Here is a 72,089-nt window from a genome sequence, read left to right as displayed (position 1 = left end):
AGATCCGAACAAGTATTTTATTTTCATACATAGTATGAGGGATTTGGCTTAACCTTGGAAGGGATAGCATTGAATTGGTTCCAACCGTTGGACAAAAATGCCTTCTCAAACGTTGAACAATTGTTGCAAGAATTCGTTGTGGAGTTCTCTAAAAGGGGAATCAAGCATAAAACAGTGTCCCAAATCTATGCATTCAAGCAAAAAGAAGATGAGAGAGTGAAGGAAGCATCGCTACGTTTCAAACAATATATAGAGAGATGTCCGGAACGCGAGTTACCACAGGATGAAAGATTATCAATTCGCTTCATAGAGGGTTTGATAAATGAAACTCTCAAGAAAGATTTGTACTTAAAAGGATGTACTTCCTTTGAACAAGTCACGAGAGAAGTGTTATACCTAGTTGACAATTGTAAAGCCTATGGCGAGGAAATTGGTGATGCAAAGATCACTATGGATAATTCTCCTTTAGCATCTAGTGAAACCAACACAAGGCAAGTGGTTATGTCTCAATTAATGACCAACCTAGATGAGCTAGCAGCGCAAGTAGCACAATGAATAAAATGGTGTGCCATTGAGCAAAAATGAACCAATCATGAGATGAGTGAGTGCTACTATAATCAAACCTACACGAGGGGGACACTATTTGGACATCAAATAGAAAAAAAAATGCCATTACCAAATCATCCATTATTTCAAAATAGGGTTGTATCAAGGGATTTACAAAGAGCTGAGGTATCACAACCTAGGCTAGGGAAAGAACCTATGAGAAAACTCTATTCATTGAATGAGGACACTCTGATGTTCATAGACAATCAAGAGCGTAGACCAGAGACCATTCTGGCTAAGCAAGAACAACCATCAATTGTGCCACCAGTGACTCAACAAGATGGACCATGCTACAAGTGTGGAGGTAGTCATTGGGCCAAGAATTGTTCTCCTGTAGAGATAATTGGATATTGTTTGGAGTGTGCCATTACACACATTGTTCCAAATTGTCCAAAACACCCAAACAAACAGGGGAAAACAACAATGAATGTTGTGGGAGTGGTACCTTCTCCAAGTGGATCAGAGGTAGAACCCAAAATTCCTGTGAAGGTAGTGACTAGAGCCCAAGCAAAAGAAAATGCTGAGGACCAAGCTAATGAGGAGAAAGATCAACAACCCAAACAAGGGGAAACAGCTAGTGTGTCAGTGAGGACTGGGAGAAAATCTTGGAAAGCCAAAAGAGACAGAATTAAATAAAAAACAATTACAAATCAAACTGAACTACAAACAGAATTACAAGAGACAAAGGAGCAGTTAAAACAAGAACAGGAAAACAAAACGGTGGTGAACGATAAGAAACCAAGGAAGGCGTCTTCCGGAGGATCTGTGTTGGTAGACAAAGTCCTAGAGCCATTAGATGCTGCACTGGAAGCATATGAGGCTAGATTGAAACCCAAACAAACCATAGAGCAACGAGGGATGAAATATCCTCATGCTGAGGTAGAGACTGCGAGGTTAAAAATGTGTAAGGAATTGGTAAAAACTGCACAGGCAATGATGGAGCCTGAAGCACCAATTCCACCTCCAGAAAAAAAACCAAAAAGTGTTGGATTTGAAATGCCTAATGCAAAGGTTTTTCAAACATTGACTCAAAAAAAACATTGCGATAGAATCACAAAAGGATGTGCAAGCAAAGACTGCAACACAAGAAACCAACAACCTAGAAATTCAACTAGATGATCAAGTAGTGGCCAACACCACTAATGATGCAAGGTCAAGATCACAACTTATGGCACCTATCCCAGAGATGGATGAGCCATGGCCAAATGAATTGTGGGAAGCAATTAGAAGTGCAAAAGATGGAAGTGCAACTTTCCAATCTGCACCCATAACTGAGTTCAATACAGGGCATGAAGTCTATCAGGGAGACATTCAATCTCTAAATGGATATGCAGGGACGGAAGTTTCAATTGAAAGTAAACCAGAGTCCTTGATACCTTACCCTCATACATAGGATAACATGAGGTAGACTCAGAGACTAGAGTGGTGCCATCTCAGAGGAGAGCCATATCCAAGATGATGGATACAAAGAGTATGCAAGAGTTGATGTCAGCTCCAATACAGTGCACCATTACTCTATCTGAACTGCTTAAGATTAGACCACATGGGATGAAGTAGGCAAAAATTTGGGGAAGATGGGATTAAAGATACCTCTTCAAGATCTACCCTCAAATGAACAATCAAACAAAACTTAACAAGAAAGTGCAAACGCTAAACCTGTGCCAATAAACAAGGTGGGGGAATATTGCGAAGGAGAAGAAGGAAACACCACCTTACCTGTGGAATACAAAGGAGTTAAAACATTGGCTATACTTGATAGTGGGGCTAGAGTAGCCATAGCCACAAAAGACATTTGGGAAAAATGGGGTAGACCAGCGCTTAGGAAAACTAGAATGAAGCTACAACTTGCAGATGGATACACGGAAAAAACTATGGGTATCTTAGAGCAAATTATTGTGACTTCTTGTGGAATTGAATATGAACATAAATTTGCAATAGTAGATTTTGGAAAAGGGAAAAATTTTGATATCATTTTAGGAAGACCTTTCATGTGTCAACTTAAGATGGTTCAAGATTGGGGCTATGACTATATCTACTTGAGACATAAAAAGATCACCACTAAAATAAGCATAAAAGACCATAGCTATAGAGATGTGAATAGAACTCACTTAGAAGAAATTGACTCTACTATAGTCAATGGGAAAGAGATACCTGCGTGGCTACAAACCAAACAAGAACTTTGGATGTGTGGTGCTTCGAAGTGTGGAAGCTCAGTGAAGGAGGATTGCATCCTAAAAAGATCAATGGACGATGAAGCTTACATACCGGAACCCTTTCCAGAGGAGTTATTTGAGACATTTGGATGGACTCAAATATTGGCAACCTTGGATGAGTGTGTGAATGAGGCGACCCCGACTAAATTTTGTGATGAGGAAGGGTATGATATAACTCCCGTATTTACGATAAAGGTGTTGAAGGAAGCTAACGAGATTTGTGAATGTGAAGGCAGAAAAGGTGAAACAGATAGCTACGTCATGGAGCATGATGCCAAAGTGCACATGAAGAAAGCAGAGAAACCACAAGAATATGTCATTATTGACATACCTGAAGAAACAAAGAAGCCGACTCCAAAAAAAGTGCAAATGAAAGTAGATGAAGGAGAAAATCTTCCAAGTTCAACGGCAAATCTTCAACAAACGCAAGATCAAAAGAAGAACAGGGACAAGGAAGAAGATAGACTATCTCCTACGATGATCAAATTCAATTTATGCGGACAAACAGGGCTCAAGGTTACATATTCGGCCGCAATTGATCCTTATGCTACTAAGAATCTTATGACTTATGGAACGTGGATCATGATGGGAAAGCCACCAATCAATGAGCTAGAAGAAACAATTTACACAAGTTCAAAAATGTCGATTTCTAGCTTTGGAGTGGCAGAAGCTGTACTCAAATTGTGTACCGAGGAGTATAAAGATACTTTCCACATAATCAACTCCCATCATATCAAAGAGAGTCTGGTCCTGACAGAAAGCTGGAGGAACATCTTTTTTCAACAACAATCAAAAGCTTCAACAACAACAACGGTGAGACTCCATGAAGCTTCTCAAATCCATGCAGAGAAGAAATCGCCAACCATCACGGAAAAAGTTAAAGCAAAGGTAAACATTGAAGTATATCAACCTCGCCAGACGACTTTACCTTCAACGAGCTTCCATCAAATTTCCCACGAAGCCTCTACGTCAAGAGCCACACCATCAACAATGCAATGGAAACCAAAGAAAAGAGTCTATCAACCAAAGTTTCCATCACAAAAAAGCATCCAGAAGAAGCCGAAGAATTTCAATCAAGTGTTGGTATCCAAAGTGCACATCCAAGTCAAAGACCCAATTTGCATACATGAAACACGGGTTCAACCACAACAACAAAAGGTGACAGGGTGGATAGCATCAAATGAGTCAATCACTACTCAAGGCTACTTCCAAGGAAACACTAATGTTTGGGCTAAAAAGCCTAAAGTAACAGCCTAGACCTACTGGACGCGATTTCTGGGCGAGCAGTTTCAGACGAGAGCTTTTTAAGAATCGGGCGAGCGGATTCTCAAAAGAAGGGACAATCTACCCATCTCTCTCTCTCTCTCTCTCTCTCTCTCTCTCTCTCTCTCTCTCTCTCTCTCTCTCTCTCTCTCTCTCTCTCCATCTCTCCAACTAAAATTTGATTGTCATTTCACGACCAACTTACATTCAAACAAAAAACACCGGTGAATCATTCAATACAATATTAATAAGAGAAATAGAAGTTCCTTACACACAATTACGATCTATTTCAAATAGCAAACCCCAAATCTATGAGTTCCATTGCATCCAAAGTAAATACATATGGGAGGTGATACATCATGGGTGATGTGGAGAAAAGAAGGGCGGTGGGGGGCCATATCCTCTGGGAGGAAACAAAGGTCGTGCCAACGGGGGCAGTGCACCAAATGGTGGGGGAACTACTCCAAATGGCAAAGGGTATGAACTATATGTGGGGGGGGCTGCAGGTAGTGAAAGAGGCAATGGATCAACCCCGGGCGGGGCCTCAAATGTGGAGGCAATGAATGCACTGAGAGACGGTCCAGTTGCACGCCATGCCAAAAATGGGGCTGTGAAAGTGTTATATGGTGCTGCTACTGCCCCGACCTGACTACTGAGTGGTGTCGAGAACGGTGGGTCAAGTGGATAAACCTGCTCGGACAACTGCTGCGGTTGCTCAGTTACCTAAGCTCTGACACTCCTATGAAGCATCAATGTTGAGCCTAAATCGGAAGGTAGGCGCTGAGCTAGCTCCAAACAAGCACTGAAAACTGCCCAATCCTTCTCACAACTGATGCAATGTCTACATAGTAGTAAACATTGTGCTGCCAATGTCCCAACTCCTACAAAACAATCCATCACAGCATCTCCCATGTCTGTGAAGGTACCTAGTAGCCATCTACAAAAAAAAAGTTACCTTTAGATTTATTATACCTATAATTTTATAGGAACAATAAAAATAGCTAACAAAAAAATTCTACCACCTGGCAAACGCTGGACTCCTCTCAACACCTCTACGATAAGGCCGGCCCATACGATACTGTGTGGAATCTGACCCTGGTAGCTTCTCCCACAACATGTCGTCATCTGCAGAGAAGCCACGTACATTTGCTGCAATCTCTCCATCCGCTCGATCGTACCTCGGAAGCCGACACCCACCAGTTCTAGGGGGTGCAAAAATGGCTAGCAACAAAGTACCAACCTGTGGCGGGGAGCAAGTAAAACATTATTTTTTGACCCACGAACATCGAAGTTACTATTCATTATCAAAACAAAAAAACAACATACCCCCTCTAAATAGTCCTGAACAGTTGTACAACTAGCCTCCGGTAGCCGTAAGTAAAATATCCTCAACAGCTGGAAACCAGCTCCCTCTGCCTTCGAAGTGTCGATGGAAAGATGTTCTGCACGACATGTCGCCACAATCATGCCATCCACCAAAAGAAACTCAGATGTCAGAAGGAATGCAGCATCCACAATGTCACTATCCCATTGGTTCCATAAAGGAACCCCACCCGTGCTAGCAGCATGTGGCCTAGTGTGTAAGGAAAAGGCCATGTACACCAAACGTACGCCACCCAATCTCAAGCTGGGGTTCATCTTCCCTGTTCCTGATAGAGAGCCCAAGAATCTACGTAGTGACTGCATAGAACTGCATGCAGTTTTTGTTAGCACTATAAGTGTGCACATAACTATGATTGTAAATAAGCGTGGCTTACCTGTCATTGCACAACATATCTGGAATAGCTTTTGCCAACTCTTTGGCACTAGCATGCACTGCAAGGTGGCGTGGCTCTACATGCATATCTGTATGTAGCAACATAAGATCAAATATATCTTTCAAGCAATGCTAAAGAGAAGAACACAACATTAAGCATTTTTACATACCTGGATGGTTATCTCCCACAACTCTCGCCATGTCTGATAGGTCCTCTGCAGCCCTACCATGTGATGGTGAACATGGAGGGGACTCCTAGATGCCCCCCACTGGTCTGGGAGTGAAGGATAGTGTCGGTACACTGTGACTCATAGCACCAAGGCTATGAGCACTATCGCTGACTTCTACAAAATACTCCGTAACCACATGCTCACTCTCACTGTCGCTCGAAACTACAACACTCTTCTTTCTCTTCCCACGTTGCTTGTCAGCTTGTTGTGCTTGCGAGTATTTCCTTGAGGTCTGTTTCTTCCTCTCTGGTTTCTTTGATGTGTTTGGATATAGAGCATCCTCTATCACAACCGCTTTCTTCCGTGACTCACTATGCTCCCCTATTAATTAAAAGAAAAGAGTTATTGACCCCATATTCTATTGCTTCATGGCAAAGGTAAAAACTACATAGAGGCCTACCTATGTATAGCTCTTCCTCTTCGGGTGGGTACTCCTTGTACGGGTAGTCCAGCCACCAAGGACACTTGAGCCACACTCCCTTTGGCCGCAAGTCATCCGACCTGCACCATGCATCACTGGGGTGCTTGGGAATGGGAAAGACAAGAGCATCTCTCCACCATCTACAAGACAGACCACAATGTTTTCATTTTCATAGAACAAGATTAGTGTATCCTACTACATTCTTAATTTGTCAATTAAAGATGTCGAACCTGTACAACAAGCGTCGTGTCGTACAAGCAAAATGGGGTTTCTCTTCGGGTTCATGTGTGGATTTGATCCGAGCACTCCACTTCTTGAAGGCCTTCTCAAAGTGCTTGCGTCTGTATGTCAATAATGTGTGGGAAAGCGTGCAACCATGCCTACCTTCAGCCTTCTCATGTTGGATAGCAACATCATGATTCTCGGCCTCCATTTTCTCGGCCATCTCAAGCACTCTCCTACAGCAGCAAATAATAAGTCACAAGTTACATAACAAATTGCTAGTTGGGCAAATGTTCACTAAATCTAACCTTTCCAACTGCCACCAGTACACATGATATCGAAGCCACTCGATCCAGGCCTTCTCTGTCAAACCGATGCCCTTCTCCTTCAAGGATGCATCACCGCCTTGGAGCAAATCAAGCAATCGGCACTTCCTATCAAAGGAAAAGCGAGACTTATTTTTTATTGCTACATAATAAAAAGAGAAATATATCCAATGATTTAAACGACTATTACTTACTCTGTTGGGCTAATGCGTGCACGCGCTACCTCTGCCACTCTCGAGGGTGTCATTTTCGTGGTCTTCTCGCCCCAACCTGTAAATGAAATACATTTTTGGAAAAAATCGCTGCTATTCTCTGGATTTGCAATGGTGGCTATCTCAAGCCCTTTGTGCGTAAAGTATTGCTCCGTTTGAGATAGCGCTAGATTGATGCTTTCCTCGTATGCATCAGGTGCCAACTCGTAGTCAAAACTCCCTTTTGATGGCAGCCCTTCCGGTTTACTACTAAACATATGATCGAACTCTTCCTATTGTTTTCAAAAGAGTCGATCAAAATACACATAATAAGATTTCGTAATCAAAACATATTCTCATATACAATTGGTTTGAAGCATACCTTCCAAAGTAGTTGCGCAAGGACAGCCATTGGCAATTTTAGCCACTTAGACTTATTTGGACCTCTAAAATTCAAAGCCCTTTCTGCTGCCAAACGCGCTCTTTCAGGGAATTTTTGCAGAAGTGATGTAGGGTCTGCCAACCCTAGCTTTCTCATCATGAAAATATCATGAGCAGTCGTGTGAGGCACTGAAACCCTCGTGGCCCTGTTTAACAATCAATTGTAATTTACATAGTTTACAAATAAGATGCATTTACATTAGCAAAAAAACAAAGGGCTCACCTATTGATCATACGCAAAACCAATAGAAACTCCGCTGCCTCATGTGGCTGAAAGTCAACTAGAACGCACTCCACCTTTGGTGCTTTCTCAATTGGAATGTCATTCTCGTTCATCCACCGCATCCATGCCTCCAATCGGTGATTACCATCCCAAACCACAAAGTACCTCTCGACCATGTGACTAAGCTCGGGGATTTGGCGAAGCTCTTCATCCAAATCATATGACATTGCAAGATCCCTCGCAGCGTCCACAACGAGTAAATTGTTTGTGATCCTCCCCAGGAATTCGTTCACTAACAATAAATCTTGCCATCGTTGGTTGGTAGCTTTTGTTTGCAATAGAGAGTTGCAAATCGGCCACATGGTCATCATGCGTGTGGATGGCGGGGTTTGAGAGAAGTCGACAAAGAGGCAATCGTGAAAGTTTCCCATCGTATGGTACTCTTTGAGAATCCACCCAACCCAAAGAAATGTGTTTGTCGACAACATTTCCAAACGCTTCGTCTTTGACATTCTCAATAGCGGTACATGTTTCCACACGATGACTGGGTCCGGCGCTTGATTGTGATGTTCCAGCTACTCCAGTTATAATGGATACAATACGATCCAAAGAACTCAATGCCTGAGATTGTCTGGTATCCTGTGTGCCTAACGGAGGTACTTCTTGTGAGGTAGTAACATCCACCTCATCAATTGCACCAGTATTTTTTGTTTGGTTTCTTGTTCTCATGCTTGCGAGAAAGAAGGATAATTTATAAGAAATAGATATAGGATGATTTATGAGAATTTGTAGGTTGGAGTTTGAGATGTGAACTTGAGAGAGAGAGAGAGATAGAGAGAGAGATCTGTGTAGCAAAAGAGAATAGAGAAGAAGAAAATGAAGAAGAGAAGGTCACTTTATAACGCGTGGCGAGAGACAGAGGGGCCCACGGGCCCACGCGCCCATGGCCAGCGCGTTGGCCATGTGCGAGTATGCAGGCCATCTCGCTCCGCTCCTCCCCCCCCCCCCCCCCCCCCCCCCCCAACCCAACCTGCGGCCTCCGCCCGCCCCCGCCTCATCCCGCCCCCACTGGCCCCCTCATCCCGTCCCCACCTCCGCTCCTGCGCCCACTTGCCCCCCCCCCCCCCCCCCCCCCCCCCCCCCACCCAAATCTGCGGCCTTTGCCCGCTCCCGCCTCTGCTGTCCCCTTGCCCCCCCGCCCTCCCCCCCACCCACCCAAGCTGCGGCCTCCGCCCGCCGCCTCTGCCCCCCTGGCACCTTGCCCCGTTCGCCTGAGACCGCCTCCATTGTCCCCTTGCACCTTGCCTCGCCCGCTCCTGCGCCCCCCCCCCCCCCCCCCCCCCCCCCCCCCCCCCCCCCCCCTCTCCCCCCAAAACCTCCGCCCCCACCCAACCTCCGCCTTTGTCCGTACTAGCGGCCCAGCACGCAAAACCCGGCCGTCCATTGCCTTGGTCTCTCTCCCTCCGCCCCCCTTGCGTTAGTGCCTTGCTTCGTCCACGTAAAAAGTTCCAGCCCGTGATCACACACATAGTCACAAACAAATATTTTGTAATTTTTTAAAAAAATATTTCATATTTTTTAGCATTAATTTTTTAAATTAATAAAATAATATTAAATTTAAATTTATAACGGCTACTTATTAGACGTGAGTATATAATCAATTTGTTTTAGCTTATACAATGTGATCTTGTGCTTAATTATTTGTTTAGCATATTATTATGGCTTGCTCTTTATTTTTCTTGGGTAAAGAGTTTTCTTATCCTTTTTACAATGGTAAATTCATAATATTTGAATCATTTCTTTTAGAATTAATTTCTCCAATGCAATTTACAACTTTAGATGTTGTTATCGAAGTAGGTGATATTGAAATCAATTTTCCTCTTGAGAGGACTCTCAACAATTTGGGTGAATTCATCTATGTATTGGATGAACAGCTTTCACGTAAATACAAAGTCAACGTATCTCATCAAACACAGTATGCCGGCTCACCTAGCATGATTCCCATTTCCATTGTGCATAGTCCATCAAAGATGCAATTTGTTCCAAAGGAGTTAATAGATCTATGTACCCCCCCTCCAGTTTTTCCCTTAAACAACTTCAAAAGGAGTACAAGACAAAAGCTCTTACAGGCTGAGAAGAAGGGCACATTAACAAAGCTGTTAATGCAAATCAAAGTAGTGGAACAAGTTACAGAGATTCCAGGGTCTTACAATAGAGATCTCATTCTAGAATTTCCACCTACCATGGGAAAGTTGCACCATAGGGATGCGATGGAGCATAAGTATGATCCTCATTTGTGGTCGAAGCCTACTACATCCAATATTGTATTTGCAGGTGTAGTGCGTCTTAGTCATTGCATAGGATCTCTCAAGTGCATGAATGAACAATGTGTCCACTTGGTTAATTACCATATTCCCAATACAAGTCATTTCAACGGGTACATACAAAAGGCAACTGGACCTGAGGAATATTGTAAGATTGGAGATAAGAGCCTTACATGCCATTTTTGTAAGGCAATTGCTTTTTGTATTGCAACATGTGATTGTGTAGTATACTATGTCATGCCATCCGATGAGACTGCCACTAGAGTCATGATTCATCGTGGCACACATCGACACGATGTGCACAGCGGCACATCCAAAACACTAACGGACAACACCAAGCTGATGGTGCAAAGGATTTTGACTGTTGACCCACACGCAGGAGCCAGAAAGGTTCAAATGTGTTTGGCAAAAGAAATTATAAGTACAACACTTCTTTGCACCAACACCAACGAATGTATTTTAGGCGAGCAACAGCTATTTGCAATCGCTGAGGAGTTGGGCCCATTGGTACAAGATAACTGGTATGATCATTTCGTAGATTCTTATTCGATGCAAAACTCTATGCTAAATTATTTTTTAATCTAAACACTTTTAACATTGACAGGTTTCGGAGGTCAATATCTATTTTACGTAGAGGGGTTGACAAAGAATCTTTTGGCATTGATGCACTCCTAAAACTGAAGCGAGACTGCACATATGAGTTTTTCAATGGAAGCCAGTTTCCTGGTCAAGGTATGGAGGGGGAGAAATGTTATGTCTTCAAAATGTCCACAATTGGTCCGGCATCCGGCTGGTGTGGACCTAGTCAACCGAATGAGACAAGATCGGTATGGTGATCTTTGACGTGCGTGGATCCAGTTTGATCACACCAGACGTGTTAAAGATTGGGTGACTATGGTCTGTCATGTCTATGAGCCAAGGCACATGGCCTATTTTAAGAGCTTTGTGGCTTTCCATTTACTCTCTCTAAAACAATTTGTTTGCATCATGCAAGACCTTTTGACTATTGCAACTTGTGAAATGAAACAGGAAGACATGGAAACGCAATGTTTGTTTTGGGAGTGCCTTAATGATGTAATGATATCATGTGGGTGTGACAAAGAAAATTTCTTTGGCTACATGGCTGATGAAGCTCAAGCAAATTGGAATGCAGTTCGAATTGTTTTCAATGGTGGTGACAAGACCAATACAATGAGCGACCGAGAGCGTTCTTGTCTTTTCCATTGGAAGCAAAGCTTGAATCAACACACAATGAAGTATGTGGTGCAAGCTTCTCAAAACACACACAAAGAAATGTGTGAGAAGTGGAGGCAAGCACCAACAAAAGAGGTTGCAGCAGCAGAGGCTCGTCTGATATGCCAATGGTGGCGTAACGGTCATTGCATAGACCGTAACATTCCATACATGGATTCATGGCTTAGTTGGTGGGAAATTCGTATTGCACATTGGGGTGGCATTATGACATGCGTAGAAAGTAGCTCTGATGGACCAAACACTCCACGCACTAACCTTGCGGAGAGCAAGCATGGAAGCTGGCTAGCAGGGGAGGGTTTTCGTAAACGCATATCATTATATGATTCATGTACAACCGACCTTGAAAATTCCATATTACAGAGCACAAAGGCCATTTCATACAACCATGGAAAACACATTGGGAAGGGTCCATCAATACAAAAGCTTACGGAACGCCATGAAAAACGTCCTAGACAAGTGATTAGAGCAGTGAATGCGGCTATTGAGGGTACTCCAATGTATAAACAACCAACTCCATTAACAGGAGATAAGGAGACATCAAGGCAAAAACGGAAGCCAAATGAGGTTATCAACATGGAAGATGATGCATCATATAGGCCTGAGTACAACTCAGTCACCAAAGATCGCAAGAAGTGTGGAAGACCACGTAAGATCAACTTTGCAGAAGAAGGGATATCACAAACCCCAAAACGAAGTATAAGTTCTGGTGGGCACTATGTAGTTGAGTGCAAGGTCAATGAGGCAATGTGGGCCATACGTCGAACTCCACAAGGTAGTAGGGTCACATGCAACGGCACACCAAGAGGCGGACGCAGGTGTGGATGCAGTATAGCACATTCTAGCCTTGGTATACCAGCCCCATCGTTTCAAGGATATCGAAAACATCCAAATGGTGTGGTGCGTCAATGGTTTTGGTTTTGTCCAGATCATGTCTTGCATTGTCATATAGTAGACCAGAACATTGAGCCGCAGCCTCTTTATCCACCACACACTTGGCCCTTGCATGTGGACACCAACCTATCGGAGGATGAGGTGCAAATATTGCATGAAGGGGGGTATCAAGTAGAGCCAAACAAAGAAGGAGTATCTAATGTAACGCCAGTTGCTCAAGAACAAAATATGACAAACTCTCCTTTCAAGTCAAAAGATGCATCCACTCCTGAAGGCAGTGCAAGAGCCACAGTGAGAGATGGTCTACGTGTACGGTATCAGACTTCCATTTCCAAGGATGCTGCTCGCAAGATCAGTCTAGCACTAGCCCTGAGAGCGAAGGTCGTAGAAGAGATATGTGTAGCAGATGGTGTTAGTGAGGTCTTCAAACTAGAGACGAATAGTGAAGATGGTCATGTCGGGATGTACAAAGTTTGTATTAGCAACCAGCCATTGTGCACATGCCAAGACTTCATGGAACGGATGTCAAAGCAAAAACCATATGTTGTATGTAAAGCAACGTGGTGAATCTGAAAATGCCAATCAAAGGGAGCACATCAACTACTAAAACCAGGCCTTGCAGAAGATGAACACTTCTTGTTTATGTAATGCAAGTTTAATAAAATGTAACTTTTTTATTATTAATGGGAGTTCTTGTTTTAAGTACCCTTGTCTATATTGTTTTTGAAACAATTTGTCTAGCTTCCATACCTTTGACTCTCTCTCTCTCTCTCTCTCTCTCTCTCTCTCTCTCTCTCTCTCTCTCTCTCTCTCTCTTAAAGAGAGAGATAGAGATAGTCCACAAAGAGGAAGAGAGAATATTTTTAGGAATCTGCTCACCTGATTCCTAAAAAGCGCTCGCCGGAGATTGCTCGCCTAGAAATATCCCCCGGACCTACCCACCTCAATGAACGAGTTCTACAAGGAACAAGACGTGCCATCAACAGAATACAAAATACTCAGGCAGGAGAAAGAACAACAAAAAAGGACAGAAGAAAAGAACTTCCAAGAAAGCAACACAACAAGTATGGGTACCAAAGTCAAACTTCAACGAAGCCACCCAACAAGGCCAAATGAAGACAAAGAATAGAATGGTTCCCGTCAAGCTACTTGAAGCACAAGGATTCTATGAAGGTAACACCCAAATATGGTTACCCAAAGTAGTTGCTCAACCTAGAGCCACTAAGACCAACCAAGTAGCAAAGGACCCCACACAAAGACAATCAACAACAACAAAGAGCCAATGGAGACTAAGCGCAACCAAGGGAGAAACAACCTCAAAATGGATCCCTCGTCTTCTACTACAAAAGCAAGGCTTTTACAATGGTAATAGCCAAGTATGGATACAAAAGCCTAGTGTCCATCAAGTCAAGGGAGCAACTCATGAAGCAAGAACAAAGTGGGTCGCAAAACCACTATTGAAAACTCAGGCTCCTCACAAAGAAGAAAACGTAAAGGTACAACAATGCGGCCTCCTTACGGAACATCCCATGCAACAAAAGAAGCTCAAGGAGTCAAAGTATGCCAATCTACTCGACAAAATGGTGGCATCCAAATACCAAAGCAATGATAGAGGCCTTAATCTCAAGAACTTATGGCATTGGGTTTCAGGCCATGAACAGGTAAGTCCAAGTCGCCATTAAAAATACATGGCATAAAAGTCAAGAGTCGGGCAGCTGAGCCACTAAATGAGCAAGGCATTAGTCCCAAAGCTTCAAGTAATATTCTCTGTGGTCTAAGAGTCTTGGCTATTCTAAGTACTGCTCAAGGTGGAGGAGTTGAGCATATTTCTATTGTGTCGCTCATGCTGTTATAGGTGAGCATAAGAGTCCAAGTCTATGTATTTTAAGTTTGGTAAAGTGAAGAAGAGAGTCCAAAAGATTCTCACGCACTATGCATATTGAGTAATGAGTGGAGAAGCTTCAACATCAAAAAACCTTCTTGGAAACGTGCAAGCTATTGAGACGTCCTTTGATGTCACATGTGCTACATTTGTTCCTTGAAGCACCCAACAACTCATTTTTCACACCGCATGATTTTTTTAAGTTTTTCTTAGAAATCCTCTCAAAAACAACGATAATAATCTTTTTTGTCTAAGTGTTTCTCTTTTAGGACATTTTGCAACATAATATTCAAGATTTCTTGTACAATCTTGCACAATTCTCCTAATTTTTTGTTTAAGGCTATAAACTTGAGCAACAGTGCTCTGCTTGATCCCCATTTCTAAAAAAGAAACTACAAATCTATTAGCTAACATGTGTAGATTTGTGATTGTCCCAATTTCTATGTTTTGGAGCCAGGTTAGAACTTTTCCTCTAAAATTTAATCCAAAGACTTCATACAGAGTATACAAGTCATAGACTTTCTTGGATTTGAGGAACTATTTAAATGTGGCTAAGTGATTGTGGGGATATCCATTCCTATGGTACTTCCTTATTTTTGTAGGAAACTCCACATACCTCATTGGAATTTAATATATTTTCCCTATAGTCCTGATTATTGGCACAATAGGTCCAAGATCATTGAAGAGGGTAGTTGGTTTACGTGACATCACTGACTTGCATCTCATTATGTTATCACCTACACACTACATCAAGAAACTTACATTAAAGGGAAGCAGTGAAGACTGGAGTTACACATTTTCCAAAATGGCCATGTATTGTAATTCCCCAATTTATTTCAAGCAATTCATTAGGGAAAATATGAACCCCAAATGGGCCCTTTAGGGTCAAAGATGCTTTTGGAATATACTCTCTACACCAAGGAGAATGGGCATGTGGCCACCATCCTTTAGTTTTTGCTTTTTTTTTTTTTTAATGGCCATAACTTGAGAAAATTAACTTCAAATTTGTTGGACAATAGTGCAATTGGATCGCATTGTCTAGATCTCTCCATAGATACATTACATGATATAGTTTTGAGGTACGTAGATATAGGCTATCCACACCCCCTCTTTCATTAGGAAAAATTTGGACTCTCCAAGGGGCCCTATAAGGATGTTTGACTTTGTCTCTCTTATCCAAAGTGGGCAACCCGGTGAAGTCGTTGAACGCATTTAAAAACCATACCAACCTATCATTTGGAAAGATCTTAGAAAGTAGGTTCTAAATCCCCAAACCCTGACAAAATTGGAGTTGATTTGTAGATGTTATGTTATCTCCACTGAAACTGAAGTGTGGGGAGAGATTCATTTATAAGAAAGAGTTCACATTAAAAAATGGAATCTTCTAGAATATAAAAGAAATGGCATGCTATATATCAATGGATAAATCTCAATGAGTACATTCTAAATCCAAAAGGTCCAATGATTTTTAATTTCATTTGTAAATTTTTTACCGTGCACCCATTTTTGACAAGAGAGAAAGTCAAAGTCCTTATAGGGCCTCTTGGAGAGTCCAAATTTTCCCTAATGTGTGTCATGTTATTGACTACAATCTGATTGGTTGCTCTTACAAGGCCCTTTGGTGGGGGGTCATCTTTTTCCTGATGTGTAATATTTGTATCATGCTACGGCTCAATGAGAGTTCCAAGCTATAAAGAATAGGTCAGTTAGTGTACTTAGGTTGCAAATTCATCAAATTGTCGAGCCTTAAAGGCCTTGGATGCCCGAACAATGCATTTTTGTAGGTGTGAGCTTTGTCCTAGAGTGCTAGAGTATGAGTCAAGGAGAGGAAAGGTGGATTTATCCCACATGTAGTGATGCAAGGCTATAGAGCTACTTAAATCTCATTTCCTAAATTAATAAAAACAAGTCTATTTTGCGTTACATCTCTCTTTTTATGATATGGCTTAGCAAATACTCAAGATCGTGTTTATGAGTCCAAGTTAATTGATATAGGAACCTAATGCGCTTGAGTGATAATCTAACCAACACACTCTCACTTGTGTATACAATGTTTCTCTTTCATCCACCCTAGTTATGACAATCCCATTCCTATCAAGTGGTATCAGAGCCATGGTTTGCTATCTAGGCTCATTGCTGTGCATTTGTATTAGTTTTTTATTAGTATCTCCTAATTATCATTGAGATCCTTGGTGCTTCCACTTCGTCTTTCCTCATTATATACCTAATATCTAATTGGCCGCAATTAGTTAGTGTGAGCATGTCCTTGGGCTCAATTCCCTTGGCCACTACTCTCCTAGCTAATTACGAGGCTAATTAGCACTAGGCTTCACCATTAGGTGGCATCTCCTTTTTTATTTCCTTCTTTGGCACCATCCCACTTCATCACTTATGTGTGAGAGTATCTCATCTTATAGATTTTTTGTGCTCAAATCACCCATCGTTTGCATAATCTAAAGTTAAACTAATCTTAACTTTTGTACACCGTCATTCTCTAGATATCCTGCAACTCCAAGGCTCAAAAGTGTATGTGGGTGTGTGCCTAAAGAAGCATTTAATGCTCACCATTCCCCTGTGGGATAAAAAAGTCTTCAAATATCTCCAAAAGGTTGGCCTCCACTTTGTGGGAACCCATGCAATCATAGGTCAAACCCTATAAAGAAAAGAGCACTCACACATGACGACCTGTTTGCTGCTTGACTAGCTTTGTGCATTGCCAGCGCTTGCTCGAAGGTCTACCCAGCCTGCCCGAGCTGACCCTGCCTACCTAAGGACCTGCTTGACTACCCACTCTGCCCAATCCTATTAGAACCCACCCATTGGTCATGAATTTTCCAAAGCACCAATTCCCATAGACCTATACCACCAAGGAATCAAAGTCCTCAACTCTAGGGAGTATTCCCGCTTGTAGCAACTGTCCACCCACTTTGGGCTCCTTCTCTTTAGAGGTTATTCTCATAGACAATGTCTACACGGCTTGTTAAGAAACAAATCCTGCAAGAAGTCACAAGCCAAAGTACCACGTTTCTTGTTACCAACTCTATTTATTTGTTGCATAAAGTTTCAGCTCAAAGGAGACAAACCATTACATTGTCAACTCTCTATTCCGCTCCGAGTTTTGTGAAGACTGGCTTCACCGCTGGTGAAGAGGAGCTTCACAAAATAAAATAAAATAAAATAAGTTTCTCTCTCTCTCTCTCTCTCTCTCTCTCTCTCTCTCTCTCTCTCTCTCTCTCTCTCTCTCTCTCTCTCTCTCTCTCTCTCTCTCTCTCTCTCTCTCTCTCTCTCTCTCTCTCTCTCTCTCTCTCTCTCTCTCTCTCTCTCTCTCAGCGTTCTCAGTGTTCAAATCTTTCTCTAATCGATCAGCCTCCGCAGGGCAAGGGGAAGCCCTGTGGGGGGCACTAGGCTCAGGCTCGCCTCCACCAACAGCTCGCCCTACTCTATGTCAGCTTTCAAAATCTTCATTTCCGCCAACAGCTCATTTGGATTTTTTAATCGCCCAAGAGGCCTTGCCCTCACCAATAGCGTCAGCTTGTCTGGGTTCTCTCCAGCCAACCAGAGGGTAGCTCCAGCTCCAGTGCTTGATTTGATGAAGGCTTCAAAGATCTGCTCGTTTCTGGTTTGACAACCTTTTGCTAAAAAGTCTAGCAAGATGAGCCCTTGTTTTAAAGCCAGGGTTCAGTAAGGTTTATCCCAATTACTCAAATAATGTCGACCTCAAAACCATCACAGGACTAAGGCCAAGTTTTGCTGATGTGTTAGCAGCTCCCAACAAGCTTGATCGCCTCAAGTAACTTCAAGCAACCTTAGCAAAACTTGCCTTAGCAAGATAGAGGCACATTTTGACTCCATGGCTACTCAAGCCACCAACAAGGTAAAGGAAGTCAAAGCAAAGGTCACCCAAGTTCACTCAGCAACCATCACTAGGGTACAAACTTGTGTGACATCAGAGTTCTGCGAACAACAACTCCAGGAAGAGAATGCCCTCAAGGTTCACATTGGTGGGCTCCCCTCACCATGGTAAAACACTAAGGACACCCTTGAAGAAGCATTTACTAAGCTCAACGACATCCTTGAACTAGCCAGCATCAAGTCCGACAACGTCTTGTGGATCAATGACACACATAGACGCGTGCCACTTGAGCATTGCGTTCTTACTTTCAAGGACAAAGAAGAGCGAATCAAATTGCTATTCCAATCGCATCTTCTCGAGGGAACAAAGGTCCGGATCACAGAGAAGCTTACTCCAAATCAACTCAAGGTAAAAAAGAGCGAACTCAAGAAGATGCACGAAGTCTACAAGCAAGGTAAATGGGCAGTCTACCGAGGTGGTAAAGCCATCATCAAAGAGTTTTGAGCCCCTAAAAAGGCTCTACCCCACCCTCCTTAGATCTTGTTTCCTTTTTCCTTTTCCTTTCCACCTTGATGATTGGACCCTCAGTCCTTAACTGACATATATCCGATGGCTTCACTTAGAACCAACAAGCCGATGTAATTTTTTATGATGGTCACATGGGTCATATGTGACCTCCATGGATGATAAATCTCTCTCTCTCTCTCTCTCTCTCTCTCTCTCTCTCTCTCACACACACACACACACACACACACACACACACAATTAAAAACTTCAAAAATCTTGCAGCCAAGCACAATAAAGCTGCAAAAAAAAATTATATGATCTCATAAGGAAAAGTGGTGCTCATGTAAAGAGGTAGACACTGGCTAGGAGAGTCCTAAGCTAAGACCCCTCTATTAGCGCAATGGAAGAGAAGGGGATTGGGAATTTAATAGGGAGGGATTTTATACTTGGAGAACCAAGTTCAAAGGCTAACGCTCACTGATCAGACATCTATTGTTGGTGCACAAGTAATGACATGAGCTATGAGTGCACAAAATGAAGCCAAGGAATGAGGAGGCATTAGGAATCATAATCACTGCACTACATGACAATTATGCACACTTTATTGATGATTGTGATACCTCATCAACTGCATGAGAAGCACTAGAAAAACAAATTGGAGGTAGGAAAAAGAAGAGCAAAGTGATCTTAAAGAAATATCTATACAAAATATATATGGAACAATAAAAAGATATTGCAACCTTGTTCAATCCCCTCAAAAGCATGACCACACAACTAGCTTATGTAAACATTGCAATACCAGAGGAGGACAAAATTAAAGTTCTTCTAGCAGCCTTACCGCCTAGCTTTGACCAGATCATGAAAATCATTAAGAAGAAGAATCCAGCACCAAATTTTCAAGATATCATCAACTCTTTAATGTATGAGGAGAAGAGGCAAGTGAGGAATTCTACTTCAAGTGGACAAGATTTTGCAGTTAGCTCAAGCAACAAAAATTGTTTCAAGTGTGACAAAAAAGGGCACATAGCAAACGAGTGTCTAGCATCAAAAACTTGCAGCATTTGTGGGAAGAAGAGTCACTTTCCTTCCATGAGTTTCAAAAGGGACAAAGGTAGCACCAATAGAAATCCAAGGCCCAAAGTCTATCTAGCAAAAGGAAACAAAGAGAAAGATGAAGAAGAAGGCAATAATAGCCTTCTAGTCTACGACGACATTCTCTACATTTTGTTTTGGCATTTCACCTTAAGTTGTATTTCTTTGGAGAGAGCTTGGACTAGCTTGGTCTCATTTTTTGACATCTATTCAAGGGGAGTTTTTGAGTATCTCTTGGACTAGAGATAGTTTGTCTCCTGGATTGTGGATGGTCTCTTGGATTGGAGATGTTCTTTTTACTCCTAGATTGGAGTGTCCCAGAGATGTCAATTTCTTCCTAGTCCAAACCTCAAGGGGAGGACTATAAGGTGTGAGCTTTGTCCTAGAGTACTAGAGTATGAGTCAAGAGGAGGAAAGGTGGATTTATCCCACATGTAGTGGTGCAAGGCTGTAGAGCTACTTAAAGCTCATTTCATGAATGAATAAACACAAGTCTATTTTTCATTACAGCTCTCTTTTTTATGATGAGTGTGCGATGGATTAGCAAATACTCAAGATCGTGTTTATGAGTCCAAGTTAACTAATCTTGGAGCCTAACTCGCTTGAGTGATAACCTAGCCAACACACACTCACTTGTGTGTACGATGTTTCTCTTTCATCCACCCTAGATAGACGATCCCATTTCCATCAATACTTTTACCCTAGGTATACAAGGAAATGTGTAGATGGAGTTAGGATTCTGTCCTCATTTGTTGAGACCACCGTCTCTAGTGAGAGATCTCATGAGGTGTGTGGATATGGAGTTCTTGATCTTGTCTTTGCTCATGTGACTTGATTAACACTAATCAATGCTTAATTCTCTTTCATTATGCCTCTCTCATACTCTCTTGTGATTGTGTATGATGGTTTTATTAGCTCTATTTAGCTAATTAGTGGTTAATCCCACTCTAATCTTGTGTGATTATCCTCTACTCTTTGTGTGTACATGTAGGTTTGATTGGAATGTGGATGCTCAATAGATCTTTGCGTGTGAGGTTTCAATTAATATGTTGCATGAAGTGATTAGTGATGCGTGTGCCTTTGCAATCGTTAGTGTGTGTGATGGGTTGATGTGAGGTGAAGAGAAGTGGATGTGTACACTTCCAGTCATTGTGGCTTAGCTTCTCCATAGGCCGAGAAGCTCATCTCATAGAGGCTCCATTTGTTTATCCATGATTAGCTCACTAATCGGGTCAGTGTTTCCATGCCCTAGCGGAGCAACTCACATACACTCCGGATTGACAATTACTGTTGATTATTGAAGCTACGATACTATGGTACCCCCAACATTTGGCATCGTTGCACTGGGGAGCGATGGGAGAGAGAAAGAGAGGTTAAAATTTTCAAGAGTGTAGGAACAATCTAAAGAGACATTAAAAGTTACATGAAAAGTCTTAAATAAAAGTGAATATCTATGAAGAGAGAGAGAGAGAGAGAGAGAGAGAGAGAGAACACAAAAGTGAATATCTATGGGGGAGAGAGAGAGAGAGAGAGAGAGAGAGAGAGAGAGAGAGAGTCATAGCCATCTATTCTTTTCTTTTCCAAAAATAAGAAAAAAGAGTTCACTTCTCCTTTTTAATTGTCCACTTGGCACCGTCATGACGACTATAGCGCAAATTTGTCAAATACTATGCCACGATGTACATGTATGCACACAAGAGCTCCACAAAAACTTCTATCCACCTAATAGGTATGTGTGTGTGTGTGTGTGTGTGTGTGTGTGTGTGAGAGAGAGAGAGAGAGAGAGAGAGAGGAGGGGGGGGGGGGGGGGGGGGGGGGGGGGGGGGGGGGGGGGGCATATAAATTTTTAATGTCGTAGTTACTGTATTGGAATAATAGCAAGATGTCTCTTTTGCTTCAAGCACATATATATATTTATTTATTTATTTATTTATTTATTTATATATATGTGTGTATGTATGTATATATATACACACATAATACATATGTATATATGTATATTTATATACATGTGTGTGTATGTTGAAGGGTAAGATTGCAAAAGTGAAAGGTAAGATTGTAAGAAATGACACCCTTTGGAGAGTGTAAAAAATGAAAAGCCTTTTCAAACGTAAAGTCAAAAGACTTTTTACTTTGACTGGACACAACAAAAAAAAAGGGATAATTTTAGTGAAGGTTTTGTTACTCAATACAAATTTAGTTTTTGAAGATATAACAAAAAACTTTATTTTAATTTTAGTAAAGATTTTGCTATTTAATGGAAAGTAAATTTTTGATGATATATTTGGCTTTATATTTTCGAAGGGTCTTTTTTCAGAACCAATATTATTATTTTTTAAAAATTTTTGTAAGTGTGTATTTCTTTAAAGAGCTTGAGAACAAGAAAAAAGCTCGTTTGACGTTGACTTGGGTTGTCTTGCTTGGAGTACATGCAGGACATGCAAATGCAGGGGTTGTTATCTACATTATTTTGAGAGAGAGAGAGAGAGAGAGAGAGAGAGAGAGAGAGAAGACAAAATAGAAGAAAATTTTTAACGCCATTGGAACAATCCCAAAACAAATCTTTGAAAACATGGGTAGGAATAAGTTATTTTTGTCTCATCTTCTCTCTCTCTCTCTCTCTCTTTCTCACACACACACACACACGTCTTCATAAAAGGAGAATTTAAAATGTTGTAGGAACAATCCCATGAAATCGGAAAGATCTATCTAATGGTCTCCCATTTTCAACGGGTGACAAACTTTAGCTACCCTTTCCAAAGTACACTATAATGCCAAAAAAGAACATCTTGAAAATTTGAAGGGCATGTGAGCTCAACGGTAAATCTCTCTCTCTCTCTCTCTCTCTCTCTCTCTCAATAATGTGGATAACAATCCCTGCATTTGCATGCTATGCATGTTCTCAAAGTAAAACAACCCCAAGTCAACCTCAGGTGAGCTTTTTTCGTGTTCTCAAGCTCTTTAAAGAAACACACACTTCCAAAAAATTCTAAAAAATAATAATATTGGTGTTGAAGCAATCCCCTTTGATAAAAAAAAGCCAAATATATCTTCAAAAATTAAATTTCCATTAAATAGCAAAATCCTTGCTAAAATTAAAGTAAAGATTTGCATTATACCTTCAAAAAGTAATTCGCATTAAGTAGCAAAACCTTCACTAAAATTATTACTTCTTTATTGTGTGCAGTCGATATGAAAAATTTACATTTATTCTATCTAGAGTAAAAAGTCTTTTGACTTTACATTTGAAAGGGCTTGTCATTTCTTACAATCTTACCCTTCACACATGCGCACACATATATATAAATATACATATATATGAATGTATCATGTGTGTATAGAAATAAACACATACATAATATATACATATATATACATTTATGTGTGTATATATATATATTTTTTTTTATTATTATTTATTTATTTATTTATTTAGATGTATGCTTGAAGCGAAGAAGACATCTTGCTATTGTTCCAAAACAGTAACTATGAAATTCCAAATTTCTATTCTCTCCCCCCTCCCCAAACCTCTCTCTCTCTCTCTCTCTCTCTCTCTCTCTCACACACACACACACACACACACACACACATGTTGAGTGGATATAAGTTTTATTGTAGCTAGTGTATGCATACACATAAATCGTGGCATAGTATTTGACAAATTGATGCTCTGGTTGTCGTGATGATCCCAAGTGGACATTTAAAAAGGAGAAGCAAACTCTTTTTCAAGTATAGTTGGCTATGACTCTCTCTCTCTCTCTCTCTCTCTCTCTCTCTCTCTATATATATATATATATATATATATATATATATATATATATATATATATATATATATATATATGTATGTATATATATATATATATATATATATGTATATATATATATATGTGTGTGTGTGTGTGTGTGTGTGTGTGTGTGTGTGTGTATAGACTAACCATCACATTAGCACCCCAGATGGGAAGAGAGATTATCCAATTGATGGACCTTATAACAATTCAGGGATTTTTTTGTTTTAAAAAGAGAGGACATGTGGGCCATGCTTCAAATCTATAAATTCTCTAAATTTTGGCAGGCAAGGGTGTCTATCAAAAATCAACTTGAGAGAGAGAGTACAAGTTTTTATTGCACAACGAATGACGCAGGAGGAGAGAGAAAGAGAGGTCAAAAGTTTCAAGGGTGTAGGAACAATCTAAAAAGACATTAAAAGTTACATGAAAAGTCTTAAATAAAAGTGAATATCTATGAAGAGAGAGAGAGAGAGAGAGAGAGAAGAGAGAGAGATAGCGAGAGAAGATGAAATATAAGAAAATTTTGAAATCCATAGGACCAATCCCAAAAGATATAATTGACAAAATGGGTAAGAATAAAGTTATTTTTGTTTCATATCTCTCTCTCTCTCTCTCTCTCTCTCTCTCTCTCTCTCTCTCTCTCTCACACACACACACACACACACACACACACACACACATGTCTTCATAAAAAGAGAATTTAAAATGTTGTAGGGACGATCCAATGAGATTTGAAAGATCTATCCGATGGTCTCAAGTTATATATATATATATATATACATATAAAGAGAGAGAGAGAGAGAGAGAGAGAGAGAGAGAGAGAGTCATAGCCATCTATTCTTTTCTTTTCAAAAAATGAAAAAAAAGAGTTTACCTCTCCTTTTTAAATGTCCACTAGGGATCGTCATGACAACTAGAGCGCCAATTTGTCAAATACTATGCCACGATGTTACGTGTATGCACACAAGAGCCCCACAAAAACCTCTATCCACCTGACAAAAGTGTGTGTGTGTGTGTGTATGTGTATATGTGTGTGTGTGTGTGTGTGTGTGTGTGTGTGTGTGAGAGAGAGAGAGAGAGAGAGAGAGAGAGAGGGACGATGGGAGCATAGAAATTTTTAATGTCATAGTTATCGTATTGGAATAATAGCAAGATGTCTTTTTTGCTTCAAGCATATACATATATGTATATGTGTGTATGTATGTATATATATACATACGTAATACATACGTATATACGTATATTTATATATATATGTGTATGTTGAAGGGTAAGATTGCAAAAGTGAAAAGTAAGATTGTAAGAAATATCAGCCTTTGGGGATGACAAGCATTTTCAAACTTAAAGTTAAAAGACTTTTTACTTTACGTAGAATAAATGTAAATGTTCCATATTGACTCCACACAACAAAAATGTGATAATTTTAGTGAAAGTTTTGCTACTTAATACGAATTTACTTTTTGAAGATATAACAAAAAAATTTGCTTTGATTTTAGTAAGGATTTTGCTATTTAATGAAAATTTAATTTTTGAAGATATATTTGGTTTTATATTATTAAAGGGTCTTTTTTCAAAACCAATATTATTATATTTTAGAAATTTTTGTAAGTATAAAAAAAAAGCTCGCTTGACGTTCACTTGGGGTTGTCTTGCTTGGAGTACATGCATGACATCCAAATGCAGGGGTTGTTATCCACATTATTGATTGAAAGAGAGAGAGAGAGAGAGAGAGAGAGAGAGAAGGAGAAAACAAAATAGAATAAAATTTTTGATGCCATAGGAACAATCCCAAAAGTTATACTTGACAACATGGGTAAGAAGAAACTTATTTTTGTCTCATCTTCTCTCTCTCTCTCTCTCTCTCTCTCTCCCCTCACTCACACACACAGTCTTCATAAAAGGAGAATTTAAAATGTTGTAGTCACGATCCCATGAAATTTGAAAGATCTATCCAATGGTCTCAATTGTTTTAAATATATATATATATATGTGTGCGTATATATATATATATATATATATATATATATATATATATATAGAGAGAGAGAGAGAGAGAGAGAGAGAGAGAGTCATAGCCATCTATACTTGAAAATGAGTTCGCATCTCCTTTTTAAATGTCCACTTGGGATCGTCACGACAACTAGAGCATCGATTTGTCAAATACTATGCCACGATGTATGTGTATGCACGCACGAGCTCTAGTAAAACTTCTATCCATCCAACATGTGTGTGTGTGTCTGTGTGTGTGTGTGTGTGTGTGTGTGAGAGAGAGAGAGAGAGAGAGAGGTTTTTTTTTTGGGGGAGGGGGACGAGGAGAGAATAGAAATTTTGATTTTCATAGGTACTGTATTAGAACAATAGCAAGATGTCTTCTTCGCTTTAAGCGCACACACACACACACATGTATATATTATGTATGTGTGTATGTTTGAATATATCTACACACATAATACATACATATATATGTTATCTATATATATGTGTATGTATGTGTGAAGGGTAACATTGTAAGAAATGATAGCCTTTGCAGAGTGTAAGAAATGACAAGTCTTTTCAAACTTAAAGTCAAAAGACTTTTTACTTTAGATAGAATAAATGTAAATGTTTCATATTGACTGCACACAATAAAAAAGGGATAATTTTAGTGAAGGTGTTGCTACTTAATGCAAATTTACTTTTTGAAAATATAACAAAAATCTTGAATTTAATTTTAGTAAAGATTTGTCTATTTAATGGAAATTAAATTTTTGAAGATATTTGGCTTTATCTTTTCAAAGGGACATTTTTCAACACCAATATTATTATTTTTTGGAAGTTTTTGTAGGTGTGTGTTTCTTTAAAGAGCGTGAGAACAAGAAAAAAGCTCGCCTAACGTTGACTTGGGGTTGTCTTGATTTGAGAACATGCATGACATGCAATTGGCAGGGGTTGTTATCTACATTATTAAGAGAGAGAGAGAGAGAGAGAGAGAGAGAGAGAGAGAGAGAGAGAGATATTTTATCGTTGAGCGCACACAGCCTTTGTTGGGAGAAGAGGGGGAGATCGATTGCTTAAGCTATTCAACACATGCTCCAAAACATCACCATCAACCTGTCCACTTCTTCTTCCAATTTTCAAGCACACACACACACCTAAACTATGACACACACACAGGACATAGAATTGACATAGACATGCTTGTAAGAGAGTGTAAGAGATGTGTAAGAGACGGAGATTAGATTAGCTAGTATAGAGCAAATAGAACATAGCATAAGAGAGTAGAGAAGAGAATCTGCAAGAGAAAGGTTTAAATCTAGTCCCAAACTCCACTCCAACTCTCTTATGGAGTTGGTATTTAATATATTATTTTTGAGTTTAAGGTGTCAAAAATTGAGGCCCCTCTTTTTACAACCACTTCACTTCTGTACATGAGTGAAGCTCACTAGTTCTTGCATGACCCATAAGGGGAGTTTCCACTACAACTATTTACAGAGCCATTGTGGCTTATTGAAATGATATTCTAAAATACTGTGCAAATATAAAATGGCCAAGAGTAATTGCCGGCGCCTCTTCATCAACTCCCCGCATTCCACTCTACAAAATCATCATCAACTAAATTAGAAAATAAATAGACAGCACATAATTAAGCATTACGCCAGCTATCCCAATTGCAGCTAACCACTACAACAGGAGGGTGCGTAGTCTCCTAACATCCCTCCCACCAGGGATAACAACTGTCCTCAGTTACTCAATAGAGGAATCAATTGGATTGTGAGTGATGCAAACTGTGGAGAAGGTCGGGGAAGTTGCGAAAAAACTTTTCAGGCATCCATTTGGCATCCTCTATAGGGTGACCCTTGAAAATCAAAAGGTAATGGTTATAAACCATACCAGTGCGTGTAGTGGTGGTCTAGTGATCAAGTATTTTGTCAGGGATAAGTTGCTCTTCTTGGTCTACAAGTGAAGGTGGGTCTTCATAAATGTGGCGCGTGTAGGTAGGGGTCCTCTGAATGGACGTAAAAGACCAATGTGAAAGGCATTGTGAATGTGCCAATGTGAAGGTAGGTCTAAAAGGAAAGAAACATTATTAATGACAGCTGAAATTTTAAAAGGTCCATAAAAACAAGGACCAAGCTTAACAAAGACATTGGTATCAACACTTTTGATCCTTCGTTTTTCGATGCGAAGTAAAACATGATCACCTTCTTTGAATTGGTGTGGCTTGAGGTGCTTGTTAGCATGCTTGGTGTAAAGTTCTTGTGAGTGTTTAATGGAAGAATGCACACTTGCATAAATATCATGAAAGTCAGTAGTGAAATCATCAGTGGCACTTACAAAATTAGAAAGACGTGAAGAAGGAGTAGGAAAAGAGTGACCATATACAATTTCAAATGGAGATTTACGCGTGGCAGTGTGAGTGGTGTTGTTGTATGCAAATTGTAGAATATGCAGGTAATCATCCCATTTCTTACGTTGAGAAGAAACATAAGCCTTTAACAAGTCAATAATAGTGTGGTTGGTGACTTCGGTTTGACCATTAGATTCAGGATGAAATGCAGAAGTGAAGTCAAGTGTAGTGCCACGATTTTCAAACACAGTAGTCCAAAAAGAACTACAAAAAGTGATAGAGTGAATAACCCTATATGATAGGGTTGACCTATTTGTGGAGGGTAAACTTATGGCCGGGTATTCTCTATTAAGCCTATTCTGGTTGGTACGTTACTAATGATGCGTCTCTAATTTTTTTATTGCGCTTACAGTATCGGTCAGACACGATCTTTACTGTTTTAGGGTTGTGGATATAGAGCACTGGCGAATCTGCTCACTTAGTCAAGAATGCTTTTGGGTTTGGTACCGAGCTTACCAATTTTGCTCAGATACGATCTATGCCACTTTAGTGCTATATGATCCTTTTAAAATTTCTCAAAAGTGGCCAAATATAGTTGTTAAGGGTTGGTTGTGAGCAGGGGTATGGCTGATTGTGGCTGAATATGGTTAAGATAATTGTTATGTAAGGTTGTGGATTATAGTAGATACGGTTGTAAATGGGTTACTTATGAGGCTATTAATGGCTGCTTATTGCATCGAAGGTATGGACCAAGGCAACCCACTTTCCTACCTTTTGGAACAAATGTGGAAATATGGAATATCCATGCTATAGTTGTATGTTTTTAGGGGATTTTCACTCATACTTACTACCTTACATATTTGTTTGACTCTGTCTAGGAAGGTGTAGGACTTACTTACTAACATTACAAGTGACTCCAAAGTATAGATTGAATGCACGTATGAGCGTTGTCACTAACCCTGAAAAAATAGCGGCAATTAAAGCCAAACTTTGTAAAGTCAAGAAACAGGTAATGTGGCAAATTACGAGACTGAATTGCCTCATAAAACTCGTCACCAGCCTTATCTCATGAAAGCTTGTAAAGCTAAAGGGCCTCCACAAATGTTTTTTCCCTCTGTAAATGAAACCATCTTTGAATATATGTGTAGCTTCACATTTCTTATTATTTATCCTTGAAAGCATTTTAGTTGGGTGACATCTATAACATGTGGGATACCCATGCATCACTTGCATACGGTACCAATGCTAATTGAAAGTTGTGTTGTTTCCATTGGTATAGGTGATGGTTACCTTCTCAACTATGGTTTTCAAAGTTCCTTGGCTTGAAGATGGCGGACTTATATGTCTTCAGGCTCTTGTTTCTTTTGTACTTATGTATAAAGTTTGTTATGTACTATGAATGGAAATTATACCACCTTTTCATTAAATAGTTTCTAGTGTCTTTTGTAATTTGAAAGGATTCTTTGGTGTTTATGCTATATTGTTACTGAACACACACACACACACACACACACACACACACACACCCCAATAGAATTAACCACTCCCAAGTTTGTTGAACAAGGGCTGGCACCTCATGAAAAATAATGTCTATGAGAAGAACCCAATTTTTAATTTTTTTTGCAAAACTCACAATTGTGAGTGAATTATATTGATCAACCCAAAAAATTACAAGGTCTTGTCATGCTCGTGTTGATCCATGACATCATCCAGGGACCATAATTACATCGGATATTAGGGCAGCCACCCCTACAAACCCAATCTTGGTATCAAAGAATGCTTTGCATCATCTATTAAGAGGTGTGTCATGCATCAATTTTAGAAATGAAATAGACTATACATGTGGGAAAAGAGTATTGACAATGTTCCACTTGGAAGAGAAGAGAGCCCTATGAGAACAGAGACGATGTTTCCTTAGCCACAACAATGCGCGGGTCACATACTAGTGTTGATGAAACCCCAAGGTAGGAGGATACGAGGGTCACAAAATGAGTTTGATGATTTTGTCATTGAAAAAGTTGTTCCCACAATATGGTCTCTTGTGGGTGTATTATGTATAATGTACGACAACATACACATGTACAATTGCACCTAAATCATTTGATTTTCTTTTGTCTCGTGAAACTAGTACTCAAAGAAAGCCTAAGTTGAGTGAAATTCCACTTATATATTTAAGATTTTCCTCTAAATTTTAAACTTGTAGGCGAGAAAACCTATTGAATCTATACTAAAAGATAATGGGGGAGGGAATTCCGGTTCCCCCCCTGCCACGTGGCGCAATTTGCATGCTCAGGCAAGTGTGGCCTGCAAACCAGCGCTCAGCGAGAGAAAGAAACGGCGGCAGCCTACGCGAATCTGAAACGAGCGCTCACCGAGAGAAAGAAATGGCAAGAAAGAGAGGCAGCACGCGGCCTGTGCTCAGCGAGATAAGGAAAAGACACGCGAGAGGGACGGTCATGAAGACGTCGGAGATGAGGCAGGTAACGGGGTTGTCCAATTGCTTGAGGTGAAGCAAGGCACCATGGCACACTAGGCATGTATGCCAATTGAGGTGTACTTCAGAAGCACACAGTGCTTTGAGAGCTTCCCATCTGGGACGTTGTCTGGATTGTGCTAATTGCAGGATATGTCAACAAGAGCACAGCTAGGATGATCTGGGTTGTTTGTAGCACATGCAAAGCGAGGGCATCTCTCCATATGCAATCACCTATGCTTAGATCTTGAAGGCATGTGGCCTTGATTGGGGCAAAATAAATCACAATGAGATTAGTAGTCAAGGGCTGTTGAAAAAAGAGGTGGTGCCTGGGAGTGCAGAGATTGACATGTATGTCAAGTGTGGTGTCCTTCAGAAAGCAAAGAAAGTGCTTGGGAGATTTCTACCTGGGAAATCATCTCTTGGGAATGCACTGATTGTGGCATTTGCCCCGTCCAATGCACAAAAGAGGTAGGGTAAGGAAGCTAGGGGTTTCTTTCAGCGGTTGCAAAGTGAGGTTGTTTCTCCAAATGAAAACATCTATGCTTGCAGCTTCAAAGACATGGGGGACTATGCAAGATGCTGACATGGGGAAAAGAATTCGCGATGGTATGGTTGGTCAGGGGTAGTTGAAAGAGGGCGTCATGCTTCAGAATGACTTGGTCGACATGTACGCAAAATGTGGTGCTTAAAGGAGCTTCCTATCTAGAATGTCTTCTGTTGGAGAGCTTCCTATCTAGGAGGCTGTCTACTGGAATGTACTAATTGCAAGATATGTCAACAAAGGCAGAACCAGGAAGGTATGGGTTGTTTGTAGCAGATGCAAAGTGAGGGCATCTCTCCATATGCAATCACCTACACGTGGATCTTGAAGGCACGTGGCGCCATGATTAGTGAGGGGATATTGAAAAAGATGTCGTTCTTGGGAATTGCTCGGTATTTTTGGTCAGGGGCAGTCGAAAGAGGACGCCGTGCTTCGGAATGCCTTGGTCGACATGTACGCAAAATGTGGTGCTTATAGGAGCTTCCTGTCTAGAATGTCTTCTCTTGGAGAGCTTCCTATCTGGGAGGTTGCTATTCGAATGCACTGATTGCAAGATATGTCAACAAAGGCATGAGCAGGAAGATCTGGGTTCTTTGTAGTAGATGCAAAGTGAGGGCATCTCTCCATATGCAATGACCTATGCTTGGATCTTGAAGGCATGTGGTGCTGATTGGGGGAAAAGAATTCACAATGAGATTGTTAGTCCAGGGGGTGTTGAAAAAAGAGGCAGTGCTTGGGAGTGTCGGGATCTACATGTTTGACAAGTGTGGTGTCCTTCAAAAAGCAAAGAAAGTGCTTCAGGAGCTTTCGATCTGGGAGGTCATCTCTTCGGAATGCACTGATTGTGGCGTTTGCCCAACTAAGGCAGATGCAATCACATATGCTTGAGGAGCTCCGTGTCAGGAATGACATCCCTTCAAACACATTGATTGTGGCATATGCACAAAAGGCGTAGGGCAAGGAAGTTAGGGGTTGTTTTCAGCGGATGCAAAGTGAGGTTGTTTCTCATGATGCAAACATCTATGCTTGCAGCTTGAAGGCATGGGGGACTATGCAAGATGCTGGAATGGGGAAAAGAATTCATGATGATATTGTTTGTCAGGGGCTGTTGAAAAGGACGTCGTGCTTGAGAATGCCTTGGTTGACATGTACGCAAAATGTGGTGCTTAAAGGAGCTTCCTTTCCAAAATGTCTTCTCTTGGATTGCATTCACTTGCCTAGGAGGGGGTAGGTTGAGGAAGCTGTGGCTAATTTCAGTGAATGTGAAGCGAGGACATCCCTACGGATGCAATTACCTACACTTGAGAATCTCTATGCATTGATTGTCAAGATATGCCCAATAGCCATAGGGTGAGGAAGTTATTGGCTATTTTTAGCAGATGTGAAGCGAGGGTGTCTCTCCACATGCAATCACCTATGCTTGCATCTTCAAAGCATCTAGGACTATGCAAGATGCTGATACCGGTAGAGAATTCATGATGATATTGTTAGTCGGGGGTTGTTGAAAAAAAATGTCTTGCTTGGGAACTCCTTGGTCGACATGTATGCAAAATTATGGTGTACCTAAGAATCTTCCACTTCAGAATGTCATCTCTTGGAGTAGTGCATCCATTGTGGCATATGCTGAGGAGGGGAAGGGTGACAAACCTGTGGGCTGTTTTCAACAAATGCGACATGAGGGCATCTCTCCATATACAAATGAATACGCTTGAGGGGCTCCCTGTCTAGGGCGTCATCTCTTACAATGCATTTATTGTTGGATATGCCCCAGAGGGGCATGGACCGGAACCTCTGGGCTATTTTCAGTGGGTGCAAAGCGAGGAGTGCTTGAGGAGCTTTCTATCTGGGAGGTCATCTCTTTGGAATGCATTGATTGTAGCATTTGCCCAACTCAGGCAGATCAAATCACATATGGTTGAGGTACTCCATGTCCCAAATGCCATCCCTTTGAACACATTGATTGTGGAATATGCACAAAAGTGGTAGGGCGAGGAAGCTAGGGGTTGTTTTCAACAAATCAAAGCGAGGTTGTTTCTCCATATGAAAACATCTATGATTGCAGCTTCAAGGCATGGGGGACTATGCAAGATACTGTCACGTCGTGCTTGAGAATGCCTTGGTCGACATGTACACAAGATGTGGTGCTTAAAGGAGCTTCCTGTCTAGAATTTCTTCTCTTGGATTGCATTCATTTGCCTAGGAGGGGTAGGGTGAGGAAGCTGTGGCTAATTTCAGTGAATGTGAAGCGAGGACATCCCTAGGATGCAATTACCTACACTTGAGAATCTCTATGCGTTGATTGTCGAGATATGCCCAAGAGCTATAGGGTGAGGAAGTTGTGGGTTGTTTTCAACAGATGTGAAGTGAGGGTTTCTCTCCGCATGCAATCACCTATGCTTGCATCTTCAAGGCATATGGGACTATGCAAGATGCTGATACCGGGGAGGAATTCATGATGATATTGTTAGTCGGGGGTTGTTGAAAAAAAATGTCTTGCTTGGAATTCCTTAGTCACCACATACACAAAATTTTATGCACCTAAGAAGCTTCCTCTTCGGAATGTCATCTCTTGGAGTAGTGCATCCATTGTGGCATATGCTGAGGAGGGGTAGGGTGACGAACCTGCAAAGAATTCATGATGATATTGTTAGTCGGGGGTTGTTGAAAAAAAATGTCTTGCTTGGGAATTCCTTGGTTGACTATGCAAGATGCTGATACCGGCATGTATGCCGATTGTGGTGTACTTCAGAAGCACAAAAAGCGATTAGAGAGCTTCCTATCTAAAGGGTTGTCTAACAAGGGCATGACCAGGAAGATCTGGGTTGTTTGTAGGGGTGAAAGCATGTTAACCTGTCATGCTTTTTTATGTCCCGGACAATGCTAACTAGCACAATTTTGACATATGCTAACTAGTACAATAACTTGAGCTACATCTCCAAGATCTATGACATATGATATATCAATAGAAAGCACTTGAAACAAGGAATCCAAATGTACAACCTCCGAAAATTTTTGATATTATTTGTAAAAAATTTACCGGACGAACGACTTTTTAAAGATGTGCTAACTTGAAACTGCTAACTAGCACAAAAAGCGCGACAAGTTAACATGCTTTCACCCGTAGGAGATGCGAAGTGAGGTTGTATCTCCATATGCAAACACCTATGCTTGCAGCTTCAAGGCATGGGGGGATTATGCAAGATGCTAAAATGGGGAAAAGCATTCAAGATGATATTGTTAGTCAGGGGCTATTAAAAAAGGACGTCGTCTTGGGAATGCCTTGGTCGACATGTACACAAAATATGGTGCTTAAAGGAGCTTCCTGTCTAGAATTTCTTCCCTTGGAGTGCATTCATTGTGGCATATATCGAGGAGGGGTAGGGTGAGGAAGCTATGACTAATTTCAACAAATGTGAAGCGATGACATCCCTACATATGAAATTACTTGCACTTGAGGATCTCCATGCTTTGATTGCCGAGATATGTCCAAGAGCTGTAGGGTGAGGAAGTTGTGGGTTGTTTTCAGCATATGTGAAGCGAGGGTGTCTCTCCACATGCAATCACCTATGCTTGCATCTTCAAGGCATGTGGGACATCATGATGCTGATACGGTAAAGAATTCACGATGATATTGTTAGTCGAGGGTTGTTGAAAAAAAATGTCATGCTTGGGAATTCCTTGGTCGACATGTACGCAATATTTTGGTGCACGTAAGAAGCTTTCTCTGCGGAATGTCACCTCTTGGAGTAGTGCATTCATTGCGGCATATGGTGAGGAGGGGTAGGGTGATGAACCTGTGGACTATTTTCAGCAGATGCAAAATGAGGGCATCTCTCCATGTGCAATCACCTATGTTTGAGGGGTTCCCTTTCTGGAACATCATCTCTTACAATGCATTTATTGCTGGATATGCCCAAGAGGGGCATGGACAGGAAGCTCTGGGCTATATTCAGTGGGTGCAAAGCGAGGGTGTCTCTCTAGATGCAATCATCAATGCTTGCATCTCCCAAGGCATGTGAGCAAAAAGTCTATTGAAAAAGGACATCCAACTTCGGAATTCCTTTGTCGACATGTACACAAATTGTGGTCTGCTTAAGGAGCTTCATGTCCAAATTGTTCTCTCTTCGAGTGCATTGATTACTACATATGCCTCCAAAGCTATTTTGAGTGGATGAGAAGGGAGGGTGTGCCTCCAGATGCAACCCTATCCAGAACATGTCTTTGAATGCATTGATTTTGGGGTATGCCCAAGAAGGTAGGGCCAGGAAGATCTGGGTTGTTTGTAGCAGATGCAAAGCGAGGGCATCGTGCTTAGCACTGCCTTGGTTGACATGTATCCCAAATGTAGTGTACTTCATACCCGAGACTTCATAGAGCACTAATTGAAGGATATGTCCAAGCTTTGTGCTATTTTTGGCAGATGCAATCACATTCTCTTGAATCTTAAAGGAAAACATGACAAGGTGAAGTCTATGACGAGACGTCTGAAGCTCGGGCTCTACAATGGGAGAAGGAAAGGCAAGGGTTAGGGTCACGAAGCTCCGGGCTATTTTCGAGCAGATGTAGAGAGAGGGCACAATAATGTACACTTGCACCTTGGAGGCATGTGGCATTACACATGAATTCACGATGATAATGTTAGACTCAGGTTGTTCAAAGAAAAAGTCGTGCTTAGCACCGCCTTGGTCCACATGTATCAATAAGTGTGGTGCACCACATAAAGCACAAAAAGTGCGCGAGGAGCCTCCTAACCAGGATGTCGTCTCTTGGAATGCACTAATTGGGGGATATGTCCAACTGGGCAGGGCCATGAAGCGTTGTGCTATTTTCGACAGATATGAAGCGAGGGTGTCTCTCCAGGTGCAATCACATTCGCTTGCATCTTGAAGGAAAGAAAATGGCATGGAGAAAGGGTGTCACAAGCAGCTTGATTTAGTCGTGTTCCCTGCAAGCCGGTACACAGAGAGAGAGAGAGAGAGAGAGAGAGAGAGAGAGAGAGAGAGAGAGAGAGAGAGAGAGAGAGAGAGAGAGAGAGAGAGAGAGAGAGACGAAGGCGGCGGCCAGGGCAGCGCCGTTTTACTAGTTTAGTGTAAAAACTATCAAATATATAGACAATGTAGCTCAATAAATCTATCATATGTAGATTTTCCAAGCTTTAGGTGAAGGGTTTTTTTGGGGCACTCGTTAAAACAAATGGATAAACTGACTTCTAGATTTTCCAAAAGATCTCAAGCAATGCTGATGGTATACCTTTTAAATGGTTTTGCCATTTGGTTTGCCATAAGGGCAAGAAAAAAGCACATCATGATCATGAGGGAGGGGCCAACGCCTGATGCTTTACAAGGAGAGGCCTAGGCTGAAAAACGTGTGAGGAGACGAGGGGAGGCCAGAGGTGTACGCTGCAAGCTCCATCGTCCAATTACAGAAAAAACACGTACATTTTCTCTCTCTCTCTCTCTCTCTTTCTCTCTCTTTCTCTTTTTGACAGAGTCGCGACAACCTCGATGCTCTCATGGCTTTCCGTTCCTCCCTAGCACCGTACTCTCTCTCTCTCTCTCGAGTCTCGGTGTATGACTCGCGCTCCCCGCGGGGTTTCTCTCTCCATAAATAAATTTAGACGGCGAATTACTTGCCCCGCTATCTAGCCTCTCTCTCTCTCTCTCTCTCTCTCTCTCTCTCTCTCGGCATGGAAGCTTCTTACACAGCTGATTACTCACCTGCGCTTTGTGAAGAAGAGGAAGACGTGGATGACGTGCTTCTCAATTACATGAATAATTATATGGCCCCCTATAACCATCTCGCTGACGCCCCATTAAGTCTTAACGATGCAGCTGCTCAATATGATCTAGATGTAATACTGACTCTCCCCGAGCTCGCCATCGACGCCAGTACTACCGAGCTTGCAGATATTGGCTCATGTCATGATCAGCTACAACAAGATGCAGCCGCTCATGATGTTGTCCTTTCTCCTTGGAGCATTCTACACAACTCAGATATCTCCGACACTGCGGATTTTCCGCCGACAGCCATCGGACCTGCGGATGCCTCTACATCTCCACCAAACAAGCAAGATGCAGCCACAGCTAGAATGCAGGAGCAGGTAAGTGACTCCAATTTGCCTTCTTTTGATGAGCAAGAATCTTCAAAGGCTTCCAAAAATATGGCAAGCCCACAATATGATAGAGAGAGCCCAAGATCACCCCTAATTACATGCAAGATGTGGGGAACATCCCACACTATTCTTGATCATCGCCATACAAGAGGCCAAGTCAATACCCCCCTCCCATGCAAAAGAGCATTGACTCCTCACAATGTGGCACATCCATGTGATGTGAGAATTCCCATCAATGTGGATCTCTTTAAATCAAGCAACGTGACCAAGGATGTTGCTGATTATCTTTTTTTCTCTTCAAAAGGACTAATGTCCACACACAAAAGGAGAAAGCTCAACATCTCCTCATTATCCAAAAAGCCAACTTCTTATTCCGAAGAGGACCATTTGCTCGAAGATACAAGTACGGAGGACAATGCGAAGAAATGTAGTAATTCTTCCAAGAACCTCGACTATGAACGACAAAGAAGGAGAAAGATTAATGAGAATCTATATGCACTTCGATCCCTTGTTCCCAAGATTAGTAAAGTAAGTTGGTACCTACCCATACATTTTTTTGTTTAGAGTATTCAAGACTTATGGAAACATGAGAAGAATTTCCATACACCTATGTCTCGTCAATCACAACTCTACCTATGTGTCGTAAACCACAACTCAAGACACATTTAGACCCTTGTTCAGGGGGATTTCACCAGGAGTACTAGGGAGACGTTGCCTATGTGCACCAAACCTACCTCTTTAACCCTTACATATTGGACTTCCCTTTGTACAAACCCCCCCTTTTGTTCAATGACATCGTACTAATCCTATGGTAAACCTTAGTAAATACAGGAGGCCTTGTTTGTTCTTACTAGTGTATACTAAGTATATTTGCTATACATGTTGCGCGCACACACACACACACACACATATAACATTTTTACATGCCATCAGGTTTCTCATTTGTACAATTACATATATATATGTATCATAATCTATGTATCTCCACATGTTTGGGTTATTTTCTAATGAAGTATTTGGTTATATTTTGCAGATGGACAAGGCTTCTGTTGTTAGTGATGCAATTTCCTACGTCCAAAGCCTTCAAAGGCAAGTTGAAGAGGTTAACAAGGAGGTCCAAGCTTTGAAATCATGGGAAAACATTATCAATAAGAATGTTTTGAGTACTGCGCCCACTCTGACATCCACGATGAAACGAGTGCAACACAAGATCTTGGAGGTAATAATATACTTCAAAGCATGAAATTCCATTGCATGTTATCAAATACTTATAAGCAAAGTCCCTCCTTTCAACATGATCTTTGAATCATCTAGTTAAAAAATGCAAATGTTCTCTACTATAAGGCTCATATGATTGCTAAACAGATTAGATGAATATCGTGAGCCGATAAGATTTTTTCACGTAACTTTCGTTCACGGCCTCTGTATCTTGTTTTCTCCTTTGGTGGTGCATACAGGTCAATGTGATTGAAGTGGAAAAGGCTATATATCAATTGGAAATTATTTGCTCTGATGGACAAGGGGTTATAGCAAACCTTACAAAGGCAATTGAGATGTTGGGAATTAATATTTTAAATGCAAAGCTAACTAAAATTGACGACCACATTCTCAACACCATATTTGTCGAGGTAAAGAGATTAGCATCTGAACAATATCCAAATATATTTAGTGGCTTAAGATATCTACATCAATTGCTAGTATTTATTATAAAAAAAATTGTAGAATTTTGCATAACTTAATTTATAGCTGGATTGAATGTTGAGTACTTTTGAGCTATGAAACAATGCATTTTCATGTTTATTAAAGGTGATTAATGCTATGTCATAAAAAAAGCTTTAACCAAATAATTGAAAATTGGTGTCACTACTTCATATGAAAATCAATTTGAAAACAATATCACATTCTCAACACTATATTTGTTAAGGCAAGTGTATGTTCAGACAATCAAATTATGTATATGTTAATTACCATTCATGCCTTGATTGCTAGTATCTAAAAACATTTAGCTTCGTTTAGGATAAATTTCATGGTTGCATTGAATGTTGAGTCATGAGCTCTAAAAAAAATGCATTTCCTCTATCTACCAGTGTTGAATGATTGTAACCATCTTAAACAAGTTACACAAAACTGATGTCACACAACCTTGGCTTTGGAAGTACTGTATGTCGTGAAATCACTTATTTACAATGAGACTCTTTTATATTTGCTTGCATTTTGCAGGCTAGTGATGGATTGCGAATAGAACCAAAAGAATTCAAAGACATGCTATTGAGGGTTGCTCTTATGTTTGGACTAGGTCCTATCAAGTGTTAAAATATCAAAGGCTTGTCTCTTGCGGAAACATAGAGACCACTTTATGTTCTATTTTAATTTGGCATGATTAAAGCTAAACAACGTAAGATGTATTCTTGAAAAGTTGGTTGTCTTAAATGTTTCCTAGACCAACCTCTCAGAGAGGCAAGCACTAACAGAGACTAATCACAAGCTAAAATGGTTGGCTTTCTGTTACATGCCACATACATATAAGCTATTTGAAGTGCATGCCATGCTATTGTAATCATATTTTGATGTCATTTAATCATTTTTTGATGCTATTATGCCTATTTTAACATAATGGACAAATGCTCTTTTCTTGGGCAGAATTTTCTTATTTTTCAAAATAATAAAAGAGTTTTTATTGACTACCAAAACTGGCTTATCTTCTTGTTATTGATATAAAATAACTCAATATTGTCAATTATAGATAGTAGTAATTTCAAGGGTTGAAAAGAAATTTAAAATGTACATCTATCATAGACATAAAGCAATAGTTTACGAAAATGATTTCTCGTATGTTACAAATACGACTAGTTTTATGAAATACGTTCAACCAATCTTGCACCATGTAATTGTAAGATCTAAATACCTTAGATTTATATTTAGAAAAAGATTACCATGAGTTTCCACATAGTTTTCTGGATCTAACAGTATTTGCGTGTGTGCAATAAGCTCAAATGTGTGACATTGTAGGTTTAATACAAAAATAGCCTTTAAACTAGAAGTAGAGAGTTTAGAAAAGATGATGTTTGGCTAACATAGCTTTGTTCAAAAATAGTAATTTTGAGTGCAAGTCATGAAGATGGAGATTCAGTTGGCTCATAGCAAAGCCTTGATGAGGATTGGTATACCCTCTTTGAAGTCTCTAGGAGCAAGAAGGATGTAAGAAAATAATTTTGGATTTTTGATCCACCTTGTATACCTCATTGGTTAGGAACAATTTAAGATTTGAATGATGTTTCTAGGTAGATGAGTGCATGGAGACTATGATGAATCATTCTCTTTGTGTGGGCTCCACATCTACAATGAAGAGAAAACTCTGTTTAGTTCATAGTTCGTGGGAAACCTCTCTTATGAAAACAAATTTAGACAAAGATATTCTTTTTTCCAGAGTCTAATATACCTCTTTTTTGTATAAATATAAATAAAATCAACAATTCAAGCCAATACATATACGGGTGAGAAGTTCATTTGTGTGTGGATGAAAATTGGAATTACTTTGAATGTATTTCCTTATTGTCCCTTATCTCTGCTTTTGCACAACATCGTTATATACGAATGCATATTCATAACAATTTCATCACAACATAGATGTAGCAAAGAAAGAAGAATTAACTATGTAGAGTTATGGTGGAAAACACAACTAATCCATTTACAATTGAAATGTGCCTAATGTAGCTTCTTGATTCATCATCAAATGAGTACAAATGAGCTCCTTATATAGGGGAAGGAAGAGGTATCTTACTTACATCAGCTATGAGGTGTGGGAGATCCTTTAAATGAGTAAAATGGAGATCCTTATATAGAGGAAGAAGAGGTATCTTACTTACATCATCTATGAGGTGTGGGAGATCCTTCAAAGGAGTACAAATGAGATCCTTATATAGAGGATGGAAGATGTATCTTGATTACATCATCTATGAGGCATGGGAGATCCTTCAATTGAGCCCAAATGGACAGAATCTTGTATGAACTTTTTTAGAGGCTATTTTGATCCTCCAAATGGTCTCATATGAAAGTGTACTGTGTCTAGAAACCTCTGTGCATCATATATGTACGGATGGGCATCATCTAAGATGTCTATGCATGCATAAATAGGTAGGAAAGGGGTCCATAAATGGTACAAAAGATGTCACACACCCTAATAAGCCTCCCACTGAGTGTCATATGTAGCACCCAATACAAAGTGTCCTCCCCTAAATAATTTAATAGTAGGATGTAGGAATCAAATGTCTCTTCTATAGGAGTAGACCAAAATGCCTCCCCTTGGAGAGTGTATTTCATCAAGGTGTGTAGGCTTAAAACAAACCTTGGTCCTTTCAAACGATTTTGTGTGTGTGCCTTTGATGTCAAAAGGCCAAATTTGTTGTTGAAGCCATCTTCAAATTTGTTAAGTTTTTGCCAATGCCATTGTCAAATTTTTCTTCATCTTCATGTCGTTCGATGAAGTGTTTTGATTGGTCGTTGTTCTCCTCATTTGTATTGTCATCTTCTATCTATATTTGTTGATACTTTATATGATATCTCTCCTTTCTTGAAGCGTGAATGAGCTCAAAGTAGTTATGTAAGTAGTTTTTTGCAAATGCATTAATCTTTTCAATTGAATGAGAGGGAAGGTCCTATTATCATATGTATGAGACTTTGATGTGTGTTAACACACTTGGGACTGCCATGGAAATTTTTCCTTGTTTTTTCCCTATGTGTTGTATATATGTCCATCATTCTAGGGCTATCTTATCTATCTTTCTATTGTTCAATAAGAAATATACTCTTTGTTGTGTGCCTTGAGTTTCTTCATCTTCTCCAAGCTATGTGTGCATCCATGCAACCCTAATTCCAACAACTCATATCAGAGCAGGCTATGTCTTCCCATGCATAGTCCCAAACACCTACTTGCTCACTTTCTCCAATTGGTGTGAGATTTGGTGAGTATTAGTAGGCCAATTAGTAATTTGGAATCTTGATATGGGATCCTTTTGGCCTCCGTTTTCACTATAGGATTGACCTAATACGTAGGCAATCTCTTCTTTTTGTGCAAGTTTTTGTGAGTCCAAGTTTTTGCTAAACATGTCTCTTAGAGTCCTCTCATGGTTATTCTACATAGCAGATGTTAGTTATACTTTATATTTCCTTTTTTGGGTAGTTTTCACATTAGTTGCAATCAGTCTCCATGGCTAATAACAACACAGATGTTTTCAACATGTTTGTTGTTGAAGATAAAGTGGATGGGGATAACTATCCAATGTGGGCTTGCATGATGACACATGTTCTTGTGTGAATGTACATTTGGAATGTTGTACAGGTCATTGATGTTCATCTGCCTTCTATGGATACATGCTCTGCTGAGGATGTTGTAGGTTCTAGCAAGTTTGTTGTTGCTAGAGTTGTTTTGCCGATAGTGGTAGTGACTTGTCTGAAAGGGAGCTTCCATCGACAACCTGGTGGCTACCTAGCCCTATAAATATAGTCATGGTAGATACTAGTATTACGATGCTTTTGCTAACATTAGACTCAGGTTTTGTCCTTCCACTGACCATAAAAGTGTCAATTACCAGCCTGATACTAAATCCCAATAGATTAATCTCAATTTTGTATGTTGACTATAAGTTTGAACCTTGCCAATAATTATATTGTTTATCATTCTTTTATTGTAGGTAGAATTATGTATTGCCTTCAAGTAGGGTCATCCAAAGGTGCAAATTCACCAAAGAACATTTGAGAAGATGAAGCCTTGTTTTGTACATAAGCAAGGTTTGAGATTGGTACAATTTTTATTTCATCATGCATGTTCAAAAGTAATTCTTGAGGGATGCCTTGAACCATACAAGACAAGTTTCTTATGGGCGTGCATGGGAAAAAGTGTAGTTGTCAATGTCACATTTGTGGTGTAGATGTGAAATGTAATTCTTATACAAAAAAAAATATCTATCCTTACAAAGCTTTGGGAATCATTTTTATGCTTAAAGGTTTTTTGTACTGACTAATTTTGTTGTGGTGGTGTCTAGAGTGTCCAACTATCACCAAAGGTTGGACATAGTGTTAGGTTTGCAAGTGATTCCGCATTCACATTCAATTATGTGCAACCATTCACGAGTCGAAGGGATACGCCAAAGAGAATGCTGTTATTTGTTGTTTGTTGTTGAGAAATTTGAATTCAATACTTTCAGGTGTCTGTTCATCTTTATGATGTTTATGACTTTGTAGTGCTTTTACGAGTACTTCTAATGGTAATGCGAAAGCATTTGGTTGCATGAAAAATGATCGGTTAGATGGACTTCCATAAAATTTTCATTTCTAGTTTGCTTTGTGTTTCGATTCTATGGGTGAAAAATGTTAGCTACCCTTTTGAAAATACACTATTACTCTCAGAAAACCATATTATCTTGGAAATTTGACTTGGTGTGTCATTAAATATAGATTTGTATATCACGTGCGTTCAAGGACTTTAAACTACTTATCTGTGAAATTTTTTATGAATAATTCAGTCTATTAAAAAAAATCCCAATTACATTTTACGGTACCTTTTTGTATGTAAAAAATGTGAGACAAACAAATAATAACCCCTTCTATTGTACTCACGTGATAGTCGCACAAATATTAAGTGACCCCCCATTTGAAGGGTTTGAAGGGTGTCCTTGGTGAGACGGAGCCTTATGAGCTCGAAAGGAAAATCTCTCTGTCTCTCTCTCTCTCTCTCTCTCTCTCTCTCTCTCTCTCATGGTCAATAACATGGATAACTACTCCTTCATTTGCATATATTTTTTGAAAGTGAAGCCACCCCTAGTTGACACCACACGAGCTATTTTTTTTTCAATCTCTTTAAAGAAATAAAAAATTAATAGAAAATCAATCAATATTGGTCTTGAAAAAAACCTCTTGAAAAGGATAGACCAAATATATCTTCAAAAAATAAATTCTTATTAAATAATAAAATCTCCACTAAATTTATCTCCTTTTTGTTATGTGCATTTAAACCAGTACATTTGTTCTATGTAGACGAGAGTCTTTGACTTTCTATGATTAATCAGTGAAATTTTGAAATATAGTTTAGTCTATAGAAAAATAAATTTCAATTACATTTTATGGTAACTTTTTGTATGTGAAATTGTTAGAAATATAACCCTATCTGCTATACTCACATGATAGATTGAGTAACCCTCTTAAGAGATTTGAAGGGCTTGAAGGGTGTCCTTGCTGAGACGGAGCCCTATGAGCTTGAAAGGAAAATCTCTCTCTCTCTCTCTCTCTCTCTCTCTCTCTCTCTCTCTCTCTCTCTCAATAACATGGATAGCTACTCCATTTGCATGTGTTTTCTCAAAGTGAAACTACCCCAAGTCGACACCACACGAGCTGTTTTTTTTCAATCTCTTTAAAGAAATAAAAACTAAAAAATAAACTAATTAATAATGGTCTTGAAAAAAACTCATAAAAAGAAAAAACTAGATATATCTTTAAAAATTAAATTCTCATTAAATAATAAAATCTCCACTCAATTTATCTCCTTTTTGTTATGTGCATTTAAACCAATACATTTATTCTACGTAGTGGAGAAAGTCTTTGACTTTCTATGACTAATCAATAAATTTTTGACATATAATTTAGTCTATTAAAAAAAATCAATTATATTTTATAGTACCTTTTTGTATGTGAAATTGTTAGAAAAAAAACCTTGACTGTTGTACTCACGTGATAGTCACATAAATATTGAGTGAACCCCCCAACAGATTTGAAGGGTTTGAAGGGTGTCCTTGGTGAGACGGAGCCCTATGAGCTCCAAAGGAAAATCTCTCTCTCTCTCTCTCTCTCTCATGGTCAATAACATGGATAACTACTCCTTCATTCACATGTATTTTCTCAAAGTGAAACTACCCCAAGTCGACACCACAGGAGCTGTTTTTTTTCCAATCAATTTAAAGAAATAAAAACATTAATTTTTTTTTGTCAATATTGAGCTTGAAAAAAACCTCTTGAAAAGAATAAACCAAATATGTCTTCAAAAATTAAATTCTCATTAAAGAATAGAATCTCCAATAAATTTATCTCTTTTTGCTATGTGCATTTAAATCAGTACATTTATTCTATGTAAAGGAGAAAGTTATTGACTTTCTATGACTAAAGAACTTTCTACCATTAAAGAAAAAGAAATTCTTTTGATTTTATATTTGACAAAAAATGAAAAGTTGCTTGCTGTTTCTTACAATCTTACTCTCCCTTTTGCATTTTATAGAGATTTTCTCTTGGGTGAAGCAGTGAGTGACACATGGAGGGTCTCTTCTTCCTTGAAAAATTTAAACTGTATTATAAAGAGTATAGAAGTCAAAATACTTTTTACTCTAGATAGAATAAATGTAAATGTTCCAACTGCAAACAACAAAAAAGAGATAATTTTAGTGAAGGTTTTGCTACTTAATGCGAATTTAATTTTTAAGATATAACCAAAATATTTATTTTAATTTTAGTAAATATTTTCCTATTTAATGAAAATTTAATTTTTGAAGATATATCTGGCTTTATCTGTTCAAAGGGGCTTTTTTCAACACCAATATTATCTTTTTTTACAGATTTTTAGAAGTGTGTTTTTTTGAAGAGCTTGAGGGTAAGAAAAAAGCTCGCCTGACGTTGACTTGGGGTAACATGCAAATGCATGGATTGTTATCCATATTATTGAGAGAGAGAGAGAGAGAGAGAGAGAGAGAGAGAGAGAGAGAGAGAGAGAGAGAGAGAGAGACATGACCGCATTGCATGTGTGTGTGTGTGTGTGTGTGTGTGTGTGTGTGTGTGTGTGAGAGAGAGAGAGAGAGAGAGAGAGAGAGAGAGAGAGAGAGAGAGAGAGAGAGAGAGAGAGAGAGAGAGAGAGATGACCACATTGCTTGTGTGTGCGCGTGTGTGCGTGAGAGAGAGAGAGAGAGAGAGAGAGAGAGAGAGAGAGAGAGAGAGATTTTACCGATGAGCTCACACACCCTTCAAAATTTTCAAGATATTATCTTTTGGCATTATAGTGTATTTTTTAAAGGGTAGCTAAAGTTTTTCACCTGTCAAAAACAGATTAAATGTCCAACAAAGACCAACCCTCACATTAGCATCCCAAATGGGTAAAGAGATTGCCCAGTTGATGGACCTTTTAACAATTCTAGGATATTTTGTTCTTTTTATTTTAAAGAGTTAACATGTGGGCCATGCTTTAAAATCTATAAATTCTCTTCATTTTGGCAGGCAAGGTTGTTTATCACAGAGAGAGAGAGAGAGAGAGAGAGAGAGAGAGAGAGAGAGAGAGAGAGAGAGTACAAGTTTTTAGTGCGCAACAAATGATGCAAGAGGAGAGAGAAAGAGAGATTAAAATTTTCAAGGGTGCAGGAACAATTTAAGAAGCCATTAAAAGTTACATCAAAACTCTTTAACAAAAGTGAATATCTATGGAGAGAGAGAGAGAGAGAGAGAGAGAGAGAGAGAGAGAACAAATGTGAATATCTTTGGGGGGAAGGAGGAGAGAGAGAGAAAGCAAAATAGCAGAAAATTTTTAATGCAATCCTAAAAGATATATTTGATGACATGGGTAAGAATAAAGTTTTCTTTGTTTCATCTTCTCCCTCTCTCTCTCTCTCACACACACACACACACACACACACGTCTTCATAAAAGGAGAATTTAAAATATTATAGCAACAATCTCATAAGACCTAAAAGATCTATACAATGGTATCAAGCTATTTATTTATACAAGAGAGAGAGAGAGAGAGAGAGAGAGAGAGAGAGAGAGAGAATCATAGCCATCTATATTTTTCTTTTCAAAAAATGAGAAAAAAGAGTTTGCTTATCCTTTTTAAATGTCCACTTGGGATCGTCACAACAACTAGAGCGCCAGTTTGTCAAATACTATGCCACGATGTATGTGTAGGCACACACGAGCTCCAACAAAACTTCTATTTCTCTAACGTGTGTGTGTGTGTGTGTGTGTGTGTGTGTGTGTGTGTGTGTGTGTGTGTGTGAGAGAGAGAGAGAGAGAGAGAGAGAGAGAGAGAGAGAGAGGTTTTGGGGGGCGGGGGGCGGGAACTAAGGGAGCATAAAAAATCTGAATGTCATCGTTACTGTATTGGAACAATAGCAAGATGTCTTCTTCACTTCACACACACACACACACACACACACACACACACACACACACACATATATATATATATATATATGTATTTTTGTAAAAACTATTTTAAAAATAAGTACTCAAGCGTGCAAATCGACTCCTTTAGATTAGTAAAATGATGGGTGCCAAAATTAGCAGGTAAACCAAAAATTGGAGTGTTACAATAGGGAGGGTACCACCAAACACGTTTCGCTCTTAAGAGTTGATCAGCGGTGGTGGTGTTGGTAGAATGTATTTGTAAGGGAGGGGGAGAAGGTAGGGGTTTATAAAGGGTGCTTGGTTAAGATTTTTGGGAGCTAACAATATGTTTGAAAAGAGTGGAATTAAAGATTGAGTTTAGGGTACATGAAGAGGGGTGGAATTTAAGATCGAGTACCAGGGTACATGGAGAGGAGTGGACTTTAAGACTAAGCATCGAGGTACAGAGGTATAGGGAGAAGAGTTAAGAGGAGTAAAGGTGATATAGGTGTAGGTCAAAATTCAAGGTAACTAGGGTCCAAATTGAAAGTGGAATTTTTTGAAAATAAGAGGGTGGGGTAGTAATGAGAATGAGGGCTACTTTAGGTGAGAAGAACAATATGCCAAAATTAAAGTGGTTAAAACTTCATGAAGAGTTTAAAGGTAAGACTCGGGGAGGGGGTTCAAGTGTCTTTAGAATTTTTGAGTTGTATAGGATAAAGTGTAAAAAAAGAGATGGAGTAAAACTGAAAACTGGAAATTTTATAGGAAATCAATAGAGTAGAAAGGAGGGGTACGGGGTGGTGTGGAAGGCATAAAGAAAAAACTTGTGGGGTAAAAAAAAGTTTTGTATCAAGGGGGGTGAAAGCTATGTACCAGAAGGCTATGAATGTTGGGTCTGGAGGTCCAACATTCTTTAAAGAGCTTGAGAACAAGAAAAACGCTCGCCTAATGTTGACTCGGGGTTGTCTTGATTTGAGGACATGCATCACATGCAAATGCATGGGTTGTTATCCATATTATTGTGTGTGTGTGTGTGAGAGAGAGAGACATTTTATCGATGAGTTCACACACCCTTCAAATTTTCAAGATATTATTTTTTGGCATTATTGTGTTTTTCAAAAGGGTAGCTAAAGTTTTGTACTCTCGAAAATGGATTAAATGTCTAACAAAGACCAACCCTCACATTAGCATCCCAAATGGGTAAAGAGATTGCCCACTTGATGGACTTTTTAACAATTCTAGGATATTTTGTTCTTTTTATTTTAAAGAGTTAACATGTGAGCCATGCTTTAAAATCTATGAATTTTCTTAATTTTGGCAGCCAAGGTTGTCTATCAAAAATCAATGAGAGAGAGAGAGAGAGAGAGAGAGAGAGAGAGAGCACAAGTTTTTAGTGCGCAACAAATGATGCAAGAGGAGAGAGAAAGAGAGATTAAAATTTTCAAGGGTGTAGAAACAATTTAAAGAGCCATTAAAAGTTACATGAGAAGTCTTCAACAAAAGTGAATACCTATGGAGAGAGAGAGAGAGAGAGAGAGAGAGAGAGAGAGAGAGAGAACAAATGTGAATATCTATGGGGGGAGGAGGAGAGAGAGAGTATGAGAGAGAAAGCGAAATAGAAAAAAAATTAATGCAATCCTAAAAGATATATTTGACAACATGGGTAAGAATAAAGTTATTTTTGTTTCATCTTCTCTCTCCCTCTCTCTCTCTCTCTCTCTCTCTCACACACACACACACACACACACATCTTCATAAAAGGAAAATTTAAAATGTTGTAGGAGCAATCCCATGAGACCTGAAAGACATATACAATGGTCTCAAGCTATTTATTTATGAGAGAGAGAGAGAGAGAGAGAGAGAGAGAGAGTCATAGCCATCTATACTTTTCTTTTCAAAAAATGAGAACAAAGAGTTCGCTTATCCTTTTTAAATGTCCACTTGGGATCGTCACGACAACTAGAGTGTTAGTTTGTCAAATACTATGCCACGATGTATGTGTATGCACACACGAACTGCAACAAAACTTCTATTTCTTCAACGTGTGTGTGTGTGTGTGTGTGTGTGAGAGAGAGAGAGAGAGAGAGAGAGAGAGAGAGAGAGAGAGAGTTTTCTTTTTTTGGGGGGGGAATGGGGGAACGAAAGGAGCATAAAATTTTTGAATGTCATAGTTACTGTATTGGAACAATAGCAAGATGTCTTCTTCGCTTCAAGCACACACACACATATATATATATATATATATATATATATATATATATATATATATATGTACATGTACCTATATATATATATATATATATATATATATATATATATATATATATATATATATATATATATATAGGTACACACACATATATATATATATATATGTATGTATGTATGTAAATATATATACACACATAATACATGCACATATATGTATACCTATATATATGTGTGTGTATGTGTGAAGGGTAAGATTGTAAGAAATGACAGCCTTTGCATACTGTAAGAAATGAGAAGACTTCCTAAATGTAAAGTCAAAAGACTTTTTACTCTAGATAAAATAAATATAAATATTCCATTATTGATTGCACACAAGAAAAAAGGGATAATTTAAATGAGAGGCCTTCTCAAATGTAAAGTCAAAAGACTTTTTACTCTAAATAAAATAAATGTGAATGTTTCATTTTGCCTTGCTTAATGCGACTTTACTTTTTCAAGATATAGCAAAAATTTTCACTTTAATTTTAGTAGAGATTTTGCTATTTAATGGAAATTTAATTTTTTTGAAGATATATTTGGCTTTATCTTTTCAAAGGGGTTTTTTTCAACACCAATATTATCATTTTTAGAAATTATTGAAAGTGTATATTTCTTTAAAGAGCTTGAGAACAAGAAAAAGGCTCGTGTGACGTTGACTTTGGGTTGTCTTGCTTTATGCACATGCATGACATGGAAATACAGGGGTTGTTATCCACATTATTGAGAGAGAGAGAGAGAGAGAGAGAGAGAGAGAGAGAGATTTTATTATTGATTTCACATACCCTTCAAATTTTCAAGATATTATTTTTTGGCATTATAGTGTATTTTTAAAAAGGTAGCTAAAGTTTTTCACCCGTAGAAAATGGATTAAATGTCTGTCAAAGACCCACTGTCACATTAGCACCCCAATGGGTAGAGATATTTCCCAGTTGATGGACCTTTTAACAATTTTGGGATATTCTGTATTTTCTATTTTTAAGAGTTAACATGTGGGCCATGATTTAAAATCTATAAATTCTCGTAGGCAAGGGTGTATATCAAAAATCAAGTTTTGTGTGTGTGTGTGTGTGTGTGTGTGTGTGTGTGTGAGAGAGAGAGAGAGAGAGAGAGAGAGAGAGAGAGTACAAGTTTTTAGTGCCCAACGAATACGCATGAGGAGAGAGAAAGAGAGGTTAAAATTTTCAAGGGTGTAGTAACAATCTAAAGAGACATTAAAAGTCACATGAAAAGTCTTCAGCAAAAGTGAATATCTATGGATGGAGAGAGAGAGAGAGAGAGAGAGAGAGAGAGAGAGAGAGAGAGAGAGAGAGAGAGAGAGAGAGAGAGAGAGAGAACAAAAGTGAATATCTATGGGGCGGAGGAGGAGAGAGAGACTAGAGATAGCGAGAGAAGAGGAAATAGAAGAAAGTTTTTAATGCCATAGGAACAATCCCAAAAGATATATTTGACAACATGGGTAAAAATAAAGTTATTTTTGTTTTATCTTCTCTCTCTCTCTCTCTCTCTCTCTCTCTCTCTCTCTCTCTCTCACACACACACACACACACACACACACACACACACACACACACACGTCTTTATAAAAGGAGAATTTAAAATGTTGTAGGAACGATCCCATGAGATCTGAAAGATCTATCAGATGGTCTCAATATATATATATATATATATATATATATATATATATATAGAGAGAGAGAGAGAGAGAGAGAGAGAGAGAGAGAGTCATAGCCTTCTATAATTTTCTTTTCAAAAAATGAGAAAAAAGAGTTTGCTTCTATATCTTGCCTTGTCCGAATTCAAGGTTGCAACCATTGGAAGCTTCTTCCAACTGGCATACCAATGCTATCAAAGAAATGGCTGCTTTACAATACCATGTATTATCTAATCTAGCACTCTTCACTTCACCTCTGTCTCTTGCTAGACCAGTGTTCATCCCTGAAAACTCAGGGATTCAACAACAACCTGTCATCACTTTTGGTGGCACCAGTGAAGACAAAACATTCCCACGAATGTTTTTTGCAGTTCAACAGGAGCTAGCAATTGAATCTGTCGATCAATTTCCCCCTCACATGTCTCCATTTATCGACGAGGATCTCGCTGATGGCTTTGATCCTAATTTTCGTTGGGGGAAAAATGCACAGGTACAGACATGGGCACAAAGACAGCAACTAGGAGAAGAGATTTGGAACATATTGCCCGAGGATATTGATTGGATTGTCCTACAAGACGACTCTTGTGTAGGATACGAGGATATAGAATTAGATGAGATAAATGTGTAGATACCTCAGATATTTCCAGATCTGACAACATCTTCTGAAGATGACTCAGATATCAGCACTGATGAGGAAACTAGAATTATGAACCCTGTCAGTAGAGAAACCGGAAAGATGAAGGTAGAATCTCCTACCTCTTCCTCTACTAGCTTAAAAGGGGTAAGTAAAATTGGGGATATGACCATACTAGACATAGATGGTCTATCACCAGGAAGAGATCTCGAAAGTGTTTGAATTCATATACAATTCAGTTGGTTATGGTATCTTGTATAAGTAATTAACACAGAGACAATCCGTCTCTATTATTGTGGGGCTAGATTCCAAGGTATGCTGAGGGTATGGTGGGATGACTTAAGTGTTGAAAGCAAAACCTACATTATGCAAGGAGGACCCGAAGGCAGAGAAAACTTTGATAATGTTATATCTTTGTTCTTCGCTGCTCTAGTCATGCAGTTCTTAGGTTCTACCACTAAGATCCAAGATCGCAAGAGAGAAGCCTTTTTCCTTAGTAAGCTTTGTGATCTTACTCAAGTGAAGAAATATAAGCAGCATATGACTCAGCTCATGTACCAGTTTCCAGGTGGCTACTTTGAGATTGAGTACAAGCAATATTATGTAAATTCTTTTCCTGAATCTTTTCCAAATTTGATTAAGGAAAGCAGTAAAGCTGCTGGATTACATATTGATGAAAAAATCTCCCTGGCCCAAATCAATTCTTTCATCAATGAAGTTACTGATCTCGAATGTGCTCGATTGAGAGTCAAGCGTGACATCAAACAGGTCAAAGGATTCAACTCCAGCTTCTGCACCAAGGAAACTAAAGCACAGTTTGGATGTAGGCAAGCTGAAGAATGCAAATGCAAAGTCAAACTACATCGAAATAAGTTTGGCAAGAAGTTCAAGGTAGTTAGAAAGAAGAGAAAGCTCAACAAGGAAGAAAGACAGTAGGTAAGATGCTACATTTGTGGTAAACCTGGTCACATCGCTCCTAACTGCCCGAAGAGGAAGAAAAAATTGGGAATAATGTGTTAAAAGACAGGTATGAGTATGAAGTCGTCTACTGCAATGTCCTACAAAAGAAGGACTTTCCTATCAGGCATTATATGACTCGGATGAATCTGACTTTTCTACTGAGGAATCGAGCTCAGAGTCCACCGCGACTGAAGAACCTGTTTTTTCCGACGATAGCTTAGCCAATGACAGTTGTATAGAGGTTGGTGTTAATAGTTTCCTCTCTTACTGAGTAACTCATCCCATAAGCCAAGAGCATCATCATTGAAATTAGTAAAGCTTAATAGTTGCAGTCGCATTGGCAAGGGTGTCGTTTAGACGCAGACATTTCAGAAGCTTACTTTGAGAATTTCAATTCGAGCTCGGCTAACAAGTTACACCAGAATAAACCTTTACCTTCCAACCTTCCTTCAACAATGTCCATGATTATCTCTTCATTTAAGAAGCTGCTCACAGACAGTATGGAAGTAGAGGAGAGTACTCCTCAAGCCAGATGGAGTTTACCAGTAGTGACTGCTAAACAGGTATATATGCACAACAAACTCTTTTCTTTATTAGCAAATACTTTGTACCATGAGACTCATGGAAAGCTTAGCATCAAGGATAGTGATAATGATGATCATATCATCCATCTGTTCGAAGAGCTAGCAGAATTCGGAGAAAAGGCTTTAAAAAGAAACCACCAGTTTGTGCATATAGGGTATATAGCAGTAGGCATAATACCTCTCTTCTGTAAGGGACTTAATGTGTCATGTATATGAGCTTTACTAGACACTAGACACAAGAACTTGAATGATCAAACAATCAGAATCCTACAAGGAAGCCTGTCGAATGGACCTATATACATCGAATTCTTTCCTAATTTCCCTTGCAGCCTATTTGATAGATGCTTCAATGAAGTAGTATCTTTGTTGATCAAGACAAATGGTCTTGATATGAAGAATACTACTGATCAGCTGCAGATAGCCTATAGGATGATTTTTCGCATTGTAAATACTTGCATCCCCTCTGTCTACAACTCTGGATATTTACAAAGTTTTGAAGCATCCAAAGGACAGAATATAGTTATGAAAGTAGATGAAACAACTTTGGGCACTCTACCTGAAATGGTGGAGTGGCAGAAAGTCCAATTTCCTGCTGAATGGAAATTAAATATTTACAAGACTCTCATGAATGAGGTTCATCACCCTGACCCTATGAAGATTGAGTGTTTGGGCTCAACAGACCAGTACAAAGTTCTGGGTAAATCAAAGTCAAGGCGAGAACTTGCGTCTGTTCTTGCTCCACCGCAATATCAGACTGCATCAACTAGCTATGTAGTATCTTCAAGCAAAGGTCATCCAAAGCTTATGTGCATACATCCAGAGACCTACAAAGATTTTGAAGGTTTGTTCAGGTGCAAGCTTTGTGATCGAATAATTGCCACTGACTTCGCTATCAATGGAATTGAATGTCTCACTAAGGAGGCAATCAATGATAAAGATATGTCAACCAGTCAACCATATATCTTTCCTTCTGTGAATTCAAGGTTGAAACCATTGGAAGCTGCTTCCAACTGGCATACCAATGCTATCAAAGAACTGGCTGCTTTACAACACAAGGTATTATCTAAGCTAGCAGTCTTCACTTCACCTCTGTCTCTTGCTAGACCAGTGTTCATCCCTGAATCTAAGATTCAACAACAACCAGTCATCAATTTTGGTGGCACTAGTGAAGACAAAACATTCCCACGAATGTTTTCTGCAGTTCAACAGGAGCTAGCAATTGAATCTATTGATCAATTTCCGCCTCACATGTCTCCATTTATCGACGAGGATCTCGCTGATGGCTTTGATCCTAATTTTCGTTGGGGGAAAAATGCACAGGTACAGACATGGGCACAAAGACAGCAACTAGGAGAAGAGATTTGGAACATATTGCCCGAGGATATTGATTGGATTGTCCTACAAGACGACTCTTGTGTAGGATACGAGGATATAGAATTAGATGAGATAAATGTGTAGATACCTCAGATATTTCCAGATCTGACAACATCTTCTGAAGATGACTCAGATATCAGCACTGATGAGGAAACTAGAATTATGAACCCTGTCAGTAGAGAAACCGGAAAGATGAAGGTAGAATCTCCTACCTCTTCCTCTACTAGCTTAAAAGGGGTAAGTAAAATTGGGGATATGACCATACTAGACAAAGATGGTCTATCACCAGGAAGAGATCTCGAAAGTGTTTGAATTCATATACAATTCAGTTGGTTATGGTATCTTGTATAAGGAATTAACACAGAGACAATCCGTCTCTATGATTGTGGCTGGATTCCAAGGTATGCTGAGAGCATGGTCGGATGATTTAAGTGTTGAAAGCAAAACCTACATTATGCAGGGAGGACCCGAAGGCAGAGAAAACTTTGATAATGTAATATCTTTGTTCTTTGCTGCTCTGCACTTCTTAGGTTCTACCACTAAGATCCAAGATCGCAATAGAGAAGACTTTTTCCACAATAAGCTTTGTGATCTTACCCAGGTAAAGAAATATCAGCAACATATGACTCAGCTGATGTACCAGTTTCCAGGTGGCTACTTTAAGACTGAGTACAAGCAATATTATATAAATTCTTTTCCTGAATCTTTTGCAAATTTGATTAAGGAAAGAATTAAAGCTGCTATTACATATTGATGAAAACATCTCCCTTGCCCAAATCAATTCTTTCATCAATGAAGTTACTGATCTTGAATGTGCTCGATTGAGAGTCAAGCGTGACATCAAACAGGTCAAAGGATTCAACTCCAGCTTCTGCAACAAGGAAACTAAAGCACAACAGTTCGGATGCAGGCAAGCTGAAGAATGCAAATGCAAAGTCAAACTACATCGAAATAAGTTTGGCAAGAAGTTCAAGGTAGTTAGAAAGAAGAGAAAGCTCAACAAGGAAGAAAGACAGTAGGTAAGATGCTACATTTGTGGTAAACCTGGTCACATCGCTCCTAACTGCCCTAAGAGGGAGAAAAAATTTGGGAATGCTGTGTTAAAAGATAGGTATGAGTATGAAGTCGTCTACTGCAATGTCCTACAAAAGAAGGACTTTCCTATCACGCAATACTCAATATATGACTCGGATGAATCCGACTCTTCTAATGAAGAATCGAGCTCAAAATCCACCCCTACTGAAGAACCTGTTTTTTCCGACGACAGCTTAGCCAATGAAAGCTTCACCAAAATGTCTAACATGGTAAGGAAACCTTATCCTTTTCCTAAGAATGCCATGTATGTTCTTCTTCTACAGACGAATTCACAACCAGAACAAGTGAAGAATCAGATACATGGCAAAAGGGTTCTAGGCCTATGAAATTGAATCTGTCAAAGATGGAACGAAAACGGTATCATCCATTACCTTTATTTAGAAGTATGGTCAAACAAACCGTTGAAATTGTCAATCAACCTGAATGGAAGCAACAAATGAATCAACGATCTAATTTTGGCGGCCAACCATCTTCTACTAAACAACCAACCAGGGCTACTGCATATGCAGCCGCTTCAACTTCTATCCCTCAACAACCACCTATGGAGCCTTCTGCTACTACTGTCCCTTGCCATTCGCCAATGGAGCATGCATCAAAATTCATACAGGTATGCAGTAAGAATGATAAGGCCATCCTAGATGCTATCCAAAATGTGCATCTAGAATGTAAAGAATTAGGCGAGCGTTTAACCTCCTTGAGATCTCAGTTAGCCTCTATTGAAGCAAAACTAGATCAAACCTATGCTATTGCCAGTAATCTCAACGACTTAGTAGCCATGAATCAGGTTGCTACTAAGCCCATTAGTGAATGGGTACCTGATCACATTATAAATGTTTGTGATGTCATTCATTTTGACACCAAATTCAATAGGGCATTCTACTCTGAGGTTTGGATTAAATTTCCTCACATTCCATCATTTCAAGTTGATGCATTATGGGATTCCGGATCTGTTATGTCCTATATTAACCAAGCCTTAGTTCCACCTCACTTGGTTGAATTACTACTTATGATATCACAGTTTCTTATGCTAATAATACCATAGGCCAAATTCAAAAGGTTGTGTCTTGTAAGATTGCTATTGGGACAATGAAGTTTCTCATTACACTATATCTGCACCCTCATCCAAATACAGATCTTACTCTTGGCGTAGATCTAACACCTTTTTCAGTTTTACATGATCTCTCCATACAATTTTCTGCTCGAGATATTGCTCATCAAGTAAGCACTAAACCTCGCGGTGCCCTTCTTTTAGGGGGGATGATTCCAACTCTCTCTAATCCTAAGAAAGAAGAAAGATTTTAGCAATGGTTTCTATCAGAACAAAGTAAGTATGCCAAGGAATTGGAAGCAATTAGAGAATTGCTTACACTACACACTAGTGACAACCCATTGGAATTATGGGATAGAGAAGAGTACTGGGTGTCTCTACCTTGGAACCCTCCTACTGCTACAGGACTAAAGACAACCCATCCAGGCATGTCTTTAGAAGACACCAAACTCTGCAATGAGGAGATTGGACACTTGCTAAAGAATGGATTAATTTCTCCAAGTAAAAATGCTTTTTCTTGTCAGGCATTTTATGTCAATAATCACTCTGAGCAGAAGAGAGGAAATAAGCGACTTGTAATCAATTAAAAGCCTATTAATGATTGGCTTGAGCCACGCAGGTTTCCTCTACCTCTTAAGGACAATTTTCTTTGAAGAATTAAAAGCTGTAAAGTATTTCTAAATTTGATCTCAAAAGTGGTTTTTGGCAATTCAGAATACATCCAGCTGACAGGCACAAAACAAGTTTCATAGTACCGCAGGGAATGTTTGAATGGAATGTTTTGCCTATGGGAATTAAACCTGCTCCTTCTCTATGTCAAGAGAGGATTGAAATCATTTTTGCAGATTGCAGGGAATTCCTACTCTTATATATTGACGATATTTTGGTTTATTCCAAAGATGTCAATAGTCATATCAAACATTTGCATCTGTTTCTAAAGAAATTGCAAAACACTGGACTTGTTCTAAGGTTGAAGAAGATTGAGCTTTGTCAATCTCAAGTAGCTTTCCTTGGAGTAGAGATTTTCTAAGGCTGTATCAGAATGCAACCTCATGTGCTTAATAAACTTCAAAATTTTCATGAGGTCTTTACTGAAAAGAAGCAGCTCTAGTCTTTTGTTGGCTGCTTACAATGGATAGCTCTTCTACAATTTAACAGGAGCTAGCAGCTCAACAAGGAAGAAAGACAGCAGGTAAGATGCTACATTTGTGGTGAACCTGGTCACATCGATCCTAACTGCCCAAAGAGGAAGAAAAAATTTGGGAATGCTGTGTTAAAAGACAGGTATGAGTATGAAGTCGTCTACTGCAATGTCCTACAAAAGAAGGACTTTCCTATCAGGCAATACTCATTATATGACTCGGATGAATCCGACTCTTCTACTGAAAAATCGAGCTCATAATCCACCCCTACTGAAGAACCTGTTTTTTCCGACGACAGCTTAGCCAATGACAGCTTCACCAGAATGTCTAACATGGTAAGGAAACCTTTTCCTTTTCCTAAGAATGTTAGGTATGTTCTTCTTCTACAGACGAAGTCACAACTGTTGAGATGTCGAGCTCTACACCTTGAGGTGGCATCCACTACGGGTCTTGGCCGCTTACGACATTTACTCACTGACGCGTTAGGTGACCGACACGGAGGATTTTTGCCAGTGATTCTACAGCTGGACTACACTTATAGTGCCAGCCTAGTACGCTTCTAGTGAGTTCACACTTAGTGACCGCATATACATATGTGCTACTTTTCCGCTTTAGCACTTAGTCATTTTGTACTTTCTTTTCTATGAAGAAGAAGAAGAATCTTTCCATCTCTGTGTGCTTTGTGCTTGTCTTGTGTAGCTCTCTTGTATCCTCATTCTTTACATGGTATCAGAGCCTGGTGCAGGCAAGAGAGGCTAAGAGAGCAAGAGCATCACAATCCCTTTGTTCGCAATCCACGACCAGATGCAGTATACAGAGATTTCTCGCACAAGTTTCTGAACAGGTCTCCAAAGTGCAGTATACAAAGATTTACTGTACAAGTACAGTGGTTGTATGTACGCTTGATTGTGGACACTCGTTGAGTGTAGAAAGCGTTACACGTACCACGATAGCAGGTTCAGCAGATTTGCAGGTTTTTGCAGATTGCAGCTATTTTGTCTTAGTGCTTCAAGATGTCTGACGGTTTCAATCAGATTGTTACTGAGAAGCTTGAGAAAAATAACTACCCTGCATGGAAGTTCAGAATAACAAATTTCCTAAAAGGAAAAGGTTATTGGGACTATGTAGAAGGAGACAATGAAAAGGAACCAGAGATTCCCGAGGCAAATGCTACAGCAGAACAAAGGAAAGCTTTGAGGGACTAGCAACAAGGTCAGAGCAAAGTGATGTATTGGCTTTCTATGAGCATCACAGATGGCATGATGGGCTATCTACAGGATGCTGAAACCCCCGCCATTGCATGGAGAAACTTAGGCAGAGTGTTCGAAGTGAACACCAAGGCCAGGGAGCTTCAACTAAAGTCGGAGCTAAATCAGGTTAAGAGGAACAACCTCTCCATCAATGATTATGCTTTGAAGATCAAGAGTATCATTGAGGCTCTTGGATCTATTAAAGTCTCAGTGGAAGACGATGACATTGTCCGTGCATGCTTGGATGGTCTAGGAGATGAGTATGTACATTTCAGGTCTTCCATGAATACAAGAGACGACATCCCCGTGTTCCAAGATTTGATTTCTATGCTTATTCTTGAGGAGAAGAACCTTGGTCTTGACACATCTTCTTCTCGTGGCAGAAATAGGTCGGAACAGGCCTTCTATTCTAACTCCAACAGAGGTAGAGGTAGAGGTCGTGGTCGAGGCCCAAGGGGTTGCACGGGCCAATTTCAAGAAGTTCAATCAAATCAAAACAATACAGGTGGCAGGGGAAACCAGTCTTAAGGCAGGGGGAGTCAAAGAGGTCATGGTGCAGGATCAAGCAGGCAACAACATACTGCAGATAGCAGAGAATGTTGGACTTGTGGTGAAAGAGGTCACATGTCACGTGGCTGTCCAAAAGGAAAAGCAAGTGGAAAGAGAGAACATTGAAACTGTGCGTCTACTAGCAGAGATGCAGATGACAGCAAAAACGAGCGCATGTTTGTTATGCAGCATGTAATGAATACAATGACTGCAGAGGATTCCACCCAAGATGATGTTTGGTATGTGGATTCAGATGCCTCTAATCACATGACGTCTCGTGGAGAGTGGTTTAGAGATATGCGCAAACCAGATGTGTTAGGCTATGTGCAGACAGGAGATGACACAGCTCACCCCATTGCTCATGTAGGGGACATACCTCTAAATACGAAGAGTGGGAAATCAAAGTACTTAGCAGATGTACTTCATGTCCCAAACATTACAAAGAATCTTGTTTCTGTTGGACAAATGGTTGAGCAGGGTTTGCAGGTTCGCTTCAATCCAAAGGGCTGTTATGTAGAAGATTTCCAGAATGGTTGTAAGCTGATCACAGAGGGCAAATGTGTGGGCAGAATGTTTACGCTGAATGTAGACATGCCTGAGGTAAAAGTTGCATTATTTGCACAGGGCACATGTGTTGTGGCTGATGTTGACATTTGGCACAAACGCATTGGCCATGTCAATGAGCAGAGATTGCGCAGCATGCAATCAAAACAGATTGTAAAAGGTTTGCCCAAATTCAAGGTGGATGGTATGCATAAAGTGTGTGCAGCATGCCAGTTTGGAAAACAGTCAAAGGGCTCATTTCCACATGAGCGCAATGTATGTAAAAAGCCACTTGAGGTGGTGCACACAGATGTTTGGGGTCCAACCGATACTGCAAGTATACATGGTTGCAGGTATTATGTCTCTTTCATTGATGACCATACAAGGAAAGTATGGGTCTACTTCATGCGTAACAAAAGTGAAGTGTTTGGTCACTTTCAAGACTTCAAAGTCATGATTGAGAAGGAGACAGATATGCAAATCAAGACATTGAGGTCAGATGGAGGGGGAGAGTACTTCTCCAATGATTTTTCAGATTTTCTGCGAATGCATGGTATACGCAGGCAGTTTGCATGCAGATATACTCCACAACAGAATGGGGTCGCAGAAAGGAAAAACAGGCACATTGCAGAGGTTGCACGTGCATTGATGAATGAGAAGAACATGCCTCATCATTTCTGGGCTGAAGCTGTAAATACAACTGTGTACACTATGAATAGGACACCTACAGCTGCGGTTCATGATGTAACACCTGAGGAAAAGTTTACAGGTACAAAGCCTGATTTGGCACACTTGAAAGTGTTTGGCTACATAGCTTACGTGCATGTACCAGATGAGTTGCGTAGGAAATTGGATCCTAAAGCAGAGAAATGTATTCTTGTGGGATATTCCCTTGAACAAAAGGGGTATAGGTGCTACAATCCTACTACACGAGAGTTACGAGTGAGCAGAGATGTAGTCTTTGATGAGATGAGCAGCTGGTATAGTAATGCACATGGCACTATTGGGGCTGATGTAAAAGATGATGTGGTTGTACAAAATGTGAGGCCACAGTCACAGGTTTTGAGTGGACCACAAGAGTCCTCTTCTCGTGGCTCTATTGAGAAACCATGGAATGGTAGACTACGTACACAGGTTACTCCACCAACAGGTACAGGGAATGTATCACGAAAAGGAAAGGAAAAGGTTGATCAACCTCCCTTTATGGCTAATGCATCATCAGGTTTTTCACATGTAGACATGGATTCAGATGGTTCTGACCAAAGTCTTGATGAGGAATTTGGAATTCCGGCTGTCAGGACACCTGGTGTAAGGAAAGTACAAGAAGATGCTAGAGGGCAAAGGAGTGACCCAGGACCGCGCAGATCTAATAGAGTCAGAAATCCAGTTCAGAAATTGACTTATGATGGGTATCTAGCTCATCACCAAGACTACATGGCTAAGGTGATACAGGATGTGGAGCCCACATGTTTTGAGGATGCAGTTGGAAATGTGCATTGGGATGATGCAATGAATGAAGAGATGGCTGCATTGGAAGCAAACGACACATGGGAGTTGGTGCCATTCCCAAGTGGCAAGAAAGCTATTGGCTGTGAATGGGTGTATAAAACCAAGCATAAGGCTGATGGTAACATTGAGCGTCACAAGGAAAGGCTGGTCGCAAAGGGTTATGCACAGACGTATGGCATAGACTATGAGGAGCCCTTTGCTCTAGTGGCAAAGATGACAACTGTGAGAGCTGTCATAGCAGTGGTTGCATCTACAGGATGGATTATGCATCAAATGGATGTAAAGAATGCCTTCTTGAATGGTGAGTTGCAAGAGCAAGTGTATATGGATCAGCCACCTGGTTATGTCGATCCAGGTTACCCAGATTATGTATGCAGACTTCTCAAAGCTTTGTATGGTTTGAAGCAAGGCTCTAGATCATGGTATGACAGGATTGCCAAGTATCTTGTCAGTATTGGTTTTAGGAGAGCTCATGCTGATTTTTCACTCTATGTACGTGAGAGTGATGTGGGGATTGTGCTCATTACCATATATGTAGATGACCTTATTATTGTGGGTGACAATGCTACGGAGATTGACCATGTGAAGGGTCTTCTCAAATAGGAGTTTGAAATGAAAGATTTGGGCGAGTTGCGCTACTTTCTTGGCATTGAGGTGATCAGGACTCCAGAGGGTGTATGGCTGTCACAGAGACAGTATGCTTTGGACATGTTGTCAAAGTATGGTATGGCTGATTGTAAGCCAATTTCTATTCCCTTGGATGTGAATGCAAAGCTGAGTGCAGAGAAGGGTGATGTTGTTGAGGATGTCAATATGTACAGGAAGATGGTGGGTAGTCTAATCTACTTGACTATCACGAGGCCAGACTTGAGCTACACAGTAGGCTTGGAGAGTCAGTTCATGCAGCTTCTGACGAAGCCACATTTGGATGGAGTACGACGCACACTTAGGTATGTGCAAGGGACTCTTGACTACGCATTGTTCTATGCAGCAGATGCACAATTAGCATTGTATGGGTATACAGATGCAGATTGGGCAGGTAGCATTGTTGATAGAAATTCTACGAGTGGCTTCATGTTCTCTTTTGGGAGTGCTGCTGTTACTTGGAGCAGCAAAAAGCAGCCTACGGTTGCTTTATCGAGCACAGAGGCCGAGTACAGAGGTGCAGCAGTTGCGGCGTGCGAGGTAGCTTGGCTACGCACATTACTTGAGGACTTGGGAGTGCAGGTGGACCAACAGATTGTCATTCATTGTGACAACCTCAGCAGCATGCAGTTGGCTAGGAACCCAATGTTCCATGCCAGGACCAAACACATAGAGGTCCATTACCACTACGTTCGAGAGCGAGTGTTTGCGGGCGACATCGACTTGGTCTACGTCAGCACAGAGGAGCAGATAGAGAATATCTTTACCAAGGCCCTCGGAGTTGAGAAGCTTCGACGTTTTCGGACTATGCTTGGACTCCGTGACATGCAGAGCTCTAGGGGGAGTGTTGAGATGTCGAGCTCTACACCTTGAGCTAGCATCCACTACGGGTCTTGGCCGCTTACGGCATTTACTCACTGGTGCATTAGGTGACCGACACGGAGGATCTTTGCCAGTGATTCTACAGCTGGACTACACTTATAGTGCCAGCCTAGTACGCTTCTAGCGAGTTCACACTTAGTGACCGCATGTACATATGTGCTACTTTTCAGCTTTAGCACTTAGTCATTTTGTACTCTCTTTTCTGTGAAGAAGAAGAAGAAGCTTTCCATCTCTGTGTGCTTTGTGCTTGTCTTGTGTAGCTCTCTTGCATCCTCATTCTTTACAACAACCAGTACAAGTGAAGAATCAGATACATGGCAAAAGGGTTCTAGGCCTATGAAATTGAATATGTCAAAGAAGGAACGAAAACGGTATCATCCCTTGCCTTTATTTAGAAGTATGGTCGAACAAACCGTTGAAATTGTCAATCAACCTGAATGGAAGCAACAAATGAATCAACGATCTAATTTTGGTGGCCAACCATCTTCTACTAAACAACCAACCAGGGCTACTGCATATGTATCCGCTTCAACTTCTATCCCTCAACAACCACCTATGGAGCATTCTGCTATTACTGTCCCTCGCCATTCACCAATGGAGCATGCAACGAAATTCATACAGGTATGTAGTAAGAATGATAAGGCCATCCTAGATGCTATCCAAATTGTGCATCTAGAATGTAAAGAATTAAGCGAGCGCTTAACCTCCCTGGAATCTCAGTTAGCCTCTATTCAAGCAAAACTGGATCACACCTATGCTATTTCCACTAATCTCAACGACTTAGTAGCCATGAATCAGGTTGCTACTGAGTCCATTAGTGAATGGGTACCTGATCACATTATAAATGTTTGTGATGTCATTCATTTTGACACCAAATTCAATAGGGCATTCTACTCTGAGGTTTGGATTAAATTTCCTCACATTCCATCATTTCAAGTTGATGCATTATGGGATTCCGGATCTGTTATGTCCTATATTAACCAAGCCTTAGTTCCACCTCACTTGGTTGAATTACTACTTATGATATCACAGTTTCTTATGCTAATAATACCATAGGCCAAATTCAAAAGGTTGTGTCTTGTAAGATTGCTATTGGGACAATGAAGTTTCTCATTACACTATATCTGCACCCTCATCCAAATACAGATCTTACTCTTGGCGTAGATCTAACACATTTTTCAGTTTTACATGATCTCTCCATACAATTTTCTGCTCGAGATATTGCTCAACAAGTAAGCACTAAACCTCGCGGTGCCCTTCTTTTAGGGGGGATGATTCCAACTCTCTCTAATCCTCAGAAAGAAGAAAGATTTTAGCAATGGTTTCTATCAGAACAAAGTAAGTATGCCAAGGAATTGGAAGCAATTAGAGAATTGCTTACACTACACACTAGTGACAACCCATTGGAATTATGGGATAGAGAAGAGTACTGGGTGTCTCTACCTTGGAACCCTCCTACTGCTACAGGACTTAAGACAACCCATCCAGGCATGTCTTTAGAAGACACCAAACTCTGCAATGAGGAGATTGGACACTTGCTAAAGAATGGATTAATTTCTCCAAGTAACAATGCTTTTTCTTGTCAGGCATTTTATGTCAATAATCACTCTGAGCAGAAGAGAGGAAATAAGCGACTTGTAATCAATTACAAGCCTATTAATGATTGGCTTGAGCCACGCAGGTTTCCTCTACCTCTTAAGGACAATCTTCTTTGAAGAATTAAAAGCTGTAAAGTATTTTCTAAATTTGATCTCAAAAGTGGTTTTTGGCAATTCAGAATACATCCAGCTCACAGGCACAAAACAAGTTTCATAGTACCGCAGGGAATGTTTGAATGGAATGTTTTGCCTATGGGAATTAAACCTGCTCCTTCTCTATGTCAAGAGAGGATTGAAATCATTTTTGCAGATTGCAGGGAATTCCTACTCTTATATATTGACGATATTTTGGTTTATTCCAAAGATGTCAATAGTCATATCAAACATTTGCATCTGTTTCTAAAGAAATTGCAAAACACTGGACTTGTTCTAAGGTTGAAGAAGATTGAGCTTTGTCAATCTCAAGTAGCTTTCCTTGGAGTAGAGATTTTCTAAGGCTGTATCAGAATGCAACCTCATGTGCTTAATAAACTTCAAAATTTTCATGAGGTCTTTACTGAAAAGAAGCAGCTCCAGTCTTTTGTTGGCTGCTTACAATGGATAGCTCTTCTGCAGTTCAACATGAGCTAGCAATTGAATCTGTCGATCAATTTCCACCTCACATGTATCCATTTATCGACGAGGAGGATCTCGCTCTGATGGCTTTGATCCTAATTTTCATTGGGGGGAAAATGCACAGGTACAGACATGGGCACAAAGGCAGCAACTAGGAGAAGAAATTTGCAACATATTGCCCGAGGATATTGATTGGATTGTCCTACAAGACGACTCTTGTTTAGGATATGAGGATATAGCCTTTTAGATGAGATGGATGTGCAGATACCTTAGATATTTTCAGATCTGATAGCATCTTCTGAAGATGACTCAGATATCAGCACTGATGAGGAAACCAGAGATATGAACCCTGTCACTAGAGAAACCGGAAAGATGAAGGTAGAATCTCCTACCTCTTCCTCTACTAGCTTAAAAGGGGTAAGTAAAATTGGGGATATGAACATACTAGACATAGATGGTCTATATCACAGGAAGAGATATGGAAAGTGTTTGATATCATATACAATTCATCTCATTATGGTATCTTGTATAAGGAATTAACACAGAGACAATCCGTCTCTATGATTGTGGCTGGATTCCAAGTTATGTTGAGGGCATGGTGGGATGACTTAAGTGTTGAAAGCAAAACCTACATTATGTAGGGAGGACCCGAAAGCAAAGAAAACTTTGATAATGTAATATCTTTGTTGTTCGCTGCTCTGGTCATGCAGTTCTTAGGTTCTACCACTAAGATCCAAGATCGCAAGAGAGAAGCCTTTTTCCGCATTAAGCTTTGTGATCTTACTCAGGTAAAGAAATATCAACAACATATGACTCAGCTGATGTACTAGTTTCCAGGTGGCTACTTTAAGACTGAGTACAAGCAATATTATGTAAATTCTTTTCCTGAATCTTTTGCAAATTTGATTAAGGAAAGAATTAAAGCTGTTATTACATATTGATGAAAATATCTCCCTGGCCCAAATCAATTCTTTCATCAATGAAGTTACTGATCTTGAATGTGCTCGATTGAGAGTCAAGCGTGACATCAAACAGGTCAAAGGATTCAACTCCAGCTTCTGCACCAAGGAAACTAAAGCCCAATAGTTCGGATGCAGGGAAAATGAAGAATGTAAATGCAAAGTCAAACTACAACGAAATAAGTTTGGCAAAAAGTTCAAGGTAGATAGAAAGAGGAGAAAGCTCAAGAAAGAAGAAAGACAACAGGTAAAATGCTACATTTGTGGTAAATCTGGTCACATCGCTCCTAACTGCCCGAATAGGAAGATAAATTTTGGGAATGCTGTGTTAAAAGACAGGTATGAGTATGAAGTCATCTACTACAATGTCCTACAAAAGAAGGAATTTCCTATCAGGCAATACTTATTATATGACTCGGATGAATCCGAATCTTGTACTGAAGAATGGAGCTCAGAGTCCACACCGATTGAAGAACCTGTTTTTTCCGACGACAGCTTAGCCAATGACAGCTTCACCACACACACACACATACAGAGAGAGATAGAGATAGATAGATAGAGAGAGAGAGAGAGAGAGAGAGAGAGAGAGAGATTTGGGTCATTGGTCAAAGGAAATGGTGTGTAGGCAAGCGGATGCATCAAATGGGGTAGGCTCGAGGTGGCTCTCATTTGTGTGCAGGCAGGCCCCGCGGCTAGAACCTCTATGTGTGTGTGTGTGTGTGTGTGTGTGACAGTGTGTGTGTGCGTGTGTGCGGGTGTGGGTCCGCATTGCAGGCCTCTGTCAAAGCTGGAGATGGTGAGAAGGGGCAAGGATAGGGCTACATCGTCATCATAGGGAGGGCTGGGATAGAAGGGAGAAAGGAATGAGAAACGTGTGGAGCTCTAGTGAGGATGTCGTTAGTAAATCACCAAGGGAGGCACATGGATAAGAAGCTGCACAGCTGGCAACAGTGAGGGGGAAGGGTTTAATGCGCCTCTCTCTCTCTCTCTCTCTCTCTCTCTCATAGATCCAAAGGAATCTGGAGAGATTCCGACTAATTAAAGAGACTTCAGCGAGTAGTAATGTGATTCAAAGTTCTTGTACTCTAAAAAAAAAGGGGGAGGAGGGGGATAATTTTAGTGAAGGTTTTGCTACTTAATGTGACTTTCTTTCTCAAGATATATCAAAAATCTTTACTTTAAATTTAGTAAATATTTTGCTACTTAATGGAAACTTAATTTTTGAAGATATATTTGCCTTTATCTTTTGAAAGGGGCTTTTTTCAACACCAATATTATTATTTTCTAGAAATTTTTGGAAGTGTGTATTTGTTTAAAGATCTTGAGAACAAGAAAAAAGCTCTCCTGACGTTGACTTGGGGTTGTCTTTCTTTGAGAACATGCATAACATGCAAATGTAGGGATTGTTATCCACATTATTGAGAGAGAGAGAGAGAGAGAGAGAGAGAGAGAGAGAGAGAGAGAGAGAGAGAGACCGATTACCACATTGCCTGTGTGTGTGTGTGTGTGTGTGTGTGTGTGTGTGTGTGTGTGTGTGTGTGTGTGAGAGAGAGAGAGAGAGAGAGAGAGAGAGAGAGAGAGATTTTACTGTTGATCTCACACACCCTTCAAATTTTCAAGATGTTATTTTTTGGCATTATAGTGTATTTTTGAAAGGGTAGCTAAAATTTTTCACCCATTGAAAATGGAGAAATGTCCCACAAAGACTAACCCTCACATTAAGCACCGCAAATGGGTAGAGAGACTGCCCAATTGATGGACCTTGTAACAATTCTGGGACGTTTTTTTAAAAGAGTTAACATGTGGGCCATGCTTCACATCTATAAATTCTTTGGCAGGCAAGGGTGTCTATCAAAAATCAACTTTTGAGAGAGAGAGAGAGAGAGAGAGAGAGAGAGAGAGAGAGAGAGAGAGAGAGAGAGAACAAGGTTTTAGTGCCCAACGAATGACGTAGTAGTTACCCATTCTTGCATATCTTGTCCATTTTTGTTTTTAAGAGTTAAACCTTGGGAACTTCTTAAAAATCAAATTTACTATAAATTTTGATAGGCAAAGGTGCCTATCAAAAATCAACCCCACACACACATAGAGGAAAATGTTTTAGCATCCAACGAATGATGCAACATGCAAAAGAGCAAAGAGGAGAAAGAGAGAATAAATTACACACACATATATATATTTATACATACATATATACATATATGTATACACACACACACATATATGTATATGTATGTATGTATACATATACATATATACATACACACACACACATACATGTATATATGTGTATTTGTGTGTGTGTGTGTGTGTACACACATGTATATATATGTATGTGCATATCTTTATATATATTTGTAGTGTGTATATATATATGTGTGTGTGTGTGTGTGTATACACAAGTAGGGTAAGATACTCATATTCTCAAATTTTCAAGGAACCTAATATGTACACAAAAAGAAATTGTCATACATTGCCTCAATGTCCAATCGCACATTTAATAGAGCAACAATAAGCCAAAAGGTTGGTATAGTATAGATTGTGCGTAAGGCAATGTACTCTTCGATTGGATTCAACGAAAAAATATTTTTTGTGAGTGCTTTGATCTAGTTTTTGGCAATCACAAATTTCTCGACAATATACTCATAGGATGCAAAAATCATCATCCCATAAAGAGATTGATCTATAATAATGACTTTCTTCGGCAGGATTTTGTTCCTCATTGTACATGTTTTTAGTTTACTACCTTTTGCAAAAAGTTTGATGCTTTTGGTAACCATGTTTGCACTTGCGATTTTAGCATTATTGAAAATTCTAAAATAAGTAGAATTTTGGCCAAAGGGCTCAATCATTTACCTAACTTTCCCAAAAAACCGTACCTTGCCCTATCAGCTATACTAAGCTATACTGACCTTCTCAGTGCTCTCGAGTTGGAGATGACAGTTCTACTCGAGTTAATGGAAGTTGTGAACGAATGCTTCCATCATAAAATTATACAAGTACCTAGTAAATGGTTATCATCTGATGATTCTTGGCTTACTTCTCAGCTAACGTTTGATTTTTAAAAAATCTTTGATAAATGGTTTGTTGTTGGGCTTGACAAAAGCTGTAGGTGTCCCACTATCGTTTGCAAATACCTGTCTTGAAAGGCCGCTCGCAATCAAGTATCTGGTAAGGAATTCTGTCATATTAAATCTACACTTCAAACTGTTACCAATAAAATTGCTAAACACTTAGGGATTTCTAGGATACTCTGTGCTGAACACTAAGTTACCGGTGCTATTCCCCACTTATAAATTTCATAGCATAAGTTCAGGTGGATATCTGATGCCTCCAATTGTATTTTTACTCATATCACCAAGGATATTACTTGTTGCCTTGATCTTCTACTATTTGAATTTGAGCTTATTTGTGCGACTAAATAGAAAATCTGCCAGGACTTCTTACATGTCCAATATAATCCCTTCTAGCTTACAAAAAACTCTACAGAGGTCTCGCTTCCTCAGCATATCTTCCATATTTTTACTGCTGACATTACATAATATTACGAAAACATTCCCCTTGATGGGGATCTTGGCCTTAAGGCTGTTCTTGCCAAGGTGATTAAATTGGCTTTCCCCAATGCTAGAAAGAAGAAGCTTTTCTACATCTCTCTTTCCAAAAAACCCAGGTGGATTCACTTATCTCACTCCGTACACTCCTTACATTCTAATGAAGCTAAGATTTGCTCCTATATCTCCTGGCTGCTGAGTAACTGCACTATAGTTTCAGGCGGTCTTTGCTTTAACCAATGCCTAGGCACCCCCATGGGATTCTCATGCTCTCCACTTATGTGTAATATTTACCTAGATTTCTTTGAATACAAGTGGTGTCTTAAGACTATGGAATCTTACAAGAATAAGCTTTCATAGTTCAAAAATACTTATAGATACATGGATGACTTACTTAGTGTCAACAATAGAGACTTCCCCGATGAAATTTGTGTGATTTACCCTCACTGCGTTAAAATTGAACCTACCTCTCTCCATGAGACCGTCACACCCAATGGGGCTTTCTGCACATATGTACAATTCCTTAACCTCTCTATTGCCCTTCATATCCCATCTGTTGGTGGGTACGATCTAAGGTTTGTGTGGAAAAGGGATCTCCTAAAACTACCACTTATAAAATTCATTAAAAAGAATAGTGATAGGCCTTACAAGGTAGCTATTAGCTCTTGTATCAACCTGCAATTTTTCCTCTAACCCTTTTCTTGCCTGGGAGGAGGTTTATTTACTAATCAAAAATATTGCCTTAACGGATTTAATAGAAATCAGATCTCTAACACTATTATACAAGCTCTCACCCAACATAACTGGCTTGGGTTACACTTTAAACAAGAGAATATCATTTCTTTAATTAGGTAGTAGGCCCATACACAATGGGCCTACTACCGACCCATTGTGTATGGTGCCTGGGTTAGGGCGGGTACAGACACACACACACACACACACACACACACACACACACACACACACACACACACACACACACACACACAGTGGTACTATAGGTATTCTTGTTGTTATAAAAAACACCCCCCCCCCCCCAACCACCACTTTGATCTAGCCCGGAATGTGCTGGTCATTTTAGGGATACTACTCAGAATATGTCATTATCTTGTAAAGACCATGGGGCCTAGCCCTTGATTATTAAACTAAGATATAAGATAAAGATCCCCCTGGCGTGCCGAGCGTGATTAAGTTCTCCTTCTTCATTACACCGTCAAGGCGGCCTCTCCTCCCTGGCTATGGATCTCCCCACTCATGGGTATCTGCGTGTTGTTTGAAGCTACCACACACTCACAAGGGAAGGCGGCCCAGCTCACTCATTACTCCCACTCATAGGAATGGCAGTCCATCCTCCTTCCACTATTTAAACAGGTGAGGCCGCATCTCTGCCCCTCACTTAGCCAGTGTTGTTCTGTCGTGTTTTGTTTTTAGAAGACTTACTGCCTGCTTCACAAAAGGAGCTATGGAGCTCGCTACTCACGTGTCTCCGGGTTTTTTCTACCCTAGCTTGCCTCGCTATTGGTTATGTTGAAATTTTTTACATTAAGCATTCTTCTATTATTTGTTGGCACAGTTAGGTAAACATTAAATGCTTGTCAATAGCATGGTGGCAATTGTTTTACCTTAGGCATTGTTAGAGGCTGGACACACCCACGGCAGTAACTACCCGGAGGATTATTATTTTTTGTAATTATTCATTCATTGAGGAAAACCTGATTTTTCACCTTGTAATTATTGGGACTTACAGAAGTTTCGTGATTGTATCCCAGTTTTGATAGTTAGATTGAGTAGATGGTTGATTTTGGAACTTTAGGGTTTGAGAAATTGTAAGGTATATATACCACTTTTTGACCTTAATAAAAAAACCCCTTTTGTCATTTTAAAACAAGTTTTGAAGTCTGTGAGTGAGCGTACTATGTACGAGAGAGAGAGAGTGTGAACTTCATCTTGACGCTACGTGTGCTCCGGTGGTCGGAATCTAGTGCGAAGAAGTGCAACGTGTTGCCCCCGACGAGAGCTACGCTCCGATACCTACATTGCGCGCATACAGTCCGGTGTTGCGAGCTCCTCCGACGAGCTTCATCGGTTGTTTGGGTGAGCATACGTTGTCCGATTTTGCATTGCAGCATATCCACGCGTTCACATTGAGTAGAAATACACATAAGGCACTTTAGA

The 72,089-nt window shown here is 39.8% G+C and overlaps 1 protein-coding gene and 1 pseudogene across 3 annotated transcripts; both read left to right on the top strand.

Moving 5' to 3' along the window:
- Positions 1–36,431: 36,431 nt before the first annotated feature.
- LOC147437505 (uncharacterized) lies at positions 36,432–39,535 on the top strand. Of its 3 annotated transcripts, none has more exons than XM_086487022.1 (4): positions 36,439–36,929; positions 37,975–38,160; positions 38,399–38,569; positions 39,162–39,535. In XM_086487022.1, the coding sequence occupies exons 1-4, from the start codon at positions 36,516–36,518 to the stop codon at positions 39,252–39,254; spliced, it is 864 nt and encodes a 287-aa protein (XP_086343148.1). In that variant the 5' UTR covers positions 36,439–36,515; the 3' UTR covers positions 39,255–39,535. The 3 variants fall into 3 exon arrangements, with proteins under 3 accessions (XP_086343147.1, XP_086343148.1, XP_086343146.1); XM_086487020.1 differs by having other exon boundaries at positions 36,439–37,469; XM_086487021.1 differs by lacking the exon at positions 38,399–38,569 and having other exon boundaries at positions 36,432–37,469.
- Positions 39,536–53,031: 13,496 nt separating this feature from the next.
- On the top strand, positions 53,032–54,612 carry LOC147437504 (uncharacterized; annotated as a pseudogene).
- Positions 54,613–72,089: the final 17,477 nt, after the last annotated feature.

This window comes from Adiantum capillus-veneris, chromosome 17 (genome assembly GCF_014529385.1).
Source record: "Adiantum capillus-veneris isolate H3 chromosome 17, ASM1452938v2, whole genome shotgun sequence".
NCBI classification, from domain to species: Eukaryota; Viridiplantae; Streptophyta; class Polypodiopsida; order Polypodiales; family Pteridaceae; genus Adiantum; species Adiantum capillus-veneris.
The sequence above is the reverse complement of the archived record's forward strand: the minus strand, read 5'-3'. Positions and strand labels throughout refer to the sequence as shown.

Excerpts from the sequence above, each read along its gene's own strand:
- LOC147437505 (XM_086487020.1), top strand. The coding sequence starts at position 36,516 with ATGGAAGCTTCTTACACAGCTGATTACTCACCTGCGCTTTGTGAAGAA. Across the intron at positions 37,470-37,974 it reads TTGTTCCCAAGATTAGTAAA|ATGGACAAGGCTTCTGTTGT; the intron begins GTAAGTTGGTAC and ends TATATTTTGCAG. Across the intron at positions 38,161-38,398 it reads TGCAACACAAGATCTTGGAG|GTCAATGTGATTGAAGTGGA; the intron begins GTAATAATATAC and ends TGGTGCATACAG.